Source organism: Cupressus sempervirens, chromosome 8, assembly GCF_028749045.1.
Source record: "Cupressus sempervirens isolate cs-2001-9-10 chromosome 8, ASM2874904v1, whole genome shotgun sequence".
NCBI classification, from domain to species: Eukaryota; Viridiplantae; Streptophyta; class Pinopsida; order Cupressales; family Cupressaceae; genus Cupressus; species Cupressus sempervirens.
In genome coordinates, this window is record NC_143125.1 from 676,448,323 (window position 1) to 676,520,411 (window position 72,089).

Below are 72,089 nucleotides of genomic sequence, written 5' to 3' on the forward strand. Positions count from 1 at the left end.
TCAAGTTTTGTATGTCATTTGTTAATTTTGGCTAATTTTTCTTGTTTTTGTGATTGGTAGGATTGTATAAATTGGTTTTGTAGGTCCACATGAGCATGAAAAAGACAAAGAGACTCATAATCTATCTCATAGTATTTGCAGATTTTTTAAGCTTATAGGTGGATAAAGAACTTGGAATTCTTCTTCCTTTTCTTGTCTATATTCTTCTTATTCCATCTACTTCTTCTTCTTCTTGTGGGAGATCTTGGCCATTTTTTTTTTAAGGAAGCAAAATCATACACACTTCTTTTTAGTGCTTAAAATAAACCCCCAAATCATACTTAAATCCATTAAAAAATTAAAAATTTGCAAAAAAGAAAAAATCTTTTAACAAGTGAAACTAAACCAATCCAATCATTTGCATCCTTGCAACATCAAGGTTTTAGATGAATTAATGCAAAGTTAGGAACACTTCATTTTTGGAAATTTAAAAAGAACTTCAAGTTTCCATTTCAAAAGGTTCAAAATCAACACTAAGTGCACAATAAAATCTAAATCAAACTCAAAGCATCAATCAAGGATAAAATGAACCTCATTTGCAAATATTTTAAAGTTCTTTTAAAAATCTCATGAAAACTAAGAGTCCTAAATGGTTGCCAAGAATTGTCCTAAAAGCTTTGTTATTTGTTCCAAACAAATGTCTTGTTGCAAAATCTTGAATGTTTCTTAGGTTTTTCATGCATCAAAAGAATCTAAGAATATCATTTTTGGGCTTAAAATATGCAAACTAGAAAACAAAATCTTGAATGAAAACCAAAGTCCAAAGAGTCATTTTCACTTTTGAGTCCAAAACAATCTTGAATGATCTAAGGTTAAAACAAAGCACTTCAAAGTTCTTGAAACAACACACAAAATCTCAATCTTGAACACTCAAAGAAAAGAACTTGAATGTTTAATCACTTGTCTTTGAATGCATGTTGCTAAAATCACTCTTGAGTGCCATGGATTAAAATCAAGTTTGTTTGTTTTATGAATGCATGATTAAAACAACAAATCCAATATTGAATGCCATAGATCAAATAATCATCTTTCGGGGCATAAAAAGAATCCACATTTTTGAAATCTTCTAAGTTATAAAAACTAATAAAGACACTTTGAGTAAGTTTGTAGTTGGACTCACCCTCTTTAATCACCCATCAATTTAACCATTGGTTGCAATCTTAGCACCATCTATGGGGATGGGTCTACCTAAGAGTGTGTTAAGTGCTCCACAAAGATCAAACTCCACTCACTTGGGTCTTTATTGGTTTTTCTAAGTTAGACAATTCTTTGAATGCACATTAATCTTGCTCACACTTCATTTGGGCATAAAAATTGGACAAATCTTGACATGGAGGGCCTCTGGGCACGTGCTTGGCAATCGAGTTTCACACATCTTTGTTTTCAGATTAAAACAAACTCACACTCAATCTTGAATGCCTAATAATCAATGAGCATTGCATGGTTTGGACGCAATTTCAATGATGCTCGCATTTCTTATGTTGACGATCTCTTGATTTTCATTATGCTGACGATGCTGTCAAATTGGAATGAACATTGTATGCCATAATCACAAGTGTCTTCAATTATAGCTTACAAAATCTAAATCATCTATTGGAATAAAAGTGTGTCTTTTAAAGCCTAAGATCATGTATGTGGTCTTGTTTTACACTTTTTAGGAGGCCTGCTTGGGGATTTTATCACCCCTTGGGACGACCTCAACTCCAGTGTTCCGACAGAGTATAAAAATCGGGAGGTGAATCCAAAGACACCTCTCTTGGAATCAAGATTTTTTCACTCGGGCTAAGCCTCAAGGAACTTTATACCCTTTAGAAGTGAAAGAGGAGAAGTGGGTTACTGCTCCTCTCGGTTGTGTGACATCTTTTTCGTTTCATCTACGGATTTGGGCCTCACGTACATTGTGTATATCAAGGACTCCCTAGCTATAACAAATTTCATCCTTGTAGAAAGCTTCTGAGGATGTTTGTGTGTTTCACGTGCTTGTTCCAAAATTTTGTCTACTTGTTTGTTCATAGCTTTTGAATGAATGTTTGCCAACTTTGGTCAAAATCCCAAAAAAGCATAAATCTTCCAGCTCAAGGCATACTTAGCGTAGTCACTGCCTCATCAGAAAATCATCCAAGCTCCCCCACTGCAATCGAATCTATCTAGTTCCTTGCTTTAGAACAATCCCAAATCCAAAGTCCATCCAAATCATCCCCCCAGCCAGCTAGCAACCCAATCCGAAATCACACCCAAGCCTTTAGAGAGTTGTTGTCATTCTGCTAGAATTTTCTATCCAATCAATTCGACCAATCCACCAGCCTCACCAAGGTTATCCCTTTGACAAAGCTTTGTCTAGGGTAATCTAGCTTTGTGACTTGTTATCCCTCATCACCTTGAGCTAAAAGTTGGGATCCATAAGTGGACAATCTCATGTCATGCCCATAGGATCATTAGTCTATCCTTAAGTTGACACAATCTCCACCAATCCAACACATAGGAAAGGAAAACTCTCACTTTTTGACAGCATGCCCTTGAAGTCTTCCATCCACAGGAAAGCCAAAAATCTCCAACCAATCCTCCTTAGTTCTGTCATACAACTTTGACTCTCCCTAGGAAATCCTTCATCAGCCAATCCAAAATCTGTGCTTAATCCAAATCCAACCATGAGCTTTCATGTTCATCCATATGCAAGACCCCATCCCCATACGACTCATCATCAAAACATGAATTCCCAAACCTATCATGATGTGTTCAGTTGTATTGTCCTTGCTCCCACCACCTCCTATTTCAATGATGGTGAAAATCTTGTTGACTATGATGGGTATATTGAAAGACTTAGAAACATTCCCCCAAGCATCCCACAAAATCCATCCATTCTTCCAAACTATCTAGTCATGCCATCTGATATCCCAGCTTCTCCTCCATCACTCAATCAACCAAGCTTCCAATCTTCCACCCCCATTACAATAGCTATTTCTATCAATCCTCCTCCACCTCTGACACACGCGTCTCCAAGGAATCTCCTAGAGGAAATACAAGAAAGGTAGCCTCTAGCAGTCGATAAGCCATATCATCTAATCCAACCATGTGAAGTAGTTAGTAATGAAGCTTCCCCATCTATAATATCACCTCCATCTCCCATAGCTATCATCCACATACCATCCATCAAATTGCTTAAAATCCTTCCACTTCCTGCAAGCATCAAAATCCCACCATCTGTCAAAACCCTCCAAATCCTATCCACATCACCTCCAAGCATTTTCCAAATCTCCCATAATGACCCTTATGCATCCATCTTCTACTCACTTGTCTCCACTTCTAAATCTCCCATCTATCCATCCACTGCCTTTGAAGAGTCCATCCCTTCACCTCCTATCGCACCATCCACTCCAAACCAATCCTATCAAGATCCTACCCAAAAGCATATTGACATCTCTGAAAGCATAAACAAAGATATCATCGTACCATGTCTTCCATCTATAGTGCAATCACTATCCCCTCCACTCCAAAACCTCAAGCCATACCTCCTCTACTGTAGGATATCTTTTCATCCCATCAGCTAAATCAAGATCCTATCCTACCATCTCCTCCACTCCATGCTTCCATCTTACCACCTATCCAAGCTATTTCACCATCTATAATATACCATCTTGGTTCACTTACATTCATCCATAGTGGCCTCCTCTCAGCAAAAGAATTAAGAATAGTATCTCCCTTTTGTAGTACATCTGATAAAGTGCTTCCACCATTTTTTCCAAGCAAAAAGTATCCTCAGCTAGTTCAAATGCTCAATCGATGGCATTATCAAGGTCAAGGTTTAGGACCACAAGAGCAAGGAATCAGAAAGCCTATTATTGCACAAAAAAATCTAGGATTTCATGGTCTTGGATATGTATCCAAAGGCTCACCATCTAAAAGTGTTGGTACACCACACCCCCAAACCAAGCCTATCTCCAAACCCCCCATGCTAGCCTCCCATCACTCCTTCAAGAAATCTTATGTCATCCCCCCTCCACCATCTTTGCAACCTAAAACAACCTACCATATCCCCCCTTCATCTGCTAAATCTATTTTGGGTCCCTATGTCCCAAAATCTACCATCCTCCATCCTCCTATCAGCCATCATTCAAATCCTATTCCCTCCATTCCTATGCAAGATCAGCAAAGGCACATATCGAGGCACATCATCCATTATCATCCCCCTACACGCTCTCCCATATCCTTTCCATCTCACAAAGCTTCTCCTAACCATCTTCCCAAAGCTTACCACAACAATGTAAATGACTACTTCAAAATGCATAAAGCTAAAAATCCTCATCCTAGGCAATCATATGTCTATTCTAAAAGACATACTCCAAAAAGAAAAATCCAATCAAAGAATGTAAAATAATGCAAAAGCCTATGATAAGAAAATCCAAAACCATGTGGATCCCAAAGAAAAGAGTTGAAATCCAATGCATAATGGCATCCACCATCGCTAATCCTCCATCCAATGACTCATGCCCCCCATCTCCTAACTCCATCTTGGGTGCCTATATCCCCAAGCATGCTTCCACAAATCCTCCATCACGCTCGCATCTATCATATATCCCCCATATGCTCTTCTCACACCCGTCCCAACATGTGCCAATATTGCTATTGCAAGCATCCCCATCTCATGCTCATTTCCAACGTTTTCATCCCTCCATCTCCTACCATCAATCCCATCTAATCCAATCTATTGCATAAATCACACATCTGGTGTACCAACAGCTAGCAACAAAATTGAACATTCCAACAGCCAGTGAAAAATCCCAAAAAAGCCAAAATAGTTGAAGAAAGCCAAAATCATTCCAACTAAGTCCAAAGTCAAAAAGTCAAAAAAAATAAAGAAAAATAAAGCATCCACTGGTCAAACTTGGAAATTCAAGAGCCTTGGACAAGTACCATGATGAAAACTTGGCAAACAAGCATCATGTGTAATCCCACCATCCCCAGCTTAGCCTATCACCCTCATGCTTTTGGGCATCTCTTGACATCCAACTCCATCTTCCAATCTATCCACCTATCCTCCACCCTCCATCTTCCATCTCACACCATCCACTTATCTCCTGCAGCTTCAGCCAACCATCCCAGCTATCACCCATCTCCCTAGCCCCTTCAGCTTTTTCCATCCTAGCTTCAATCCTAACACATCCATCATAAGACCTCCTTCTGAATGTTATCTTTTGATTGGGGGCACTATATTCCTTGGAGATCTTGTCTTGTCCATCCTCCCTTGTCATTGGTATCTAGGTCAAGCCTATCCTCATGCAAACCCAATGTCATCTCTTTATATCCATCATAATCCTAGCTATCTACCATCCTATCCAGCCATCTCATCCTACTCCTCTAGCTATCCTTGGTGACAAAATCTCTCATCATCATTGGATGTATCCTGCCAAATCCATATCTTTCACTATCACCCCATCCTTAGCTTTCACATCTTGCACAACATCGAACCATCCCACTATCCTATCATCCTAAGCTTTTGCCTGCTTGTAACTATCTTGGTCAACTTCAGCTTGTAAATATCTTGGTCCATCAGCTTGTACATCCTCTTTAGCTTAGTACCATTGTATCTATCCAACTTTTGTGTCAATTCCTCCTTGATCAGCATCTTGCACACATCGCACATCTTCGTTAGCTATTCCAATGCATCCTTTCGCTAGATCTCCTGTCACCAAAGTGTTATCCTTCTTAGTTCAGCTTGCCAGACGCGTCACTCACCTAGATCCATCGGCTTAGGTGCTCTCTGATAGATCCTTGTAGGATATAGCTTTCCTCATGTATGATCTTGGTCTATTAATACCTCATCCTAACCATCTCGTTGGCAAATGGTTCTCTTTTGAATTTTTACTTTCTTTTGGTTTGGAATCTTGACTTTTGGGTCTTGAAGTATCTTTTCCAAGCAATCTTTTTGTTCCCTCCTCAAGGTTGCCACGATCTTCCATATGATGGTATGCTATGAATGGGGAACTCTAAGTGTACGATTTTGATCAAGTCTTTCATTTGTTTCTTTTTTGCTTGTGGGTTACCCAGTGTCGGTTCCACATTGTTTCTTCCAAGTTTCATGTGTGATGCTGGGGCAATCCTTGTGTGTTTGTTTTGAGTCAGTCTGTCAGTCCTCTGGATGGTTGGTGACATGGCCTTGATGTTCTTGGTAACCTTGGTAATCAACCAACAGTCCTATAGCAAATGTAGTGCTCAACTACATGGTGGTACTTCTCTTTGAAGTATCCCCCTGCTCAAAAAAGCTTCAATGGTTTCCCTTCATCTCCATTATCCCCCATCCATATCCAACATCTTTCTCTCCTACCCCAACTTATGCATCAGTATCTGTTTGAATCACTCCTCACCTTTAGCTTTACTGATCCACAATCCTAGTCTTAGGGATCCACCAATCCAAATCAATCCACCAAGCCTCATCTTTCAAGATCCACAATCCTAGTCCTAGGGATCTCTGAAACCCATCTTCAACCAATTTGAGTCTTTGGAATCCTATTGCATCAGCTTTATAATCCCCTCATCCATCTCCCTATCCTGGATTCTTTTTTATAGTACTCCGCTCCTTCATCCTCCACCTTCCCTAAAGTCTTAAGCTTGCTTCCTCTTGTGCATCTGATTCTCCTTTATCATTCTCCCATAGTCAGAGTTTGAGCTAATTCAACCCCTTCTCTTTTCCAATTTGACTTTCCTTTCTCATCCGAGATTCTTGTACTTTTCAAGAAGCCATCGAGCCTTGCTTTCTCTCCCTGCCACCTTCTTGAGGGGGCATCTCACAGTCCATTCTCTCCTCTTCTGCTCTAGCCTTGGGCATCTTATTTTCTTATCTTTGATGCCATGCCACTTGCAGCATCACATCAAAGAGGGGCAAAATGTAGACACCTAAAAACCTTTAGAAAATAAAGTATTTTTATTTTTTGAAAAAATTTTGATGACATCATCATTTATTAATTAATTAATTATTTAATTAATTAATTTATTTTTATGCCATTAAATCCCTTTATCTTAATTTAAAATATTTAATTAAGGAATCCCTCCCAAAAATGTTTAAATCTTATTTAAACCTTATTTTCTTATTTATTAATTATTTAATTAATAAATTGACCAAAAAACTCAAAATAAATAAAAAATTTATTTTTTGCCCAAAACTTGGCCAATTTCCTTAAGACCACTAACCTCTTCCAAAATCTTATAATCCTTCTTTAATTTTGATTAAAGGCTAATCCCATCATTTCCTACCCCTAATCCCAACTCAAAATATTTAATTAAGATTAAATATTAATCCTCATGTTTATTAAAAAAGTTTTAATAAATATCTCCTCAACCCAAACCCTTGAAATAAATAAAACTTTATTTATTTCCTAAAAATCTAATTTATCCTCATCCTAAGAAGTTGTAGACTCTTCTAGAAAGTCTTCATCCTCATCTTAGGAAATTCTAGACTATTCTAGAAAGTCTTTATCCTCATCCAAAGTCTAGACTCTTCTAGAAGATGTCTTTAAACCTAATCCTAATCCCCTCCTAACCTTGTCACATTCTCTAAACATGGCTTAAGACTTACTAACCCAAGCCAAAGTTAACAAATATCTCCTCCTTCACCCACCCTCATTAAATGTCATCCACTTGCCTATCCCTAAGCTAATCCTAAACCATCCTAATCCATCCTCTAATCATTTGCACAAGCCTAAGCAAGCTTCAAACCTTCCTAATCAAGCCCAAGTCAAAATTCCTCTCATCAACCTCAAAATATCCCATCCATAAAACTTTATGAAGCCCACTAGGCCATAAATGACTCTTCCAAAGCCCTTTTAATGCTCTTACAAGCCATTATGAGGGTCTTTATGAAGATTTTATCCCTTGAGCCTCCTTTTTTGACTCATCATTCCCCTTTCCTCCATCCTCTCACCCTGTGACATGTGTCACTCCCTGATTGGCTGTAAGGATGCACAATCCATGTGCTCTCCTCTCATGCAATCTGAACCCTCCATGAGCTTTTTCCCATCCTTGCATCTTAGCCTTCAATCCCTCAAGCCTCTTGCCTATAAATTGGGTCCTAACCCTTTGCAAAATAACAGAGTCCACTAAGTGAAGTCATAATGCCATTTTAAGAAGCCATTTTACATCAAAACCATACACTCACACCGAAATTTCAACTATAATCAGGTTGTAATCACTAGATTGTAACAAGATTGGACTTGCTATTTGGTGAACGTAGCCCAAGGATTAGGTGAACCATGTTAAATCTTGGTGCCTTGTGTTCATTTCTATGTGATCTATTATTGGTTATATTTGGATGTAGTTTTTTTATTTTTGTCTGTGGTTTTATCTTAACAAATGTTATGAGAGAAAAAGTTGTCTTTCAATTATCCTTTGCAGAAAAGTCTCACGATTAAGTGGGAGTTTGACAATTGAGTGGGAGCTATGGCAAATGAGGGTAAGTTGTGGGTTCATAGGTTTAATGGGTAGAACTTCCAGTTATGGAAGATGCAAATCAGAGACTATCTGTATCAGAAGGATTTATGGAAGCTATTGGAAGGCAGAGCCAAGAATCAAGGAACTGTATCAAATGACGAATGGGATCTTTTGGATAGAAAGGAACTTGGAAGAATTTGATTATGCCTAGCACCATCGGTGGCATTTAATATTACAAAAGAAAAGATGATAGAAGAATTGATGAAAACCCTAGTGACACTGTATGAAAAGCCCTCCACTTCAAACAAGGTATTTCTCATGAAACATTTATTTAATATGAAAATATTAGAAGGTGGATCTATTTCAGATCATTTAAATGTGTTTAATACTATTACTAGTCAGTTATCTTTTGTGGTTATCAATTTTGATGAAGAAATTAAGGCTCTCTTGATTTTGTGTTCTTTGCCTAAAATTTGGAATGGCTTGGTAATGGCTATGAGTAATTATATTCCTGGATTTAGTACCCTAAAATATGAAGATGTGATCGATGTTGTTTTGAGTGAGGAAACTTGAAGGAAATCCTCAGGTGGATCGACATCACAAAGTGCTTTGAATGCACAAAGCAGGGGCAGAACAACTAAGAGAGGAAGTAACTTTGAAAATCATGGGAAATCAAGAGGAAAGTCAAAGGGGAAGAGGTCTCAATTGAGAGGACCGAATGACTAACTATACTGTGGGAAACTAGGTCATAAAAAGAAAGATTGTTGGAATCGAAAGAAAAATGAAGGAGATAAATGAAATGGAGACAAGGAGGCAAATGTGGTAAGTAACAAATCTGAAGAGGATGCTTTTCTTCTGTCTTTAGAAAGTGTTGGTGATTCATGGGTTTTAGATTCTAGTGCTTCATTTCATGCTACACCTCATAGAGGTTATTTCATTGATTGTGTCAAAGGGGATTTTGGGCTTATTTATTTGGGGGATAATGAACCCTGTCAAATTGTTGGAAAGGTAAAAATTAAGATTAAGTTGCAGAATGGGAATCATTGGCTACTACATGAGGTAAGACATATTCCAATCACGAACTAAATGGAAAGGATATTGAGATCACAATACTAAATTTGTAGAATGAACTAATAAGAAATCATCTAAAAAGAGAAAAATAATTTCTTTAAAGTTTCAATAGACCTAGTGAAGCCATCAAGAATTTTGAGCAATTAATGAGATCTCCTAGATCTAACAATAATACTACTAGATTGGGTTAGACCAGTACTGAAGAAGGAGAATCATCTAAAAGTGGTGAACAAAGAAGCAAAAAAGGTAAGAACTAAAAACCTACTTATCATAATTGTGGAAAGATAGGTCATAAAAAAATGTTTTCAAGAGAAAGAATGCAAATCTAAACCCTAAGAAGAAATTCATGGGTAGGTGTCACAAGTAAAATAATCAAGGACATCAGGCACATGAATGCAAGACCAAGACATCAAGCACACAAATATTTTAAGGTTATTGCTACAACTATAAGAAGAATGGAAATAGATCATATGAGTGTAGATCAAATCCTAACTAGTCATCAAACAAGTAAGCCAAGGTAAACCATACTGACAAATCCTACAATTTGGATTACAATACAAGGTATAGTTTTCACTATTGTCAAGAGTGGGTAAGTGCACCAAGTTGTGGTGCCAAAAAGATGACACATTTTTTCTAGTTTTGGAAAGCGCATATTTGCTATAGTGCACACACACTATGGCTTGGGATGCCAAAGCCATAGTGCGTATGTGCTATCCACATATGCACTTTTCAAAATAATTTTTTTAAATAAATGGGCTACAAACCCACAACCCATTTTATTTTAACTTCATTTTGCAAGATTTCCTCCTCACAACACATACGTGAGTTGAAGAAATTGAAGATTTTCACCACCTGCCTCCTCAAAATGCCTCCTCATCACTGAAGTTTGAGATTGAGATCACGCCATATGTTTTCTACCATTGTTTTTGCATTGTTTTATATGCTTTTGCATTCTTTCGTACATTTTTTTTCAAATTTTCTTTAAATTTTTTTATTTATTTAGATTGCAATTAGTTTCTTATTAGGAAATGTGAATAATGAACCAAAAAATTCTCAACAAGATCAAAAGAAAAACTCTCCACAAGATCCAAATGAAAAACCTCCACAAGATGAGAATCAAAACCATCCACAACAAGAACAAGAAATTTTGCAACCTACGCCAATTTGAAGACCTCCTCCTGGCACACAAGACAACATAATAAATGAAATAGAAAGAGGGAAAAATGAATTAGAGGCACTCATTGCTAGTTTGAAATCTTGTGGACAAACCAATCCAATGAGAGCACAATTGGTATCCTCCCTCAAGTCCATTATGACCGATGTATCTTCTGTTAGTGGTTAGTTAGATATTTAGCATGTTAAGAGGGAGGAACAAAAAAGATATTATGCAAACAAATTATCATATCAAGATGTAAAAAGAAAAAGATATACCAAAAGGTAGCATTTTTGCATTGCTTAGAAAGTATGGTGAACAAAATACTATTAGAGAGACAACTAAATGGTTCCCCATCCATTGGTGCATACACAATGGTATTAGACATAATTTTTGGGATAGAAGGTGAATGGTCTTTGATGCCCCCCCTGCAATAATCAAGAGGTCCTAATGTATTTCGTAAGGAAATTGTATTGTGAATTTGTCCTTGGGGAGATCCCCAATTATTTTGATTTATTAGAATCTTAGAGTAGAGGTGGGGGATCACCATTTGAGAGACCAGAGGCATGTCATGACCCTAACGTAGTTAGGGCACCTATTGTCAAGCCATAGGGTGAGCATGTGATTATTCCTTTAGTTGTGAAGGAACATGTAGAGGCCAGCACTCTAGGGACTAGTAATGCTTTGATAGAAACCCTCATTCATTGTATGAGTCCATTAGTTGAGGAGGAGCCTTCTGGCATCACAGTCACATGTGCACATCATGTGGATCCTTATGCACATTTGGCAGTCATGCTAGAGATAGTATGGATGATGGGCTAGTCACTAATCAGTTCGTAAATGAGATATTTGACATTGACACATAGGTAAATTACAATTATAATAAAATAATTTGCTCACATTTCATATGTATGGTGAATGACTATTAATTAGCATGTATTGACATTGTTCAAAATTCAGGATTAGAGTGTTGCTGACCCTAATAGAGATCCCTTGGCCTCATTTTTCATCCCGTCGATGAGTCCAGAGGTATGTATCAATTTAATCATTTAAATTAATATATATATATATATTAATTAATCATATGAAAGAATGACATGAAAAATTATGCATGTGCATCAATTCTTTGCTAGGCCATTGACATTCACTAGGGAGTCTGAGCCTAGACATGATACAAGATTTGTAGAGGTACATTTGTTTCATGTTAATTTAATTCATTTTATTATATTTCTTTTATGTTTCATGTTACATGTAATGTGTATTGTATGACATACAGCTCTTGACATCTAAGCTCCTCTTCATCTTTGGTAGTCCATCGATCATGGAGTGGCTACAACTATGGCTAGTTTAGAGCCATTAATTAAGGTATGAAAGAATTTTGTTGGTTTTATTTGTTGTTTATAATAGTTAGTATCAAAATTTCTAATGTTATTTATAAGTGATTATATTGATTGAATTGTTGAAGGGTCTTGTTACACCTAATTGTCTACAAGCCTGTGAGGTGGACTTGCAGAGTGACTATTTGATGACGGTAAGAAAATAATAAGTTTTGTGTGTAAATTTATTTGATTTCAATGTATAATAATTATTGGTTCATATCTACTTTTTTTTTTATTAGCTCAAGTTAGAAAAGAGCCTAAACAAAAGGACAAGTGAGCATGTGAGGAAGACCCCATCATCCCCATCATATCCCTCCACATGATGACCGAAGACCTCTAGATATTTGTTTCCTTTCCTTCGTAAGAAGGAGAATATATAGTTGATAGACACACATGTGTAGGCATCAGTGGGCATAAATGTTGGATTTTATGTCAGTGGATATATTCGATATACATTTGATGTATATGTGACATTTTATATTTGATGTGTGACATATATTTGATGCATGACATTATTATACTTATGACATTATTGATTAATATATGATATGTTTGTTCATGTACAACATAATTGGTTATCATAATACATTATGTGTTTGTTAATGTATGACATTATTGGTTATCATTATATATTATATGTTTGTTCATATATGACATTATTGGTTATCATAATATATTATATGTTCATTCATGTATGACATTATTGGTTACCATAATATATTATATGTTCATTCATGTATGACATTATTGGTTATCATAATATATTAAATGTTCATTCATGTATGACATTATTGGTTATCAAAATATATTATGAGGTTGCATGGGTACTTGTACCCACACCCCTGGTACTTGGTACCCAATTAATGGGTACACATATCCCAAGTATCAGGTACTCGATGAAGAGCATCATAGCTAAGGACTTTGATTGAGATTTGTGATTATTATTTTTTGTTTTCTATTTGTGTATTAGCTCATTGTTTATCAAGCTTAATTCAATACCTAATCAGTTTTAAGCTTTGATACAATATTGATTAACCATAAACTTTATCATTGTTCAATAATAATTTTATCATTTCCAATATGTCATCATCATATGATTTATGAGCTTGTTCATGTTTAAATTTTTCTTTCTCTGTTATTTGTTTATCAAGCTTAATTCAATACCTAATTAGTTTAAAACTTTGATATAATATTGATCAACAATAAACTTTATCAGTGTTAAAGCTAGAATTTATCATTTGCAATATGTCATTGTCATATGATTTATGATCTTCTTGTTCATGTTCAAAGTCTTCCTTCTATTTTATGCATCTAAACATTTATCATAAATTATTATTATGAACATATAAAAAATCTAAAACTAAAAACAATACATTACATTTGCAAACTTTATCACTGTTCTTGATGTGAAAAATCATTGTCATGACTCATAAATTCAGGTTTCCATGATGTGCTAAGGTGTTATTAGAACACTTTTTCTATGCTTGAATGGAAAACAACAATGGGTTTGTACACGATTTCTTCACAAGAGGGCTACAAGGAGAGCCCCTAATTAGGCCTCCACCCAGATTTCTAGGGCCAATAGCTCCTCTGTCTTCGAGTTTCAACACCTCTAGCCTTAAGAAAAATTGATACATAGGAACCATTCTCAAGTATTTTTAGGGTCTCAGGGTGCCTACAGGCTGTACAACAAAAATAGAAAAATTGAGGGTTTGGTAGGGTTTTCATGGCTACTTGTTTTCCCCACTTTTAAGACACCTTCCACACTTTAGCAAGACTCTTGATCCACAAGTTAAAACCTCCTCATACCCCTCTTCAATCCATCACAAGGGAATGTCTTCATTCTTCAAGCTTTTCTCTTGAGAGCTCTTTCTTTCCTTACATTCATTAGCCAGGCATTGCCTCGCTCGCCTAGCGCTTGGTCAAAGATTTCTTTGTAGTCACTTCCAAGGTCCTTGCTTGCATAATATAATACATTAGGATCTATATCCTTTAAATCTATAAGACCATATAATTTCCATGGTTGACATAAGACTTGCAACCCTTTCATGATATACAACTCCAAAACTAGCAGCAAATAGGTATCTTTGGAGAAATTTACAAAACCTTTCAAAACTTGGTCACAACCTTTAACTAATGCATGGAAAAAGAAAAATAAAAAAATAGTAAAACTAAAAAATGAAACAAAATTATAATAGACTTGTGATTTTCCTCCAAACAAGATTAAAAACTAGTAAAATATGTGCTAAAACAGTCACAGTATATTGCATACATTCCAACAGTACAAATTCATACAAGAAATGAGTTGCCAACCCTTGTTTAGGGTTCCTCCAAGAATAAATAGGTTTCTCCTCATGTTAGAGATAATTTTTATGGCTTTTTCAAATCTTCTTTAAAAAGTAGGTCTTATAGCAACAATTGGAAAAAGTTGCTCAACAACTTTCAAAAATTGCAAGCAATTTTGGGGCAATTTTTATTGCTTAGGTAGTCTTGTTTTAACTCACATTTCAAGACCATGCTATGCCTTCCCAAAATATCCTTGGGAGTGAAAATTTCACTATCTTCCTTCACCTAATAATCTCCAAACTCATATTAACATCTCTTCTATAAGGTGGCAGATTTACATAACATTGCACTGTTCATGCACTTTGGTCTTCTAAACAAGTAGTCCACCTTGGAAAGTTCTTTTAATGCACACCCATGCCTAAAATGAAATAAAAAATACTAAATCAACCTCCCACCAAAAAAGAGCTAAGAAGGATACCAACCCAAAGTCAAGGTACCATTCTTAATAGAGACCAAAGAGGAAACTTGAATTCCTATCCTAGCTTAGACACACAAGCATGAGCTAAATGCCCTTACTGTATTCACATACTTCTTCAGAGAAGTTCATCACACCAAAAATGATATGGTGGGATCTTTGAAAGGATACTCTTGCACCACCTTCCAAGATATTCTTCAACATCCTATGAGCGAGAAAAATCTTCCAACATGCTATGACTATTTTTTCTTTGCAACAACATGTAATTTATTGAGATTTAGACAACTCTTCACAAAGAGAAGTGGTTATGTTTCAAACCCATGAAATGACTATTGAGACAACCAAGAAGATAATTAAAATCTTCCACTAACTCCATTTAGTGATAACATGCAACTATATAAGGTGTAGTAACTCTCAAAACACTTATTGCGTCAACTTATTAACCAAAACAACAAAAAAAGGAAAATTGTTAGGACTAAGGCAATTTGGGTTTATAGGTGACCTCAAGTTCCTTGACCTTACAAAAAAGGATTTCCTTATTACCATAAAAAAATAACATGTTCAAAATGATCTGTATGATCAACCCTTTACCTTCTATCATGAGTCTCCATCATTGGATGAGATGACATATCAAGTTGCCACAGTCAAAGAGCGCTACCCTATGGCATTCTTTGACTCTTAGGGATGATTCAATTTGGCATGCCTGAGAATGTTTGAGCACTCAATGAGATGGGACAAGGTTGGGGCTAGTGTTTACCTAGCCACTCAGTGCTAATGGAAAAAATAGTTTCATCCCATGATGAAAGGTGAGAGAGATTTGGCAGTTGGCAACTTTGTACTAGCCAACATTACAAGTTTTAGCATCACCCGAGATGGCATCACAAAATAAAAATGGAGTAGGATCACCAAAAAGTGAGAGAGGTTATTGTAAATTTCTGCAACATAGTCCTATAGCACTTGGAATCATATCCATACCACACAAGAGATCCGAGATATACCCCATCAAAGATCACTGCCCAATGGCAATAAGTGACCCTTAGGGGTGTTTTGGTTTGGAATGTTGGAGAACATTCGGGCACTCAATGGGATAGAATGAGCTTGGGGATAGGATTTATCCAACCACCTAGAGCTAACAATGTAGATAGTTTGATTCCATGACAAATGGTAAGGGATATTTGGTAATTGTCAACTTTGTAATGGCCAACACTATGAGTTTCAACATTACCCAACATGGCATCACAAAATTAAAATGGAGTAAGATCTCTAGAAAGTGAGAGAGGTTATTGTACATCTCCATAACATAGTCCTAGAGCACCTAGAAATGTATCTATTCCTTGCATGAGCTCTAATATATGCCCCATCAAAGATCACTATCCTATGGCATTTAGTGACCCTTAGGAATGTTCCAGTTTGCCATGCTTGAGAATGTTCAAGTACTCAATAGAACGGGACAAGCTTGGGTGTAGGGTTTACCTAACCACCTAGAGCTAATAGAATAGATAGTTTAATCTCATGAAAAATGGTGAGGGAGATTTGGTAGTTGGAAAATTTTTACTAGCCAACACTACGAGTTTCAGCATCACCCGAGATGACATCGCAAAATCAAAATGGAGTAAGTTCTCCAAAAGCAAGAGAGATTATTAGAAATCTCCACAACATGGTCCTATAGCACATAGAATCACATCCATACATCACACGAGCTTCAAGATATACTCAATCAAAGATTGTTTCCTTATGTCATTTAGTGACGCTAGGGGATGTTTTGGTTTGGCATGCCCAAGAATGATCAAGCACTCAACAGGATGAGACAAACTTTGGGCTCGGGTATACTTGGCCACTCAGAGCTAATGGAATAGATAGTTTAATCCCATGATGAATGGTGAGGGAGATTTGGTAGTTGGCAACTTTGTACTAGCCAACACTACGAGTTTCAACATCACCTGAGATGGCATCACAAAATCAAAATAGAGTAATATCTCCAAAAAGTGAGAGAGGTTATTGTAGATCTATGCAACATAGTCCTTTAGGACCTAGAATCACATCCATACCTCATACAACCTCTGACATATGCCCTGTCAAAGGTTGCTGCTTTGTGGCATTTAGTGACCCTTAGGGATGTTTCAATTCAGCATGCTCATGAATACTAAAGCACTAAATGGGACTAGATGAGCTTGGGGATAGGGTTTACCTATCCACCTAGAGCTAATAGAATAGACTGTTTGATCCCATGACGAATGGTGAGGGAGATTTGGCAATTGGCAACTTTGTACTGGAAAACACTATGAGTTTTAGCATCACCAAAGATGGTGTCTCAAAATTAAAATAGACTAATATCTCCAAAAACTGAGAGAGGTTATTGTAGTTCTCCACAACATGGTCCGATAGCACCTAGAATATCATCCATAAATTTCATGAGCTTCGAGATATGCCCTATCAAAGATTGCTACCCTATGGCATTTAGTGACCCTTAGGGATGTTTCAGTTCATTGTGTCAAGAGGATGGGATGAGCTTGGGGTTAGGTTTTGCCTAGCTACCCAGAGCCTATAGAATAGATAGTTTGATCCCACGATGAATAGTGAGGGAGATTTTGCAATTGGAAACTTTGTATTGGCCAACACTATGAGTTTTAGCATCACCAAAGATGGCATCACAAAATCAAAATGGAGTAAGATCTTTGAAAAGTGAGAGAGGTTTTCTAGTTCCCCACAACACGATCCTATAGCACCTAGAATTGCAACCATATCTCATACAAACCCCAAGATATGCCCTATCAAAGATCGATGCCATATGACATTTAGTGACCCTTAAGGATATTTTAGTTCGGCATGCCCAAGAATGTTCAAGTGCTCAACAGGATGGGATGAGCTTGGGGCTAGGGTTTACCTAGCCACCTAAAGCTAATGGAATAGATAGTTTTATCCCAAAACAAATAGAGAGGGAGATTTGGCACTTGGCAACTTTGTACTAGCCAACACTATGAGTTTCAACATCACCGAAGATGGTATCGCAAAATTAAAAAAAATTAAGATCTCCAAAAAGAGAGAGAGGTTATTGTAGGTCTCTACAACATAGTCCTATAGCACCTAGAATTGCATCCATACCTCACACAAGCTCTAAGATATGCCCCATCAAATATTGCTACCCTACGACATTTAGTGACCTTTAGAGACATTATGGTTCAGTATGGCCAAGAATGTTCAAGTGCTCAACATAATAGGATGAGTTCTTCGCTATGGTTTACCCAATCACCTAGAGCTAATAGAATAGATAGTTCAATCCCATAACAAATGGTGATGGAGATTCGACAGTTGGCAACTTTGTACTAGCCAACACTACGAGTTTTAGCATCACTCAAGATGGCATCACAAAATCAAAATAGAGTAAGATCTCCAAAAAATGATAGAGGTTAGGGCCCATTTGGATGCTGGAATACAAATAGAAAAGTTGGAATATGTTTTCTATTTTTTGTTTGCTTTGTCACTTGGAATAGGGAATAGGAGTATGTATTCCCATTTTACCTCTAAAATGAGCTTTTAACCATTCCAAAAAATAGTTATTATTGGGACAACCATTCCTATTCCCAATATTACATGTCTATTCTCCATTCCTATGCCTGTAGCCAAATAGGCCCTTATTGTAGGTCTCACCAACATGGTCCTATAGGACCTAAAATTGCATCCATACCTCAAATTAGCTCTAAGATATGCCCTACCAAAGATCACTACCCTATGGTCATTTAATGACCCTTAGGGACATTTTAGTTTTGCATGCCCAAGAACATCTGAGTGTTCAATGGGATTGTATGAGCTTGGGTCTATGGTTTACCTGGCTACTCAGAGCTAACAGAATAGATAGTTCAATCTCATGATGAATGGTGAGGGAGATTTGGTAGTTAGCAACTTTGTACTTGCCAACACTACAAGTTTTAGCATCACCCAAGATGGCATCACAAAATCAAAATAGAGTAAGATCTCTAAAAAGTCAGAGAGGTTATTGTAGGTCTCCACAACACAATCCTATAACACCTAGAATCGCATCCATATCTCACACAAGATCCAAGATATGACCCATCAAAGATCGCTTCCCTATGGCATTTAGTGACTCTTAAGGATGTTTTGGTTCAGCATGCCCAAGAATATTTGAGTGCTCAACAAGAGTGGACAAGCTTGGGGCTAGGGATTACCTAGCCACCAGGAGCTAACAGAATAGACACTTTGATCCCATGACAAACAATTAGGGAGATTTGGTAGTTGGCAACTTTGTACCAACCAACACTATGAGTTTCAACATCATTTGAGATGGTGTCGCAAAATCAAAACCAAGTAAAATCTCCAAAAAGTGAGAAACATTATCATAGGTCTCTACAACACAGTCCTATAGGACCTAGAATTGCATCCATACCTCACATGAGCTTTGAGATATGCCTCATCAAATGTTGTTGCCTTATGGCATTTAGTGACCCTTAGGGACATTTTGCTTCGGCGTACCCAAGAATGTTTAAGCACTCAATAGGATGGGTTGAGCTTGGGGCTAAGGTTTATCTAGCCACCCAAAGCTAACAAAATAGACAATTTGATCCCATGATGAATGGTGAGAGAGATATGAGCATGATATGTATACGTAAGCCACTTTGTGCAAGATATGAGTAAATGTTACTAATGAGACCAAATTGAGTATTTTTGAGTTTTTCATCAAGATGGCCTATGATTAGGTGTTTTTAGTTATTTTTTAATAGTTCAAAACATTTTCCAAGTCCTACAAGTGAAATCTAGTGAGTTTTCCATTAGTTGCACTTTTTGTGCAAAGTTGCAAAAGTTGTAAAAGTTGCTAAAAAATGCAAATCTGACTGGAAACCTTCTAACCTTCAAAAAAATATTTCCCATGCTTGTATACCCAAGCATGGATAGTTACAACTTCCCAAACTTCCAATTGCAAAAGTTTCTCAAGCAACTTTTTGAGCAACATTGCAACTTTGCATCTATAGGACTTGGGAAGCTAGGATACTGAAGTTTGGCATGAATCCTCAAAGTTCTCATTGAAATATGTTAATGATCTTAACAGAACAACAAAAAGCTCACTGCCACCTTTAAATGGAGACTTTGACTTAAATGGAGATTGTCTGTTGCCAAACATGTCCCAATAAAGTAGATGATTGGTTCACAAAGAAACTAGTAGGAAATAGGATTGCAAAAATGAACTCAATGCTTAAGAAGGTTTGGAAACACTAAAATAAATTATTTGCAAATTCTCAGCCCTTCACCAAATTTCCAAACTCCTTCCATTCACAAATCAACATGCTATAAGAGGTCAAATCCTTCATGGTACTTGACCTAGGGCTTGATTGGAAAAATTACAAAACACATCCTCCAATCTTGAAACCCTAGAATCTTAAAAAGCACCCTACTAACTACCATTTAACAAGTGGGCATGAAATTTCAACCAACAAAATTGTAGTTAGAGGCCCATTTTTGCTATGTGCACCAAAATGTTATCCTAAGGACCTAGTTTTACTAAAAATGCAATAACTTGAGCTAGGAAACACGTAGAATGATGAGACAAGAAGAAACATAAACATAATTTAAAGCTCTATCTCAAAAAACTATCACATCTATTCAAAAATTGAAAACTAAATTTTTTTCTTTGCAACTTCTTCCAATCCAAATATTAATGCCCTCCAAACCTCACAAATGAGGCATATATATCTCATATGTATACTTTAATGGTTAGAGATAATATTTTAATAGTTATAGCTCTTTTCCCACTAAGTTGCAAATTTGAGCAACTTTTACAATTTTCAACAATGCAACTTTGCACAAAAAGTGCAATTTTTTACATTTCTCACTTGATTCCACTTCTAGGACTTGGAAAAGGTTCCAATAGACCTAAAACCAACTAAAAACAACTCAATCCTAGGATTTATTTATTAAAAAAATTAAAATTTCCAAATTTGACTAATGAGCAACTTTTGCTTATAAATTACGTAAAGTTCCTTAAGCATACAAAATTGTGTCTTTCTTTGACAACCATGGACTTCTCAGCCAAGGGTTGTTTATTCTAGCCTAAGTAGGTAAAAAAACATGAAAACCAAAATATAAACCAAGTTTCTTGGTGCTCTACACCAGGAACATACCCCCAAACATGAATGAAAAGAGAACAATGACCATGGACACAATGAGATTGTTGAAATGCAACAATAAAACTCTTCGTGTTAGCAAGTTTGCAATAAATGGAATTCAATACCCATACTACCACACCTAGCTCCAATTTGAAGTTTTCATTTATTTAGACGAAGTTTTGTAGATAGTCATTTTCACGCTGTTTTTGATGTAGAGCTTACAACCTTCTTTCACCAAAAGCTTCCTAAGTGCCTAGTAGCACCCAACCCACTACAATATGCCAATTAGGCTTACTAGCCTTTATCCAATGCTGGCCACTATCTCTCCAAGTGGACTCCACTTTTCTAAGGTCTTTTCCCTTCTCTAGGGCTCTTAGCAAACTTAGGTCAATTATAGGTTTTAGAGACACCAGCCCTCAACTAAGCCAAATAAGGAAAAATGTGAAATCTGATTTCCAAACTCCAAAGGATCAACATCACTAGGCTCATACCATAGATATTCATGCACTTTTAGGGTTCTAACACCCCCAAAAGACAAAATTCCCCAAATCAGGCCTAAAAATCCTAGTAGGTCAATTTTCAATTTTTTATGGCTAACCTCTAAAATTTCCAAATGAGGTATCAAAAAAATTACCTTTTTAAATACCTTTTACCAGGTTCTTGAAGACACCAAAATATCTTGGGCTAAACCTACTCTAGCATGTCCTAACTCCCACTTGGTTCATAGACTTAATTGGTCTAATTAGGTTGGCTTTCCAAAGAAAGTGTTAGGATATGGGTTCATAAAACCATCACAACTACATGGAATTCTTCCTTCCCATCCAACATCTCCATTTCACCCTTTTCCTAGGTTAGGTCTGTTGGTTTGGAAGTCTAATCACCACCTCTACAAATTTGCATTGAACACATAGGGATGTTCATTCTAGGGTCAGCTAGTAAAAATATGAAACCTTCTCCTCTAGGCCTAAAACTCTACCATATCAAAGGACGCTCCCTTAACTTTCATCCCTCCAAGTGGCATTAAATTCCAATTATGGGATTGCAAGTTAGACGCACATGTTTGCCAAAACCCTCGAATTCAGCCTCAAACAAGCAACCTGAACAAAAAATGCAATATCTTGAACAAATGGAAAGATAAATCATTCAAACAAAAAGAAAAAGAAGTCTAGTTCATTAGGCTATTCAACCTTGTCATCCAATCCCTTCTCCCAATCTGTACAGTTCTATACAACATAGAAATATTTTGAAAATGGCAAAAAATTAGAGTTTTATTCATGCAAATGTTCACCAGTCTATACCATCATGTTGTCCTCTCCATGTACAACATATTTAAACATTTCCTCTACATCCTCAATGTTCATAACCATATTTCAAATGGTTATTCCAACATGAAACCATTTTTTCAACCATATTGCGAAGTTGTCAGCATTTTTGCATGACAATTTTTACAATTTTTGACAACTAACTTCCTATACACCTAGGACTTGACCAAATGACCCTAAGGACCATTAAAACCTTCTAAGAATCACCAAAATTACTTATTTTTGATTCATTCGTACAATTTGTCACTTTGGCTTATAATGGCACCTAGAGCCCGATTGACCTTTCATTTTGGTCTTATTACAACACTCATATTAATGTTCCAAATCCAAAACTAGGACCACTATCCATTTTCCTTGGTGCCCTACACTAGTTTCCTTCAAGAAAAATGATGTAACCATCCCCATTCTATTCTAAATCCAACTTGGCGATGTATTATAACATGAATCATATGTAATTATGCTTACTAATGTAGGGAACAATCAGAGTATGTAGATGATCATCCAACTGGACAAGTTCACTTGGGTGCATGAAAATGCATTAAATTTGATGCCATATTTATAGAAGTGGGAGATATACCTAAAGGAGGCCATGGTTTTATGTAAAACAATCAAATTAATCAGCATAAATATGGTGTGGGATCAACTAACATGTCCTATAAGTGACTTCTTGGCTAGATTTGAAGAGGCCAAAGTTTTTAGCCTTGTTTGGTGAGGGTTTCATAAAAAGCACATATAGAGATTTGATGGGTTAAATCCAATTGAATAATCATCACTTTAAAATCATATAAGATACTTTATCAAGTTTTATGGTTGGGGGATAATTATTCCATATAGTTCCTTTGTAAATGGAGGGGTTTTTATGCCTAAAAAGTGGCCCATAGTGTAACAACAGAGACTTGGTCCAAAATAACCATACCTCATCTTTTGATACTTTATAGAGAAGCCAAATGGGTATCCTAATATTCAATTTATTTTCTTGATGTTATGGGAAAATGTTGATAAAATTAAAGAGGACAACATTTGAGGGCTAATTGGGGCTTGTAGGCCTAGTAGGTAGGGATGATTGGTTTACCTTAGATATAGGCTCTTGGTATTTGGTAAACTAGTTATTTAGGGTGTATTAGGGTATTCAAAACCATTATATTACTAAGAATTCTTTGGATAATTCATTTACTTGATTTGGGAAACTTAAGCCTTAAGGTTGCATTCAAAAACCTTTGGGAAAACACATTGTTCAGAGTATTTTCTCATAGAACTTGGATGGGCCCATCTTGATTTGTATCACTTTACCTACAAGTGTCTATATAGAAGATATGTAATCATATCATAAAGACTTAATTGTAAGTGTAGAAGAGATGCACTATGTAATTGGGTCCTAGAGCTACATTACAAGTTGTAAGTTCAATACACATTGATATGTAGTCAAGTCTCAAGTACTTAACTCTGATTGTGTTAAGAGGGTGACATGCAATTAGGTCTTCAAGACTACATTGTAGGGATGCAAGAATTAGCTCAATGACATATGAAGATTCTTAAAGAGCTTGTAATCAATTCCTAGAGACTTGATTACAATATGTACCTATCAACATAGAAGGATGAATTATTAGTTGGGTCTTAAGGCCTTCCAACCACTTAGGCATGAGAAAACTTGCAATCAAGTTTATGAGACCCAATTACATTTTGTTAATGCATGTAACTTATGACTTGTAATTGATATCAAGGACCTTGACTACATATAATAACTAAGACAAACTATTCACATGATGACATTCAAATATCGACCTATACACTACTAACTATAAGGATAATGCAAGGGAATACAAAGACATAAGAAAAGGGCCTAAGTGATGCAAGTGGCATGGTACTAACAAGGTAGATTGGGAGAGTATAACCTATAAGAAAAACCTAACAAGTTTTGACAATCTAAACAAGGCTCAAGACCCCACACTTGCACCTTGACAACCTATAATAGACATGGAACAAAGAAATTAGACTCAAGAAATGATGTTCTTACATTAGAATAGGCATATCGACTGGAATTAAAGATTCCAAACTGAGAAAAGGACATAGTTCCTTAATTAACCTCTTGGATTCCTAGTAGCCCAAGGAATGAGACTTAGGTTTGCAACTTGTACACTTAGCATGAAAATAAAAGACTAACACCAAGATTACTTCCTATTTCTTATGTACTATCAGATTCAAAAGTGGAGAGATCCCATTAGCAAGAAAATTGTCAAAACTCATGGGGACAACATATAGACAAAAGGGCTAATTAAGCCACATTTATAAAGGATGTACCATTTAAACATGTGCTAAAAACATGATACCAATTGGAGATGTTGAGGAATCATCCAAATATGCTAATTACCAAGTTTATAGAGTTTTGAGGCCTTAAAATGCTAGGACAATAGGTCTATGTATTGATGCATACATGGTATATTCATCTAGGGCATCATGCTTCTTCCTTCTCGCTACATATTATCACCTAAAACCAAAAGAATCTTAAAGTGAATTAAATGTACAAGGATTCCACCAAAGGCCATAATTTTCCTATGGTGGAATCTCACATTACATCTTGATTTCAATCAAAACCCTTGAAACCCTTGAATTTTGGGCTATTAACACTAAAATAGGAATAACTTGAATTCTATAGCATTTGAAGACCTCAAACCAATTAAATTAGAAAGGCGATTCAAATATCTATCCAACCATACCAAGAATAGATCCCTAGGAATTTATACACAACCATACCATGCAAAAAAATAGCCTAATGCAAAAAACAAGGTACTGTCTATTGATTTCAATACCAACAACGTACATAGTACCTTCCACCTACCTAAAAGGGCTATATGAAGGTCTTCCCCAACTGATCCAACCATATTTGAAAAGTTGTGACCATTGGAGAAAAGATTAGAAGAATTTTTTCTTAGTTATGCAAAAAGTTGCAAAGTTGCATAGCAACTTTTGCACGTTTAATGCAAATTTTACATTTTAGTGCCTAAAAGGCATTTTAACCATTCAAATTAGTCTAGATTGACCCAACACAACTACTAGACCCTAGATTATAATTATATACATTCAAATTACATAAATTGTGCCCTCGTGACCTAATTGAGCAACAAGTTCATAATATACCCAAATTGCTAATGGGCCACACAAAAGGGTTAAAGGTGAACATAAGAGGCCCAAACACCCTTATTTCATCATTCCATGTGAAATCACTCCTGCACCACTAAGAGACATGAGCCACAATGCAAATAAATTTTTGTGTAAATTTATACTTAATTCTTACCAAGCAAAAATCAAGAGCAACATATTGAAAGGTTATGTTAAACAAAAATAATGTTGATGATGACCTTAAATCTACCTTTGAACCTTTTTAAAGAAAGTCAAATCTTAATATAATTCATTATTTAAGATGAAAAAATATGTTCTTTACTCTTTTCTATTCCCGCCTATATAATTCAAACTTCTACTACAATGCAAAATACTTTCTAACACTTCCAACTTGCTAAATGGGCTATCCCTTAGCAATACCATGCTAAGGACCCTTCCCTAATCTAGAGACTTATCCCTTAAGTTTCCCATTGCCATATGGTAAGGTATGCCTTGACTTTTAGGCCAATGAGTGACTCTTCCAAATACATTGTGACTTCCTACACCCTAGCTATCACACCTAGGTCTACTAACCCTTATTGATGCAGAGCACACAACCTACTTTTGCCACTTGGTTCTTAAACCTCTAAGGGTACCCAAACCCACTTTGGGATGATGTCTTGGTTACTAGACTTTTCCAAATGATGACCTTTACTTATCCAAGTGGACTCCACTGTCCTAAGGTCCTTCCCTTTTTCTAGGGCTCTTGGCAAACTTGGCCTCAACTAGCCCAATTAAGGAAAGACAAGTAAAAAGGTTTCAAGACTTCAAACTTACACTTGACTTAGCATTTCTAGGACTAAACCACTAGGATTCATGCACTTTCAAGGCCCCAACACCTTCAAATGATCAATATCCCTAACTTATGCCTAGAAATCCTAGTAGGTCAAAATTTAGTTTTCCTTGGCAAACTTCCAAACTTTCCAAAGGACAAGGCCAACTTATCATATTTTCAAATACCTTTTACCTGGTCCTTGAAGAATCCAAAGGATCAAGGGCTAGCTCCATTCCAGCATACCCAAACTCCACTTTAGTCTGCAAACCTAATAGGCCTAATTAGGCTAGGTTTCCGAAGCAAGTACTTGAAGATGGGTTCATAGAATCAACTCAACCCCATGGAACTCTTCCTCTCCTTCCTAGAACTCCATTTACAACTATGTTATGCCAATATACAACTATGTTGGCCTCTCCATGTACAACATTTTTAACCACGTATTCCTTGCCTCCAATAATCATAACCATCATTCAAATGGTTATGCTGATGTTCAACTTCCTTTTCAATTATTTAGCAAGAAAAGTTGTCATTTTGCATTTTTTTTGCATGATAACATTGACATTTTTGCTTTAATAACCTCCTAGACACCTAAATCTTTTCCCAAAGACCCCAAGGCATTTAAATCTATCTAAAGAAATACAAAATCCTTATTGGATTAAAAATAACTCAAATTCCTCAAATTTGATCTTTGGTTCAATTGGGTATCCTAGCTAATAATGACACCAAGGATCCAATTCACCACTCTTTCTCTCTCTCCCTCTCTTCCTATTTAATCTAATGAACCAACTAGATCTACTCTACATTTTAATGTCTCAAGTATTGCCTCATAGTAAGACTCGCAAACTTTCCAAAGAATCTTATTATGTGGCTTTCCACCATATTTTATCAAGTGGACATTTAATGTGACAAGGTTCAAATAATGAAGAACCTTCCTCTCTATTTGCCAATCCTTGAATAACCGCAAGTTAGTGTTCTTCATAAAATATTATCTAAGCAATGTGTCGGTTACAACCACCGCACTCATATGGTACTCTAAACATTCACCATCTATAACCAAATGATCCAATTTTTGTTTGCCTAGGACACTATGACACAAATAATAATCCATCCCTTCTTCATTTTCTTTAGGTGCAATAACAACAAAAACATGGCTTGGAATGATAAATGTACAAAATGCAGTCATTAATTCAAAAAATACTTAAGTAAAAGTTATAAAGTTACATATTCAAATTATAAGGGTATATATATATATTACCAAGTTGCACTTGTAGACACCTAAATTTTATTACACTATTTTAGTAATCCTATTTAGTTATCTAAAAAGGGCATTATTAATTAAATTTCTATTTAATTAATCCTTTGTCATCCCCTAGTTGATTAATTTAATTAATCATCTATAGTCCTAATTGATAAATCAAATAATCTATTATTTATCAATTAAATCCTATTCTTCTATCTAATTCCAAAAATCCCCATTTATTAAATAAATCTATTTGATAAATGAAATCCTCAAATTCAAAAACCCCTAACCTATCTCTAATCCTCCATTTAGCCTAATCCACCCCATCCACCCATACTAACCAACCTTAGCCACTAACTCACCCACCCTCATTAATGCCATCCACTTGCACATCTCTAACATCTCTAATCTAATCCTAAAACCAAGCCTAATCCACCCCCTAATGTTGTCACATTCCTTAAACAAGTTTAAGACTTTCCTAATCCAAACCAAAGTCTCCCCTCAAAAAGCCCAACCACTAAGTCATGAGTTCTCTTACAAAACATAAAAGACTCTTTCAAGCCCACTCATGACTCTTACACCCATCTTCCACACTCTTTCCTCTTCCACACTCATTCCTCTTACATCCCTCTTACATACTCAACCCCACTCATCATGCCTTTAACCAACCATTTACCCTACCCTCTCACACTCATCCTCCTTGTGACAAGTGTCACCTTCCCATTGGTGCTAAACAAGCACAATCCATGTGCTCTCCTTTGAGTGCATCCTAGCCCTCCTTAAGCTTTCATCCATCCTTGCATCTAAGCCCTCCATCCCTCTACCCCTTAGCCTATAAATTGAATCCCATCCCAAGTCATTTCATCAACAATCTTTGAGCTAAAGTTACCATGCTATTTTGAGAACCAAAGCCATAAATCTTACCCTCATAATGCCAAATTGAGACCTCACAAAGCTACCAATTCGCCATTACCCATCTCCATTGAAGCAGCTTTTGAGCATCTTGAGCATACATCCACAGCAAAAGGACACATCTACAGAATCAAGAAAGCATGGAGTGTTTTCTCTTGTGAAGTTTGCACTTCTTGTTTTCTTTCTTTGTCTAAGCATATATGTGAATTTAGTTTTTGGTTTGTGAATGTTTACTTTATTTGTTAATGTTCTTTGCATACTAAATCTTGTTCTACATTTTGGCACACCTGGTGGGACCCCACTATGGGTCATTTAATCATCTATTTTCATCTATATGTCATTTTTTTTAACCATCTAATATTTGTTTTTGTTTGAGTGTGTTGTGAGGGTGTTTTTCTTGTTTTTGCAGGTTAAAGAACGCACTTAGGAAGAAGAAATACCATCTAAAAAAAAATTTGCATTTTTTAACTTTTTTCGTGCAGTGTCGTCTCTGCAGTTTTGGCGTCTGCAACCTGTTCTGTCGTCTTCGCCGCTGCCAATCCAAATCATCGTCTGCGAAAATCCGTGTCTGCGCAAATCGACGTCTCCACCACTGCCAATCCAAATCATCATCTACGAAAATCTGCATCTGCGCAAATCGGCGTCTCTGCTTGTCACCTATTTTCTGCGCCGCAAATCTGTTCTGTCATCTCCAAATACTAGCGTCTTTGTATTTCAGCATCTTCGTATTTTGGCGTCTCTGCTTGATAGACTATCGTCTCTGCCTGCTTATTTTGCATTTCTGTTTTAAAATATTTATTTCTGCACTTTGTAGCTAAAAAAAAAAAAAAAAGGAGTATAAATCAAAATTTGACTTTTAGTGGTTCTGTAGGATTTAGACCATTTTAAGCATTTTTACGCACAGAAAAAACAACAAAAAAAGTTTTAAAAAAATTTCCCATAGTTAAGCTCTCATTTTTGAAGATTTTGGCTAACTAACTAAATTGTTTTTTTTTTTTTTGTCTCATTGCAGGTTGGAGCACATATGGAACCACTAACCATGTTTCTTGCAGATTTTCATGTTGCTAAAAAATGAACTTGAATGTTTAACCATTTGTCTTTGAATGCATGTTGCTAAAAAAATGAACTTGAATGGTTAAACACATTTTCCATTGAATGAATGTTGCTCAAAACACACTCTTGAATGTCATGGATTAAAATCAACTTTCCTTGGAATGCATGCTTAAAATAACAAATCCAATCTTGAATGCCAAGGATCAATTAACCATTGCAATATCAAACACTTCATTTGGAGCTTCTAAAATTGAACAAAACAAATCTCTTTTCCACATGCAATCTAGGTAAAGTTTGATTTTTGGACATTTAAGAAACTTTGTTAAGTTAAAATACAAATTTAAAAAAATCAATTTGAGTAGTTCCTTGGACTCACCTCTTTTCTAATCACCCATCAAATATTAACCATTGGTTGCAATCTCAGCGCCATTTATGGGGATGGGTCTACTTGAAAAAGGTGTTAAATGTTCCACAATCTAACTCACTCACTTGGTCTTTGAACGTTTGCTTTAACTTTATCAAAATTATTAAATGGCCAAAACTCTAGATTAAATCGATCACACTTCAAGTTTGGGCACTAAAATTGAACAACAACTGACGCGGAGAGCCTCCGGGCATGCGCTTGAAATCGAATCTCACACACTTTTGTTTTGGGCTTAAAACAAACTCACACTCAATCTTGAATGCCTTAAAGAAAATTAATCGATACTTGACGTAGAGGGCCTCCGGGCACACAAGTTTTCTTTTGTTGACCCTAACTCTTCTTATTGTTTGCATTCTTCGATCGATTTACTTTTGTTGGCACTTCAAGTTGGAATTGAACGTTGTCTCTTAAACATGAGTGCTTTCAAAGTCTAGATTAGCACACATAAGAGTCAGTTGGTAAAAGAACAAGCATGTTTTTTAGCCCAAGGTCATCCAAGTCTTCTCTCCCCTTGTCGTCTTTCGAGGCCATCTTGGGTGCATAAGATTAAGATCCAAAACCTTGTTTCTTTTTAGGAGGCCTGCTTGGGGATTTCATCACCCCTTGAACAACCTCAACTCCAGCATTTTGGCGAAGTATAAGAATCGGGAGGTGAATCGAAAGACACCTCTCTTGGGATCAAGATTTTGTCATTCGGGCTAAGCCTCAAGGAACTTTATACCCTTGAGAAGTGAAAGAGGAGAAGTGGGTTACTGCTCCTCTCGGCTGTGTGACATCTTTTTGGTCTCATCTACGGATTTGGGCCTCACATACCTTGCGTATATCGAGGACTCCCTAGCTAAACCAACTGTCAGCCTTGCAAAAAACCATTTAGGATGTTAATGTGTTTGGAGTGATTGATCGAAACATTTGTAGAACATACACACTCCTTGGTGCAAGTATCACATTCTGAGAACCACAAACTTCTATCTAGGTGTTCCTATCTATTGCTTGTTTTTATTTTACTTGTTGAATGAATGTTTGCCAAACTTGGTCAAATCCTAGCTTAGGGCACACTTAGCGTAGTCACTGCCTATTTTAGAAGATTGAACAAGTTGAAGCAAAACAACTGAGATTTTTCCCAAAGCCAAGCAAATTTAGGAATTTATGTCAGAACAACCCAAACCCAAATAGAAGTTTCACAAGGTCAAACTCAAGCCATCTCTAGCATACCAAGAACTTTCAGCCAAGAGAAAATAAATAACACCAAGCCCACGAATTGCCAAACTCCACAAAGCAGAGGACAAAGCTACCAACGAAGCACTTCAAGAGGCCTGGTTAGAGCGCACCATCAAATTTAGCCAACATCTAGGATTTAATCCTGCTTATGCCTTACCAACTAGGCATGATTTCTATGATTAGACACCCTTGTTTCTCCACATCTTCTTGGATAAGCTTCACTTTAGAGTCATCTTTGTAGAAAAGCCAGCCATCTTAGGTTATCCCCTTAAGCATTATTAGCTCATCCATCTCATTAAGAATCAAACCATCTAGCCAGCAATCGAAAATCTGCACATCTAAGCTTTCAAAATTGTTGTCACCTTGCTAAAAATTTGCCATTCCTAAAATCTTCCAAATCCACCAATCTCACCAAGGTTATCCCTTTGACAGAGCTTTTTCTAGGGTAATCTAGCTTTGTCACTTGTTATCCCTCATCGCCTTGAGCTAAAGGTTGGGATTTGCAAGTGGTCAATCTCATGTTCTTCCTAAAGGTTCATCAGTCTATCCTTAAGTTGACACAATCACCACCAAGCTTGCACATAGGAAAGCAGACCTTTTGTGCTTTGACAACATATATTTGAAGTTAGAATCCCCAACCCAATCCTCCTTAGGTTTTGTCATATAGCTTTGCCTCAACCTAGGAAATCATTTGCAGAGAAAAGGCGTCCCCCTTTTGCATCCATCAGCATTATTGCATCTCATCCCTACGAGCATTTTTCATGCCACCCGTCACTCACTTAGCCAAGAAGAAAGAAACAATGGAGCCCTATCATTTGGATCGAATAGCCTCACCCCCCTTGAGCACTCAGCCATCCTTTAGCCCAGAGCAAGCTATGCCATCACCTATTGACATTGAAGCTTTCATGAACCAACCAGGAAATGCAGTATTTGTAAATGTCATTATAGACAAAAACAAAGAGACAATCATGGCTAATTTTCAAAGGGACAATGTAGGAACCTTTGACTTTGGAAGACCCCCTCCATTATCAGATCCATCTCACCTATTGTTTGGGTAGCTGCCACCACCCATAGGCTCTTATGATCCAAATTATCCTCAATATATGCCAAAAGAAGAGCCTCCAGCCAATCCATATGACCCAACAGACTCAAACATACCATCATCCACCCAAGTTGAAATCTCCATGCCGCAAGCCAACCCAGCCACCACCACTCCATCCTTGGTTCATACCTCTCCACTCCAAACCCCCTTTACCCAAAACACCTCACCATTCACCCCCTTCACTATTGTTGCTACTGCTCCCCAACCCAGCCTTCCAAATCAACCCATTTCCCAAATCAGTGCTAGCATCTTTGGCCAACCTTAGCAACATACAACAGGGATGCCACCTATGGGGCCAAGTAATCTACCTTTCATCACCCCCATCTTGTTCACCATAGCCCAAAGCATAATCCCATCATTTCCATTAGGTCTTGGGAGCTCAATACCACTAGCCACAAATCCACAAGCTACTACCTTCACTCCATAAAGCTATCAAATCCCACAAGCTACTGCCAATCTTCTACCAAGCTCCCAAGTGACCCCATCTCTCGCCACCACTCTACCAAGCTTCCAAATCCAGCCACCAAGCTATCAAACCCCATCAATTCCATTCCCAAGCTTTCAATTCACACCACCTCCACCCTCAACTAATCCATTACCTCCTATTACCAACTACTTTTCAATGCCACTTCTAGGAGGTAATCCACCACCCCAGCCAACCACCAATTATTTGCAAATACCATCCCAAATGGGGGCACAACCCACATATATTGGCCAAACCCCACAAGCCCCCCGATCCTTTCCCCAAGCCTCACAACCATCTTATACCTTACCCCCACAAAGCAATCCATTTACCCTATAGCCAGCTTATGTTCCTCAAAACCAACCTCAAATCCCATATCAACAGCAAGCCTCGCAGCACATGCAGCAATATGTGCCACCTCCCCCTCAACAATCCATCATCCACCATGCAGCTACCCAAACAATGTACAATCCCTATCAACAAATCCCTCACAGCCATCCATAGTCAATGGCCCCATCTAGCACATACCTACCTCAAGGCACTCCTACATTAGGGGCACCCCAGCCATCACCTATCAATTCAGAATGGGAGCAAATGAAGACAACTCTGAAAGCCATCCAAGAAGGGAATGATCCAAAGACATTCAATTTTGAGAATGTGTGTCCTTACCCATTTGATAGAGCCATTACCACGACACCATTTCCCAAACACTTTGTGGTACCCAAATTTGACAAATTCAGAGGAAAAGGAGACCCTGTCACACATATCAAAGAATTTTACATGCATTGCCAGGACGTGGCATAATATGATGTCTTCCACTTGCGCCTTTTTCCCAAAACCTTGGCTGGACCAGCTCTTGAATGGTTTTATAGAATCCCCTATGGCACAATTAAAAACTTTGCTGAATTATCTGAGGCATTTGTAGCCCAATATGCCCATCTTGTTGAAATAGAGCTATCAATAGTTGATCTTGTCCACACCAAGCAAAAAGGTGGAGAAAGCCTTGCCGAATACCTGTAAAGATGGCAAACCCTTACCATCCGCATATCCTGCACCTTGCCAGAACACCATGTGGTGAAAATGTTTATTGATAATGCACATCCCAGCTTGGCTCACCACATGACCATGAACTGTTTGCAGACCTATAAGGATATCAAAGAGAAAGGAATGATCCTTGAGTAAGGACTCATCAAAGATGGTGTGGTCAAGATTTACAAAGAGGCCAACCAAAATCAATCACATTCCAATGACAGGTCTAGGTATTAGAACAAAAACAAGCATGTTGCAACAGATGGGGTTACTGACACCAGACATGTGAATATTGTTGGTCCTTCTCAAAACCAGTCTAACCCACCATATCAAACAAACAACCAACAAGCTATCAATTACCAACAACAAAATAACCAAAGCTATCAAAACCACAATACAAGACCCAACTTTCAAGGGTCTAACAATCAAGCTAATGCCATCAATGTAGCTGCAGGGCAAAAGCCCAGATTCCAACCTGCACCTAGAAACTATACACCCCTTGGTGAGCCATTGGATGTTATTTTTGAGAAATTGGCTAAGGAAAACCTCATCAAATTTCCTCCTACCTAGCAAATTGATCCAAGCCAATCCAAAGCTGCATGGTACAAGGAAAATGAGTATTGCAAGTTCCATAGGGCAAACAGTCACACCACCCTCAGATGCATGAAACTGAAAGACTATGTGCAGGACCTCATTGATCGGAAGGAAATCACTGTTGGTGCCCAAACCTCTCCCAATGCAGGCTTATAGATTTATCAAAATGCTTTTCCTCTACACAACAACCAAAATCCTGAAAAAGCACCTATCCAAAACAACACCAACAACCGCCAGCCAAACCAACAGCATGGGAAGAACAATGACCACACTTCATCCTATATAGACTATGGTAGCCTTATAGGTTGTATATCTGAGAAAGAGCCTTCTGTGAATGTTATCAATATCCGAGGACCAGACAATGAGTGTGTGGTCACCACTCGAAGAGCGCAATTTAACATCATAGGCCCACTAGTTTCATTAGCACCATCAGCTCCATCAAAAAGCTGGTACAATATCTTGGAACACCTTGGGAACATGCCAGCCCAAATCTCCATTTTAGACCTTCTCCGCACTAGTCCTGTGTACAAAGACATCCTTGACAGTGCTCTCATAGAATCCTGTGTCCCTTCTGATATCAATACTACTGATTTTCATAATCTTGTTGGACACCTCTCATCCTCATGTGCCCTATCTTTCAAACCCACCGACATACCCACGGTTGAGCCAGATCACACCCTTCTGCTTCGCATAGCCATCATGGTATCCAATTTCATTGTGAAAAGAGTAATGATAGATAATGGATCAGCCTTGAGCATTTGCACCCTGAAATTCATAAAACAAGCTGGGTATACTAAGGCAGATATGATCAGTGAAGTTATCACCATCAAAGCTTATGACAACTTGGAAAGAACCACAGAAGGGACTATTTTGCTACCAATCAAGGTTGGGCTAGTCATCCAAGAGATATTTTTCCATGTTGTTGATCTAAACCTACCATTTAACATCCTCCTTGATCGCCCATGGATTCATGCTATCAAGGCCATTCCATCCACCTACCATAAGTGCATCAAATTTCTGCATCAGGGCACTTAGGTAACCATCCATGCCGATCCAGAACCCTTTTCTTACTGCAATGCGGTTGAAGCTTCATATACAAACCATTACCCTAGAATAGACATCAGCACATCCATCGCCAGCTCATCCCACACTTGTAATAACGCAGAAACCATCCTTGCCTTCACCCTATCTACCATTAAGATCAACAACAAAGGTTCTGGAGAATATAGTCTGTCAGATGCATTTGTTGTCAGAGCAATCCCACTTGATCCACATACCCATGGACGACCGACATATCACAAAGCTAGGGAGATTCCACCTCCTTGATACAAATAGTTTTGCCCAACCACCTTTGTGTCCTCAAAAACCCCTCTTCATGAAGAGCTCACTCCAGATATCAACAATTGGTTACATAAGGATGCACCTCCAAAAAATCAAGCGCGCCTTGATCACTTCAGCCAAAAGTATCCCCAACAACATAAGCTCATCACTAAAAAATGGAACTATCAAGGAGGTGGACTAGGACCAGAAGAAAGGGGCATGCAATGTCCCATCGAAGCACATAATTGGGAGACAAAGTTGGGACTTGGCTTTGGCATACCCACAACTGGAGGCACCAACGAGAACGGTCACGCTTTTTTGAATATCCACCACGACCTTGTCGAAATCGAAGACATTCCTAAGGAAGTTGAAAAGAGAGCCTACGACGATATCCCAGACCAAATCTTCCTACGAGACTCTGTTCTCCGAGAACTATCCATCCATCTCATTGACCTACCACTTGCTTATCCACAACTCATAGATTGGGACCAACCAAGTGTCATACATATTGATGAGTTCACATCAAAGGAAGTGCTTCTAAGATTCATGGGAGCCAAAACTCCTCATAAGAAGACAAAGCCAGATTCTGCCTACATCTACAAGCTAGATCCCAAGGGGTATTTTGGAGAAAATCCCCAACCTAGTTTCGATACACCCAAAACTAGAACTAAAGTAAATCTGGGACTAGCTAAGGCAGCGAAGAGAACCCCTCAGCAAGAAAATCTAGAGCCACAAGCAGAACATGAGGATTTAGTATTGCCTCCTCAAGATAATCGACCAGAGGTGTCTTCTATTCTAATAGAGGATACTAGAGAAGTCAACATTGGTTCTTCAGAGATCCCTAGAATTGTTCACATTGCTGCATCCCTATCACAAGACCAAGCTGACCTCCTCTTTGAGGTTTTATGAGAGAACATTGGCTGATTTGCATGGTCATATCAGGACATGCCAGGACTTGATCCAAAGCTTGTAGTTCATCATCTTGCAGTCAATCCAAAGATCAAGCCCATAAGACAAAAGCTTAGAAAAATGCACCCCAAGGTGGCCTTACTAGTCAAAGCTAAACTAGAAAGAATGTTAGTTGCTAAGGTTATCTGACCTATCGACTACTCAGAATGGATCTCCAACATGGTTCCTATCACTAAGCCTTCTGGCGACATCAGAATCTGCACTAATTTTAGAGATCTTAACAAAGCTTGTCCAAAGGATGATTTTCCCTTGCCCAACATAGATATGATTGTAGATCTTACAACTGGACATGAAATTCTGTCCCTTATGGATGGATTTTCCGGGTATAATCAGATCAAGATTGCAAAAGAGGACCAGCATAAGACAGCATTCACTACCCCTTGGGGAAACTTTTCCTACACCATGATACCTTTTGGCCTAAAGAATGTTGGGGCTACCTATCAAAGAGCTATGACAACCATTTTCCATGATCTTATCCATAGCAGTTTGGAAGATTATGTGGACGATATCCTAGTCAAATCTCACACCTTCATGGATCATCTTGCTGACCTAGAAAAAGTCTTTGATAGGTTGGCCCAATATCATCTCATGCTAAATCCCAAGAAGTGTGTCTTTGGGGTCACATCTGGCAAGCTTCTAGGCTTCATAGTTTCTAAACGAGGTATAGAGATCGACCCCAAAAAGGTCAAGGCTATCTTAGACATGCCTCCTCCCCAGACACTGCGACAGCTTCGCTCTCTTCAGGGGAAACTTCAATCTGTTCAACGCTTCATCTCCCAACTTGCAGATAAGTGTACACCATTTTCATAGTTGCTAAAGAAGAATGAGAACTTCAAGTGGGATCTTTTATGTCAGTGCAGCTTCGATCAGCTCAAGTAGTATCTCACCAATCCCCCTATCTTGGTTCCACCAGTTCCTGGTCGTCCCTTGATCTTGTATATATCAGCAACACCTACTGCTCTAGGGGCACTTCTAGCACAACTTGATGATTATAGAAGAGAGAGAGCCATCTACTATATCAGTAGAACCCTAGTTGGTTATGAACTCAATTACACTCCTATGGAAAAAGCTTGTCTGGTTGTTTTTTTCTCAACTCAAAAGCTTCGCCACTACATGCTAAGTCATACCATCCAACTAGTCTCTAAGATTGATCCTCTCAAGTATATGCTCTCTAGAACAGCACTCACAGGTCGGCTAGCAAAGTGGATTATGCTACTAAGTGAGTTTGACATCCAGTATGTGGACAGAAAGGCAATCAAAGGGCAAGCTATAGCAGATCACCTAGCTGACGCACCTCTAGTAGATGCATATCCTTTGCTCACAAAATTTCTAGATGAGCATATCTGCCTAATTGAAGAACAACCCCCATGGAAGCTTTAGTTTGATGGCTCATACACCTCTCATGGATCAGGGGCAGGAATATTATTAGTTACACCTCAAGGAGATTACATTCCAAAAGCCTTCAAGCTACAATTCCCTAGCACCAACAATATAGCAGAATATGAAGCTCTTGTAGCAGGATTCAAGATAGCTGTAGAATGGAATATTACTGAGTTAGAAATCTTTGGCGATTCCCAGCTCATCATCAAACAAGTCTTAAATGAATATCAAACCAAAGATGAAAAGCTATTACCCTACAAAGAGCTAGTTGATCAGCTGACCCAACATTTTACAAAGCTTCAGTTTACACAAGTGCCTCGAATGCAGAATAAGGCAGCAGATGCCATGGCCACTATCAGCTCACTCTTGGAAATTCCCCAAGAAGCTACGCAGTATGAATTTTTAGTTGAGTAGCTCCTCACACCCGCTTATGCGAATGAGGATTCAAACCATGCTTTTATCTTGGTTGGTCCCCAATCCCCTTGGTACCATGAAATTCATGCTTATCTTAATGATGGTATCATATCCCCTCACCTCACACGCACCCAATGCCAAAACCTTTTTTGAAAATCATCCTGCTATGTTATCATAGCCAATACCCTATATCGTCGGGGTTATCATGATACCCTCTCTCGATGTTTAGATGAAAATGAGGCCACGATGGCATTAAAAGAAGTACATTCTGGACTTTGTGGTGCCCACATGAGTGGTATTGTCCTAGCACGAAAAATCCTTAGAGCAGGCTACTATTGGCCTACCATTGAAGAATACTCTTATGACTTTGTCAGAAAGTGTCTCCCATGTCAGTAGCATGCAAATCTTGTGCACGCTCCAGCACAAGATCTACAGCCTATTGCACCTTGGCCTTTTGCTTGTTGGGGCCTTGATCTAGTTGGAACTATCACACCTCTCTCATCTGATGGACATAAATGGATAATAATAGCTACAGACTATTTCACTAAGTGGGTGGAAGCAGTCCCCCTAGTCTCAGCTACAAGAGTTCAAGTCTCCAAGTTCATCTTGTACCATATTGTTTGCCGCTTCGGCATCCCATCCACCATCTTCACTGACCACGGAGGTAATTTTAAAAATCTCAACATGGAAGAATTATGCACTTCCCTCCACATCCATCACCGCTTTTCTAGCCCATATTTCCCACAAGGTAAAAGCTAGGCAGAGGCAGCTAATAAAACCCTCCTCAAAATCCTAAAGAAAGTTGTCAATGATTCTGGCCCTGATTGGCACCTCCAAATAAATCCAGCCCTATGGGCCTATCGAACTTCCTTCCATACATCCACAGGCACAACTCTATACTCCCTAGTCTATGGTGCCAAAGTGGTATTACCTATAGAAGTTGAACTTCCCTCACTACGCATATCTTTGCGAGGGCAAATCTCAGATGAAGAATACAGAGTAGCTCGACTCACCCAGCTAGATCTCTTAGACGAGAATAGACAACAAGCCTATGACCATCTCACAGTCTATCAAACTCATCTCAAAAGGAATTTCAACAAGAAGGTGCTCCCATGACACTTTCAGCCAGGTGACATGGTCCTCAAAGAAAATATGAAAGTCCAAGCAGATCAAGAAAAGAAAGGCAAGTTTGAACCTACATGGCTTGGTCCCTATGTGGTTACTGCCTCCTTTGGCTCCGGAGCCTATCAATTATCTACACCAGAAGGAGAACTCTTGAATGATCCCACTAACATCATTCATCTCAAGAAGTTCTATGCTTGAAGATCCTTGGTATACCCAGCTTTTGAAAAATACAAAAAAAAAAAAGCAAACAAGAAGTGCAAACTTCACAAGAGAAAACACTCCATGCTTTCTTGATTCTGTAGATGTCTCCTTTTGCTGTGGATGTATGCTCAAGATGATCAAAAGCTGCTTCAATGGAGATGGGTAATGGCAAATTGGTAGCTTTGTGAGCTCTCAATTTGGCATTATGAGGGTAAGATTGATTGCTTTGGTTCTCAAAATAGCATGGTAACTTTAGCTCAAAGATTGTTGATGAAATGGCTTGGGATGGGATTCAATTTATAGGCTAAGGGGTAGAGGGATGGAGGGCTCAGATGCAAGGATGGATGAAGGCTTAAGGAGGGCTAGGATGCACTCAAAGGAGAGCACATGGATTGTGCTTGTTTAGCACCAATGGGAAGGTGACACTTGTCATAAGGAGGATGAGTGTGAGAGGGTAGGGTAAAGGGTTGATTAAAGGCATGATGAGTGGGGTTGAGTATGTAAGAGGGATGTAAGAGGAATGAGATCAGACAAGTAGTCAAAGTCAATAGACGAATCCATATCTACCATTTCTAGTGCTTGTGGGGGATAATAGGTGTCAGTTGGGTCCAAAACCCATATATCCCATTTGTCCACCCATTTAGTCAACTCATAGTCATCCCAATTTTCCTCTACACATGATGGACAATAGCATGCCATTTTTTGTGTGTGGATACTCCATGAACCTACATCAGAGCTTCTAAAAGAGTACAACTCACTTGATCTTGTTAGTGTGCAAAAATCCTCATATCAAAAAATGTTAGTATTATCTATTAACCAAAAAAATCTATGAACCATAGACTCACCTTCCTTACCTAGAACCATTGTAGCATTACACCACTAGACAATGGATTTTGCACTTGTCAATATTGCTCCATCTTTTTACTTTAGTTCTTCACAACCTAAGGCTCTTTTGATGCATGTGCCTACACCATCATGCTCTCCCTTTCCATGACCAGCCTCTATGAAATTCCACATATATTGAATTCTACACAACCTGTGAATCCTGCTCAACTAATAGAGCATCTATGCATTCTTGAATTGAGATGTGCAATTGCCTGACCAAATAATGTGTTGATGATATGTGATGCCCCTATTAGCCAAATCTCCATAAAATAGTTGAAAACAACCATGTACAAACCCCATATAATTTAATCGATCATCATTGATGTAAAAATGGAACTCCCTCAAAATCTTTCTATCATCCTTTGTACTTGTAGGTGAATGCATGAATGTTGTGTGAGAAAATATGGAAACCTATTGAGAAGTATAATACTTTTCTTGCACCTCATTTTTTGGTTGTGATGTGTAGTTCTCTATGAAGTCTACAATTGAAACAATGGTATCTAGTGGAAACGTATCCTTGCACAATTTGAATTGCAAATCTAGCCATCGAGCTCTATGTGTATGCCTTGCATACTCATAAATAATCTTTTACAAAAAAATCTTCATGAACTCATAGACTGGAATCTTTTCAATGACTAAATCACATCCTTTACCTTTCTTCCCATCTTTTAGTGCATATGTCACTGTCTTAAATTTTTCATAAACTACTATTTCATTTCCAATTACATGTGTACTATCCCTACTCTCTCTTGCTCTCCCTCTCCCACCATGTACTCTCTCTCTCCCATCCCTAACTCTCTCTCCCCTCTCCCATCCCTTAATCTCTCTCCTCTCCCATCCCCTACTCTCTCTCCTCTCCCATCCCCTACTCTCTCTCCTCTCCCATCCCCTACTCTCTCTCGCTCTCTCTCCTCTCTCATCCCCTACTCTCTCTCGATCTCCCTCTCCTACTCCCTCTTCCCCTGCCTACTCTCTCTCACTCTCTCTCCCATCCCCCACTCTCTCTCACACTCTCTCCTCTTGCATCCCCTACTCCCTCTCACAGTCTTTCTCACACACTCTCATCCTACTCTCTCCCATCCCCTATTCTCTCTCTTACACACACTTCTATCCCCATCTCTCTCTCCCTCTCCACTCCCTCTCCCACAACCAACTCTCTCTAACATATGCTTCTCTCTCTCTCTCAAGTTACTCTTTCTCTCCCCTCTCCCATCCACTACTCTCTCTTTCACACACACACTCTCTCTCACCCCCCTCTCTCTCCTCTCCCATACCCTACTCTCTAGATCCCTCACACACACTCCCATCCCACCCCTTTATCTCTCCCTCTCCCATTGCCTACTATCTCTCTCACTCTCTCTCCACCTCTCTACTCTCTCTCTCCCATCCCCTACTCTTATTCTCTATCTCCCATCCCCTACTCTCTCACACACTCTCTCATATCCCCTACTCTCACTCTCTCTCTCTCTCCCATCTTGTACTATCTCTCTGTCATCCCTACTGTCTCTCACACTCTCTCCCATCCCCTACTCTCTCTCCTACACAGATTCCCATCCCTCCTCTATCTCTCTCCCATCCCCTACTCTCTCTCCTACACTCTCTCCCATCCCCTATTCTCTCTCTTAAGCTACTCTCTCTCCCCCCCTCTCCCATCCCCTACTCTCTCTCTTTCACACACCCACACACTACCATACCCCCTCTCTCTCTCCTCTCCCATCTCCTACTCTCTAGATCTCTCACACACACTCTGATCCTCCCTCTCTCTGTCCCTCTCCCACTCCCTCTCGCACCGCTTACTATCTCTCTCTCACTCTGTCCCTCTCTACTCTCTCTCTCCCATCCCCTACTCTCTCTCTTACACACTCCCATCCCCCCTCTCTCTTTCCATCTCCCACTCCCTCTCTCACTACCTAATCTCTCTCCCCTCTCTCATCCCCTACTCTCTCTCTTTCACACAAACACACACACCCATCCCCCCTCTCTCTCTCTCCTCTCCCATCCCCTACTCTCTCTCTCTCTCACTCACTCTCCCTCTCCCACTCCCTCTCCCACCACCTACTCTCTCTCTCTCTCTCTCTCTCTCTCTCTCTCTCTCTCTCTCTCTCTCTCTCACACACACACACACACACACACAGATTTTGATCCTGCCTCTCTCTCCCTCTCCCACTCCCTCTCCTACTATTTACTCTCTCTCTCCCATCCCCTATTCTCTCTTGGGCTACTCTCTCTCTCTTTCACACACACACACACACACACACACACACACCCATCCCCCCTGTCTCCTCTACCATTCCCTACTCTCTCTCCCCTCTCCCATTCCTTACTCTCTTTCTCACTCACACACTCTCATCCTCCTCTCTCTCTCTCTCGCTCTCCCTCTCCTACTCCCTCTCCCACCACCTACTTTCTCTCTCTCATCCCCTACTCTCACTTTCTCTCCCATCCCCTACTCTCTCTACCACCGCTACTCTCTCTCTCACTCTCACACTCTCTCCCATCCCCTACTCTCACTCTCTCTATCTCCCATACCATACTCTCTCTCTACAACCCCTACTCTCTCTCTCATCCCCTACTCTCTCTTACAGACACTCCTATCCCACCTCTCTCTCTCTCTCTCTCTCTCCCTCTCCCTCTCCCACCACCTACTCTCTCTCATTCTCTCTCCTATCCCCTACTCTCTCTCTCCCCTCTCCCATCCTCTACTCTCTCTCTTTCATAGACACACACGCCCATCCCCCACCCTCTCTCTCTCTCCCCAATCTCCTACTCTCTAGATCTCTCACACACATTCCCATCACCTCTCTCTCTCCCCCTCTCCCACTCCCTCTCCCACCACCTACTCTATCTCACTCTCTCTCCCTCTGTACTCTCTCTCTCTCCCATCCCATACTCTCTCTCTATCACCCCTATTCTCTCTCACACTCTCTCTCATGCCCTACTCTCTCTCTTACACATACTCTCATCCCCCCTCTCTCTCCCTCTCCCACTCCCTCTCCCACTACCTACTTTCTCTCTGTCTAAGGCTACTCTCTCTCCCCTCTCCTATCCCCTACTCTCTCTCTTTCACACACACACTCTCATCCCCCTCTCTCTCTCTCCCCTCTCCCATCCCCTACTCTCTCTCTCTTAGACACACTCCCATCCTCCTCTCTCTCTCTCACTCTCTCTCTCTCCCACTCTATCTCCCACTGACTACTCTCCCCCATCCCCTACTCTCAATCTATTTCTCTGTTAGGAACCTGTGTGTTCCTTCTATTTATTTTGTTAGAGTAGAGTTGTTGGACGCATATGCTTTGTAAGTCGTCCCGTGAGTTTATTTTATTATCCCACATGCATAGGTAGTATTACTTTTCTAGATCGTACCCAGTATATAAGAATAGGTTGAGGCCCTTGATGGGTAGGGACGAATTTATTGTATTGAGCTTGCTCAAAGGAGGTTACCCCCTCGAAGTGGCCTGCGATCAGTAGATTTATTCTGAGTTCTGCTATCACTTTGTTTTCTGTTATTTCGAGCATTCTCACGATATTGCTATAAGGAGGTTCTTCTCATCTGGTATCAGAGCACTCTCTTGGGCTCGCTGGGTGGAAATTACATCAAATTTTTTTCTGTCGTGGCCTTCAGGTTCCTCTCACTTCTAATATCTCTTGTTATTGCAATAACTCTTTTCAGTTGTTCTGTCTGTGAGTGAGTAAAATTTTTTCTGTTTTTTAGTCGTAGCTTCCTTGTTTGCTTTCTGTTTCTGCTCATACTTCCGCAGAACGTCTGCAATATCATTTTGCATACTTCCTTCCTTGGCGACCCAACCCCAAATTTTACATATCAAAGCCCTAAATCCCTCATTTATCTAATTTTAGGGTTTGCCCTATCTTTTTCACCTCTCATCCACTCGCCACCAAACTGAGCCACAAGATTCAATTCCTCATTTTGCTCCCTTATCCCTCTTGGACTGTTCGCCTCATTTCGCCTCCCTACCCTTGAAACCCTCATTTTTCTTTTTCCCTTGTCCCCAGATAGTCTCCCACCACCCGTCGAACACCCATTTCCTATATGAGTTTTACCCAAATCCAAGTTTGCCGTAACTAAAAAAGTTTTTGTTTCTCATCTTCTACCCATTTCAAAAAAAAAAAAAAAAAAAAAAAAAAAAAAAAAAAAAAAACCTTGTTTTATGGTTGTTACGCGTACAGGAGCAAAAATCATGGAAGAGGAAATTGCATCCCTCAAAACCAGACTTCAAGATCTGGATGACAAAATTCTGGGTCTTAACTTTCAGCAGTCAGCCATGAGCCGAAACCATTCAGGAGATACTGGGTCCTCTTCTGGCAATTTCCGTGGACCAAAGCTTGATTTTCCACGCTTCGATGGTTCTGATCCGACTGGATGGATCTATAGGGCAGAGCAGTATTTCAGCTTGCATAATACTTTGGATAACCACAAAGTCTCCCTTGCATCTTTTCATTTGGAACATGACACTCTTCAATGGTTTCGTTGGTACATCAAGGCTAATGTAGGCCCAACGTGGAGCGAATTGTGCACCCTCATTTTGGAGCGCTTTGGCCCTAGTTCCTTTGATGATTTCACAGGAGCACTCACTAAACTGCGTCAAACAGGCACTGTAAGAGAATACCAGACAGAGTTTGAAAAATTAGCTAATCACACAGAGGGCTTGTCTGATGAATTCTTTCGTAGTTGTTTTGTCAGTGGTCTGAAGGATGCACTTCGCTCAGAAGTCAAAATGTTTCGACCTACTACAATGATGGAAGCCCTTGGGTTGGCTAAGTTAGCGGAAGACAAGATTAGTGCTCTACAACGCTCCAGATCTAATTTTGTTCCATTCAGAAATATAGGTTCTCACAACCCTCCAATCATACCAGCTCCCAGAACTACTCCGATCAAGCACTTGTCTGAAACAGAGATGCGAGTTAGGCGAGACAAAGGGCTTTGTTATAATTGTGATGAGAAATGGTCTCGGGGCCATAGATGTGTTCAGCAAAAGCTCTATCTCTTGGATGTGAATTCTCCACCGGAACTGGAAGAATATGTAGATGCTCAGGAAACAGTGGATGCTGAGGTTGAGCCTCACCAGCCTGAACCTCCTTCCCCAGAAGCTCCACCAGAGATATCTGTCCATGCTTTGGCAAGAGTCACTACTCCACAAACCATGCGGGTCCAGGGTTTCTTCAAGAAGATCCCTCTTACTATACTCATTGATTCTGGTAGCACTCATAACTTCATTGATCCACGCATAGCCAAACAGGCTGATTGCTTTATCCATCCCTGCTCTAGCTTTGAAGTCATGATTGCCAATGGGGGCACTTTACCTTGTAAAGGGAAATGTCGCAATGTGCGTCTCTCTATTGGAGATTATAACATGCGCTCTGACATGTTTGCCTTACCCTTAGGTGGCTGTGATGTGGTTTTGGGTGCCCAATGGTTACGCACTCTTGGCCCCATTCTCTGGGATTTTGCTAAACTTTGGATGTAGTTTTCAGCCGAGGGGCACCAACACACTTTGAAAGGCTTACAACCAGGGTCTCTCAGCATCATCAGTTCACACCGTATGGAAAAACTTCTTAAGAAGAATTCACATGGTGTCATCGCTCAGCTCCATTCCATTCAGATGCAGCCATCAGCAGTCTCTAGCACTCCTGCCGATCTCCAACATATTTTGGACAAGTATTCTGGTATATTTGCTGAACCTGTGGGATTACCTCCTTCTTGTCCAGAGGACCACCGTATTCAGCTCCTTCCTGGCAGTGTTCCGCCCAACATCAGGCCCTACCACTACCCATTTCATCAGAAGACCGAAATCGAGATACTTGTCCGTGACTTACTGAAGCAAGGTATTATTCGCCCTAGTACCAGTTCCTTTTCTTCTCCAGTTCTGCTTGTTCGCAAAAAAGATGGGTCATGGCGACTCTGCATTGATTTCCGAGCACTTAATCATCTCACTATAAAGGACAAGTTTCCCATTCCAGTTGTTGATGAACTTCTTGATGAACTTCATGGGGCTCATTTTTTCTCCAAGTTAGATCTTCGTTCTGGGTATCATCAAATTCGGGTTAATGAGGAGGATATACCTAAAACTGCCTTCCGCACACATGATGGTCACTATGAATTTTTAGTCATGCCCTTTGGCCTCACGAATGCTCCTTCAACATTTCAAGCAGTGATGAATAACATATTTCGACCATACCTCCGAAAATTCATTCTGGTCTTCTTTGATGATATCCTCATATATAGCAAAACTTGGGCTGAGCATCTCCATCATCTGGAGCTTGTCTTGCAACTTCTCTCTGATCATCAACTCTGTGCAAAACTATCTAAATGTGTGTTTGGCCAGGAGGAAGTGGAGTATCTCGGGCATATTGTTGCACACCATGGAGTGCGGGTGGATCCTACAAAAATCGATGCCATGAAAACTTGGCCGCATCCTAAAACTCTCAAGAGCCTTCGGGGTTTTTTGGGGTTGACTGGCTACTACCGCAAGTTTGTCAAAGATTACGGGAAAATTGCAGCACCATTGACAGCTCTGTTAAAAAAGGATGCCTTCTCCTGGACCCCTGTTGCTGAGACTGCATTTGAACAACTGAAACAGGCTATGTGCAGTACACCTGTTCTCGCGATGCCAAATTTTTCCAAACCCTTCACTATTGAGAGTGATGCTTGCGGCAATGGATTGGGTGCTGTTCTCCTGCAAGATGACCATCCTATTGCGTTCACTAGCAAAGCCCTCTCTGGTAAGAATCTAGCCCTCTCTACTTATGAAAAAGAAATGATGGCTATTTTGCATGCTGTACAGAAGTGGCGGCCATACCTCTTAGGGAGTCATTTTTGCATCAGAACCGATCACCAAAGTCTGAAATACTTCCTGGAACAACGGGTATCCTCTCCTACACAACAGAAATGGGTCAGCAAACTCATGGGGTATGATTATGAGATCACCTACAAGAAGGGTAAGGAGAATATTGTGGCAGATGCTCTTTCTCGCACATTTGATAATCAAGCTTCCCTTTCCGCTATTTCTAAGCCCATTCCCAATTGGTTAGCGTCTGTTCAGCAGGGCTATGACAGTGACTCTTCTTTATCTCAAATCATTCACCAGCTAGCCAATAATCCTTCTGCTATACCACATTACTCTTGGGATGGTGCTTCTCTTCGATACAAGGGTCGGCTAGTGCTTCCTCAGAACCCAGCTCTACATCAGGCTATTTTTTATGAACTCCATGCTTCTCCTTCAGCAGGGCACTCAGGCTTCCTCAAAACTTATGAGCGAGCAAGGAGAAACTTCTTTTGGAAAGGAATGAAACAGACGATTCAACAGATGGTGGCTGAATGTGATACTTGCCAACGCCACAAGGGTGAAACGACCCTCCTTCCTGGCTTGCTCGAACCATTGCCCATCCCTACACGGATTTGGACTGATATTTCTATGGATTTCATTGAAGGGCTTCCTAAATCCGGTGGCAAGACAGTGATCTTGGTTGTGGTTGATCGTCTCTCGAAATATAGTCATTTTTGTGCCCTCAGCCACCCCTATACTGCCTCCTCTGTTGCACAAATCTTCATGGACCAGATATTTCATCTTCATGGACTCCCTTCTTCCATTGTCTCTGATCGTGATGCAACTTTTACCAGTCATTTTTGGACTGAACTGTTTCAGAAAACTGGCACCAAACTGAAGATGAGTTCAGGCTATCACCCACAAACTGATGGTCAAACGGAAATTGTCAATAAATGCTTGGAAACTTATCTTCATTGCTTCACTTCCGAACAGCAACATCAGTGGGCCAAGTGGCTCCCTTTAGCTGAATGGTGGTACAATACCTCTTACCACACTGCCTCTAAAATGACTCCATATGAAGCAGTCTATGGTCAGGCACCTCTAGTGCTCCTTCCCTACACTCCCAACAGCTCACCAGTCCAGGCAGTTGACATAGTTCTCCGCAGCAGGGATCAGATTCTTCGTACCTTACAGGATAATCTTCACATGGCCCGTAATCGGATGAAACAGCAAGCAGATCAACACCGTTCTGAGCGCTCATTTCAAGTTGGGGATATGGTTTTTCTTCGTCTACAGCCATACAAACAATCCTCCCTAAAGCTGAAAGGGCGTCATAAGCTGGCCCCAAAATTTTATGGGCCTTATCAGGTTCTGCAGAAGATTGGTTCAGTTGCTTATAAACTGGAACTTCCTCCTTCTTCCCGCATTCATCCAGTTTTTCATGTTTCTTGTCTAAAGAAAGTTCTGGGTACCACTGTCAGAGCACAAACTACTCTCCCTGAAATGGATACGGAAGGATCCATTATCCTGGAGCCGGTGGCAATCATTGACCAGCGCACTCGCCAGCTTCGCTCTCGCTCCATCTCTGAGGTCTTGATTCAGTGGCATGGCATGCAACCAGAGGATGCTACCTGGGAACCCCTTCTTCAGATTCAACAACAATTTCCACACCTTAAGCTTTGAGGACAAAGCTTTTTTCTAAGGGAGAGGGGATGTTAGGAACCTGTGTGTTCCTTCTGTTTATTTTGTTAGAGTAGAGTTGTTGGACGCATATGCTTTGTAAGTCGTCCTGTGAGTTTATTTTATTATCCCACATGCATAGGTAGTATTACTTTTCTAGATCGTACCCAGTATATAAGAATAGGTTGAGGCCCTTGATGGGTAGGGACGAATTTATTGTATTGAGCTTGCTCAAAGGAGGTTACCCCCTCGAAGTGGCCTGCGATCAGTAGATTTATTCTGAGTTCTGCTATCACTTTGTATTCTGTTATTTCGAGCATTCTCACGATATTGCTATAAGGAGGTTCTTCTCATTCTCCCATCCCGTACTCTCTCTACCACCACTACTCTCTCTCACACTTCCTCTCTCTCCCATCCCCTACTCTCTTTCTCCCCTCTTCCATCCTCTTCTTTCTCTCTCTATCACCCCTACTCTCTCTCACACTCTATCCCATTCCCTACTCTCTCTCTCTCTCTTTCACTCCCATCCTCCTCTCTCTCTCCCTCTCCCACTACCTACTCTCTCTGCCATCTACTACTCTCAATCTCTATCTCCCATCTTGTACTCTCTCTGTGCCATTCCTACTCTCTCTCTTACACTTCCTCTCTCTCCCATCCCCTATTCTCAATCTCTCTCTCCCATCCTATAATCTCTCTCTGCCACCCCTACTCTCTCTCTCTCTCTCACTTCCTCTCTCTCCCATCTTGTACTCTCTCTCTACCAACCACTCCTACTCTCTCTTTCTCACTTCTTCTCTCTCCCATCCTCTACTCTCTCTCTCCTCTCTCCCATCCCCTACTCTCTCTCTCTCTCTAGCTTTGCCTCTCTCCTTCCCTCTCTATGCACTATTTAGGTCTCAATAATGCATGCACACTAAAGCATGCATACACTATTAAGACTTAAATTTAAAATCTTTAAATACCATGTGTGCATGCACTATAGGGTGCATGCCCTATTCAAAATTTTGTATTCTACGAAGCCTAAGGTTTGGTTTTTCCATGGGGATCCAACCCAAAGGTTTGGAGTCTATAAACTGGTTTCAGATGTGTTTTGCTATAAATATACAAAAAATGATTTATTTTTCTTGTGTGCTCTCCTTCAAGTTTCCTCATGGTTGAGCATCTATAATTAGGTTACATGACATTGTATGTCTTTGTGTTAGATATATAACCATATAATTTATTTTTTATTTGAACTGTTTGAAGCCTTTCATAGATAATTCTTTTGAATGTATGTCCATTTTTTGTGAAAAACCAATATGTACTAATTGGGCTATAGATTTTAGCTCATTCATCAAATTTTTTAACAACTTAGTTTTTCATAAACTAGACTCCATTCTACACACTTTAAAAAAAAGAAGTTTTGATTTTAGATTAGTTTTCAATCATTTCTATGGGAGGACATAGATAATTCATATTTTTGGGATGTTTCTAATTTAAAAATTCATTAAGAAAAATATACATTATAAAATTACCCAAAAAATCTAGGATAAACTACATAGTGTTAGGTAACTTTTAACTAGAGTAATTAAAGAATTTCAAAAAACAAAGTTAAAATTTTAGGGGTCCACACTTTGTACTATGTTATGTTTTTTGGAATAAATAGTACCACTTTTTGCCACCCCTTTTTTGAGGACCTAAAACTAAACCATTTTGAAAAAAAAAATCGCAGTTCAGAAACTAGATTTAAAGGACTACTAATTTTATTTTTGTCATATCTTAAAATTTTGAGTGTAACTATCTTCAAATTCTTGTTGAAGTTTAGAAATTGCTGATTTCAGAGAAAACATGTCCACTTATACTCCCCTTTGGCACCACAACTTGGTGCACTTACCCTAGGCTTATACCACCAAAATAGAAAAATAATCTCGAAATTATCCCCTTTGCCATTTTTCAAATATGGCATTATTTAATTTTTGGGGGCTATCTTAACAAAATAAACCTTTTTTAAGTAAGGTTGGTAGTTAAAATAACTTTCAAATAGCATATGCACCACTCGATATCATATTGCTATAAATGGCTCAAAAACAATCCCCCATCTTGGGAGGTCGATGGTCGAGTGTTCAACCCCTGCCAACCTCTATGACTTTGTTTGGTAGTTTGTTGTAATTTAAAATGAAACTCCCTCCTAAGTTTAGGAAATTTTGTTTGTGGTGTGGCTGTTGTTCAGGAAAACCATTTGGAAAGTGGTTGTGGGTTCAAATCTAACGATGTACTTTTTGAAAACAAACTTTCCTTCCAAATGCCACGTGTCAAATTTTCATAGCTTGAAACTACCATGTTGCTTTGTTGATGTCATGATGATGTCACCAATATTTGTATTTTTCTTTCAAATTCAAATGTCCATAACTTCAACATATGAGTTCCTTTTTTTGACTAAATGAACATCATTAGAAAGCTCTTAACAAGCTCTTTAATTAGAAATTCATTCTTGACCACTTTTCAGATGATTAATTTTTCACCTTTTTATGACCTTTAGTCCTAGTTTGACCAAACTTTGATTGGTCATAACTTGTTCATCTAGACTCTGATTTTGCCTATTCAAGTTGTGTTGAAGTCATAATTTTGAACACTTTGTAATGATGTTCATTCTTGGAGCATTGTGCAGATTTTATTTTTTACTGACTTTTATCCCTCAGATCAATGAATTCTTATTTCTACGAATAACCTATTTTTATTTGGGTCAATTTAAGGTTTAACTAGGTTGGTTGGTTAATTTCTTTAATTGATTATTCACTAAAAAAGTGAATAAGTATCCAAAAAGGAATTTAATTCCTCACTTCTCACTTTTGATTTAGCAAGTTGGAAAGTAAAACCCAAAATCCTCTTCATGAGGATTTATTGTTTTGTTCATTATGGGAGCTACAGGGATGGTATTGTCAAGATGTTGATCTTGTTGAATCTAGCTCAGGAAGACCTTGGATTGCCATAGTTTTTAGCTACTTCTATAGTCTTTTTATTTTATGGTTCAGATTCTCCTTTTCTCCTTTTGGTTGTGAGGTAGGGCTATCCTGTTTTATCATTTTAGCTTCATTTTTTCTTCTATTTTTGGTATCCATTTGTTAAGAGGTTGAGAACTAGCCTTACCCTCTATTTCTATTTGTTAATTTTACCCAATTGGTTGGCTATGAGGATTTCTCTATTTTTTCGGGATGAGGGTTTGGGTTTTTGTGCTGTTATGCTAGCCATTTTTGCATATGGTGTCTAAACTCGTTTACTTTTGAATTTTTGGAGTTTTTGTAACCAAAGGCCAAATGGGTTTTAATTTTGGAATTTTTTCCAAAATTTGGATTTTTTACCTCGTTTTGTGTGTCACCTTGTTTTCTTAGGTTTTCTTGGCATGAGATTGATCATGGACTTGGATCATCCATTTGGATGTCATCTTTGATTGAGTGATTTTATACTTGGTGTTATGGTTTCTCTTGGAGCTTGTTTTTGTTTTGTGTATACTAGGATTCATGTAGAATCCATACTCCTAGATTGAGGCCAGTTGAGTGAGTTCATGATGTTTGGTCTTGTTGCATCATTGGGATTTGTGTAGAATCCATACGTTTGGATTAAGGCCAATTGAGTGATTTTATGTTGTATGGTTTTATTATTCTTCGGATTCATGTAGAATCCATCCTCCCAAGACCATTTTTAGTTGAGTGATATTTTTCTTGTGTTCTCATCTAGTCCTTGTGTTATGATCTTCATGATGGTGGTACGCTACACGCGAATACATGCATATATATATTTTTTGGGTGACTTGTGAGGCTTGCCCTTCTATGGACTTGTCATAAGTTGTGATCATTGGGGTTGGGTGGGAAATTTACATGCCTATAGGCACTCATCACTGGATGAGTATGGTTAGGTTGGGGTTACATATGGAGGGGGCTTTTATCTCATAGCTTGGCGATCATGGTGCCAGAGGTTGATAGAGGAAGCTTTATATAAGTGATAACTAAATAAAATACTAGGTGGTAATAAAACTTAAGATAAGAATATGTGTGAGAACTTGATTAAGTTTGATGACACAATGTGTGAGAACCCATTTAAGTTTGAGGACACATGATCTAAGCTTGGGCTTGTCAATGCCAAGAAAGTCTCCATGATGTCAACCCCTACTTTGTAGCCTTTAATTTTTCTAACCAAGACCTATATTTTATGCATTTTCTTTGTTCTAGGTTTCAATCATCATACTACCTAGCATGTTTGTGTTTGTGGTTGGATCATTATCTCCATTAGGATGATGAGTGTGGACCTATGACTGCCACATGGTTGCGAGGCATAGCTACCTATGCCACTATTGGGGACCAATGTACAAAGATAGTCTATTGTCCTAGTGTGACTATTGCTGGATGTTTTCACTTGATACTTCAAGTTTTGAAGTATGCTTTCTTGTGATTTATGCTTTCATTGAAATGCTTGGATACCATGTTTAGATGATGCTAGTTTATTTGATGCATTCCTATATTATTATGTTTAGCATATGATTAGATGATGTGAATTTCTCCATTGGTGTATCTACTGCTTATTGGTTTTGCATGTTAGATTTCCTATTCATATGATGTTTAGCATATGATAGATGATGTGGTTAACTTATTAGATTATCTAATGCTTTACTATTAGCATGTTAGATTTCCTTAATCTTATGTTGTAGCAGATTTTAGTAGTGACATCCTCATAAGATATCATTGATGATCTAGTTGGTAGTTTGGGATGTTATGCACGGGGGATGGCTAAGACGCATGATGGTCTTATGATGCTATTGACGATTGGGAGGAACTGTGTACTTAGTTTGGTTGTTCAATTATTGTGATGTTATTTCTATACTTGTGAAGTTGCTTTTGTTCACTAGGATGTTTCTTTTAGTACATTCTTTTACTACTATGGTTTATATGGATAGATGTTCCTCTTTCTTGTTTCATGGCATCTTGTTGTTCATGCGCTTGAGTGTTTGTTCCTTGATCTATATGGATCCTATACCCCCTAGTGTGGAGGAAACTTATTTGCTTAACCTTTTACCTTTATGTTTTCTGGTTTGCTAATTTATATCCTCATGCAAAATTGTGCTTTCTCATGTGATAATGCAATTGTTGGAATGGTGTGATGGGTTTCTTCACATAGCTTGGTGAATCCTCATACGAAACCCCACACCAATTTGGTTGTTTTGGATACTAAACCAAGCATGTCCTTGAAAAATTCTCACATGGTTCCCTATACTTTCCTCACCCAAAGAGGTACTTCCTTCCATGAGGCTATCAATTGTTATTCTCTCACATGAAAAATAGGGGGCTTCTTTGTTGTCTTTTGAAGAATGCAATTTGGACTTTTGAGTACCCTTTTGGATTACTAGTGGGTCCATGATTTTTTCTAATGTTATCTTTGGTTTTCATTCTTGATTTTGTGTCTGTCAGTTCAGTAGTGGCATCTGGAGATTCGTTAGTTGCTCAGATTGTTGGTGAAGTCTTCCATTGTGATCTTTGTGATCCATGTATGATGTTGTCATGTACATTCATACTCAAAAAAAAATTTAATCTCTGCTTGAATTGAATCCTTTTTCCAAGGATCTTTGGGTGGGGAGCATTACAAGTACTTGAGAGGCATGTAATCTCCAATTTTCCTCAATATGTCTCCCTATTATTTCATCGATTGTGCAATATGTATTAAAATTTCCCTCCTAGTTTAGAGATTATTTTCTTTCTAGAACTCATCATCAAATCTTTCCATGTCACTAGGGAATTCCATAGGTCCCTCTAAGCTGAAAGCCTAAATGAAATTCTCCTTGTCTAATGTGTAGAGTATACTTCTACCCTTTTTGTGTAATTCATGACTAACAAGATTGTATGCTTTAATTAGTGCCTTTAGAAAATCAACATCAAAGACTACCTTACAAATAATCAACTTGCCCAAATTTCTATTCCAATGGTTTGATATAGGGACCTTACACGCTTGGGTGTTATAAAAGAACCAAAACAATTCATTTTCATTCCTATTTAGCACCTCTCCATCTCTACATAAACTATATGGATCTGTGAAAGTGTAAGCATTTGCAAATTGAAGATTTGATGAACCTAGAAAAATGTGTAACCACTCATCAATAAAAGGGCTAGGACTCTTGGCCTTCAAAGAACTTGATGAAATATCTTAAATTTGAAATTGTGTAATCAACTCTCCCTCCTTTTGCACCATTATTTTAATCTTTTACAATATTACCAAATGAATTTTTCTCTACAACTAAATTCTATTCTACAATTTAGAGTGTGGCATTAATGGCATTAAAAATAGCATGCATGAAATTATTTCAATGTTTCAAAAGATACCTTACATTCAAATTTTGTGTTGCTCGTACTTCCAACTCATCATTAAGTGTCAACTTGGAAATATACTTTTCTTATAGTTTTTACCTTCAAAACTTAAGGTAGATATGTGGTGATTAACCCTTTTCTCCACTTCTCTATAGCTCCATAATCTTCATCAATTTTCTCCATGACAACATGAATATGGTTATTGTAGCCTTGTCTTTGCTTTGTTGCTCACCTAATAAACTACCAACTTCACCTTGAGATATCACATTACTCATTCATCTCTACCTTTCCACCATACAATTATATTCACCATGGAGACCCACAAGGTAGCAAGATGCACTTCATAACCTTCTATGTGACATCACCTGAATTAAGTTCTTAATATTTAACATCATGGAGATGTAGCATTAACCATTGAATCATGCCTTATTGCCTCATCATAACTCAAATTTATGTTGTTTGCAAGTAACCCATGATATAGAAAAATTGGTCACTAAAACCATTTTCTATCTTCACAACCATTCAACTAACCATGTCACTAACTGTAATGATCCAACAATTTATAACCATGAACAACTAGCCAGCCTTCATCTCCACATCTCTCCTTTAAAACTTTACTAAAACTTGAACCTTGCGAAGGTGTGATGACCGATTATCTCTTCATCACTACATTTTATTCTTTATTTACCTTTTAACCTGTGAAGCAATAAAACCCTTTTTTATGCACATCTCTAGATCTCTGCAGTTTATAACCTAATATCTATAATGTTGGTGATGTCACAAAACCTTTATCTTAACTACTTCACAACAATCAACAACCTTTCATCCTTAACCCTCACGATGAAGAAAGAACTACTTTTGAGCTAACCATTATTTCCTTTGCGGCTTCACATCCAAATATCTTAACTTACAACTTAACCTTGCAATGTCATTAACAATTCTTTTCTCTATTTCTCCACTCTCAACTTACCCCACCTTTGACTATAGGAGATGTAGTGACTAACTAGTTGAATCCAACCGTCACAGTTACATTTTGCATCCTTGCAACTTAAAGATCACCTTGCAAACTAAAAGTAGAGTTGTTATGATTCAAATCTTTTCTCCATTTTGTAGCCTCAACTTAATCAATATCCTTACTACTTGAGATGTAGAGCGAACCTTTTGATTAAGTGCTTCACAACATCACTACCATGAAATGGGTTAGAAAACATAATGCAGAGAGACATTGATTAAAAGGTTTTTGCAACTTTGTAACTTAAAACGAGTCATCAAAATAACCTTATAGCACATGAATTTAAAATCTTAACCTAGGGATAAAGACATTTTTACGTATACCAAAAGTTTTAGCATGTTCTTTTTCAAATTTGCAAACCAAAACCCTAATGACCTTGGAAAAACCTATGGTCTGAGTATAATAAAATTAGGGTTTTCTCTTGGAAACTAACAGCAACTTATGAAACGCTAATCATGAAAACAAGCATCTTCCTAATTTTCACAAGTGATCAAAAATTTAAGTTTAGCGAAACTACAAGCCATCATCTTGCATGGTACAAATATGGCATACTTGGAGAATTTTTCTACCACAACCATGATTCTTGTAAACCCATCCACTTCTAGAAATATGATGTAGAATAATCCTAGCTTGTGTTGTCATCCAACAAGTTTTCTTGTTCTTTTTGCCAAGTTGCAGTCATTTTCAAGTGATCCTATTGGTGCCAAGTGTTTCAATTAGAACTAGTTGAGTCTTCTTGTTGGTGTTTAGTGTTTGTTATATGCCAAGAAATGTTGAGTGCTAGTATTTTCCTTTGTCCTTCTTTGAATGAGTTGTATGTGTGTGGTTCTAGTTTTAGTCGACCTTACACATTAATTTCATCAATTGTATTTAATATTTGTTGAGAGATGACTTTTGGCTTGGTTATGGATTTAATGTATGGTTTTTTTTTTTTTGGTAATTTGAAATAGGTCAACTTGTGGCCATGCAAGTATTTAAAGAGGTTTTGGGTAGACTCTTAGGCATTATGAAGTAGGAAGTTCAAGAAGAGTAGGTAGGAATTAGAATGCAAAGATCATCATTAAAGCCTAAATTGTAATGTTGATCATAACCTAGAAGGCCTTATAGCTAGGCATGTATATTGATTGGATGAAACGATCAACATTTTGTTTCTCTTTCTCCTTGGTTGTTGTTCTCTATTTTTTTGGTTTTCCACTATGTTTACTCTTGCATAGTGGTGTGAAAATCTAGGAGTACCTTTGGCCCTAGTTCTTTATCTCTCCCTACATTAGGTGGTATTACAGAAGTTTACCTTCCTATCAAAAAGATGTTGAGTTTGTTGAAGGATAAAATTTATTGGCTACAAATGTATTATGATGTTTAGAAATTTGTAAGGAGTTGTGGAGTTTGTCAAGTTTCAAAAGGAGTGAGTAAGAACACTAAATTGTGTACACCTATTTTTGTTCCTAAGAAACCATGGAATGACATTAGTATGTATATTGTTCTTGGATTACCTAAGACAAAAAAGGGGTATAATTCTATATTTGTTGTTGTGGATAGATTTATTTAGATGGCTCATTTTATACTATGTAAGAAGATATTAGATGTTGAGTATGTTGCTGAACTTTTCTTCAAAGAGATTATTAGATTGCATGGATTACCTAGAAGTATTATTTTTGATAGAATCAGTAAGTTTCTTTATTATTTTTGGAGAACTTTGTGGAAGAACATGGGTACTAAATTGAGATTTATTTCTACATTCCATCCACAGAAAGATGGGCATATAGAAGTTGTGAATAGAGTCTTAGGTAATTTGCTAAGATTATTAATTGGAGATGAACCTCATGATTGGGAAATTGTATTGGTACAAGCTGAGTTTGCATATAATAATTATGTGAATAGAAGTAGAAGGAAGACACCTTTTGAGATTGTTACTGGAATGTATCCTAGAGGAGTATTAGATTCAAGGAATGTTGCCTATGAAGAGAAGAGAAGTGTTGTAAGGGAAGAATTTGCTGATTTTATGGAGTCTTTGTATAAGGAAGTTAAGTTGATGTTGGAACATAGTAATTAGAAGTACAAGGAGAATGTTGATATGTCTAGGAAACATCAAGTTTTTGAAGTTGGTGAAGAGGTGATGGTCCATTTGAACAAAAGTATATTACCTATTGGGACATATAGTAAGCTAGAGATGAAGATGTTTGGACATTGTAAGATCTTGAGGAAGTTTGAAAGTGGTGACGTTTATGAAGTTGAGTTACCTAATGACATGGATATATCTCAAATATTCAATGTTGGTGATTTATATAAATATCATGAGTTAGATGATGAAGCTTTTGTATCAGATGATTATCATAAGAAACAAATTAAATAGATTGAATAGATATTGGATCAGAGAGTTAGAGCACAAGAGGAAAATATTACCATGAGTATTTGGTGAAATGGAAGAATAGACCAATGGAAGATGCTACATGGGTTTCTCAATCTGAGTTGGATTCAACTCAGGCGGTGACACTTGCATGATTCAGGAGAATCATTTCTTTCAACCTTAGTTGTCTAATGTAGGAGCATCCTGGGTTGAATTTCCATCCTACAAGTTTTTTTTTTTTTTTGTGGAGATGTAGTCATTGTCGAGTGATCCTGTTGGCATTGAGAATTTATGTTAGTACCAAGTGATCTTGTTGGTGTTGAGTGTTTCTATTAGTGTTGAGTGTTCCTGTTGGTGTTGAGTGTCCCTATTGGTGTTGAGTGTTTGGTATGTGCCAAGCAATGTTGAGTGCCAATATTTTCCTTGGTCCTTCTTTGATTGAGTTGTATGTGTTTGGTTCTAATTTGAATCAACCTCGTGCATTAATTTCATGGTTTGTATTTATGTTTGTTTAGAGCTGACATCTAACTTGGTTATGTATTTAATGTAAGGGCTTATTTTAGTTGGTAATTTGCAATAGGCCTACTTGTGATCATGAAAATATTTAAAGGGTTCTTAGGTAGAGCCTTAGGAATTATGAAGTACAAATTTTAATAAGGAAGAGTCAATAGGAAGTGGAATGTGAAGATCATCATTAAATCTTGAATTGTAATGTTGGTTGTAACCCAGAAGGCCTCGCAGCCAGGCATGTGTATTGATTGGATGAAACTATAAGCATTATGTCTCCCTATCTCCTTGGTTGTTGTTCTCTATGTTTTTGGTTTTTTGTTATGTTTACTCTTGCAAGGTGGTGTGAATAGTTGGGAGTGTCTTTGGCCCTAGTTCTTCATCTCTCCCTACATCAAAATCTAGCGATAAATTCCATGCTTACACTTTCCGATGGTCTTAAAGGAATGACTAGACACAAAAAAAAGCCTCCTTGAGACTTCATTACCACCTTCTAATGCTGATAAATGTGACAGCCCATAACATACTCATCTACATCCTTTATAATGTTCTACAAGTATAAGCCTCTTTCCAAAAATGCAAGGGTCCTTTTTGATCCTAGGTACCCTTCCAAAAGACTATCATTGAACTCATGTAGGACATTGTTACTCACATTATTCCACTTAGGAAGGTAGACTCAATTCTAGGTGAAAACCAACAACCCATCCCAGATACTAAACTTGCGAGTCTTACCCTATTATGCTTTCTTGAGCAGTTTTACAACTTGAGGATTCATATCATATCCCTCTTTAATAGTATCCAAGACCTCATCCCATAATGTCACTTGGATAGCCCCTAGCTAAACCACCTAATCCTCCTCTACTGTAGCTAACCTTTTTGACTTAAGGAAACCACCACCATTTTTCTTTCTAGGATTGTATAGGATCTCAATGTAAAAATCTAGCAAGAACTCTTTCTCCTGGCTTTTTAGTATTGACTTGGCTAGATTCTTGAAGTAAGTTGAGGACACATTGTCTATCTTTGAAATGAACTATTTCCCCAAGACATAATGCCTCCAAGTTCTGAGACAATGTATGATCCTATCATTTCCTTCTCATGTGAAGGGTGGTTGTTTTCCATGACCTGCAACTTCCTAGACACATATGCAACTAGATGTTGATCTTGCATCAATACTCCCCTAATTGAAAAATCCAAAGCATCACTTTCAACCTCAAATAGCCTTGTGAAATAAGGCAATGCTAGCACAAGCAAAAATTTAAGTTTCTCCTTCACTCCTTCAAATATTGTCTGACACTTATTTGACCACTTTTTCTTTATTTCCTTTTTCAAGGAATATGTCAACTAGGTAGCAAGGTTTTAATACCCCTAAAAAAAAACCCTATAGAATTTTTCCAAACTGAGAAATTGCCTCACTTTATGCACATTCTTTAGAGGCTCCCACTTCCTGATTACTTACAATTTCTCTAGATCTAGAAGTATCAAACCTTTACCAATGATGAGACCCAAGAAGTGCACCTTTAATTAAGTAAAGGAATAATTTTCCTTTTCCACAAATAACTTTTTGTCCCTAAGAAATTCATATACCTCTTCCAAGTGTTTTTTATGTTCCTCCATGTTTTTTTTGTAGACCAAGATGTCATCCAAATACACTACCAAAGACTTATCCAATAGAAGATGGAACGCATCGTTCATGAGTGTGAAATTTATTTATAATACATTAAATAGCCCAAATGAAATCACCATGAATTAATATGACCCATATCTTTCCATGCATGCAATTTTCTCTTCATCTCTAGCAATAATCCTCACTTGATAGTAGTCATACTTTAGATCAATTTTGTTAAAAAATCTCACTCCTGATAAGTGATAAAAATATGTAATGAGATGTAAGGGATACTAGTTCTTGATGGTTAACTTTTCTATAGCCTTTAAGTAGATGCATAACCTCAATGTTCCATCTTTCTTCTTTAGAAACAACACTAGAGCTACATAGGAAGAACAAGATACTCTGATATATCCCACTTTAAGAAATCTCTCCAATTGCTTCTTAAGATCAACCATCTCAAGTCCAAATAATTGATATGGTGGTTGAGTTGGAGGCCTTACCCTAGGTATTAACTCAATTTTATGATTGATGGTACTTCTTTGTGGGAGTTTAGTGGGAAGCTTGATAGGCATTAGATACTCAAATTCTAATGTGAACTCTTCTACTTCTATTACGATCCATGTCTCATTAACTCCTTCTATCTCATCCCAACCTCCAAGTAGTGTTACCAATAAATTAGGTTCCTTATCTTTCTTCCTATTAAGCTTCTTCATTCTTAATTTTGAGATTATTGGAGCTTTTCTATAAAAAATCTTCTCGCATGTCTTCACCATACATGAGTTGTGCAGATCTAAGAACAACAATGACTCCAAATGAGGCATCATTATGTCCTTGACTAATCTCAAGAACTCATAGATAGTATCAACTCAAAGTCATCTATTTCAATTTTCATCAAGTCCATGTGGCATTTCCAAGTTCCTACTTTCAATAGTGCACCCTTCACTACAATAATTACTCTCTTGCCACGTGAGTTCACTATATTAGAGAAAATTGTTCCTAATTGCACCTTAAGTCCCAATTTTATAGCTCTTCTAGATGAAATATAGTTGTTTCTGGATCTATAATCTACCATTTCTATGGTGATCTATATTATTCATCACTACCTCCACATAGCACAACCTATTCAGACCCTCTAGTCTAGCCACTATAGCCTTTTGTTGTTGTTGTTATGGGATCTTCACTACACTCAAACCTTGAAACACACCCATCATTGTTATTGACCCATCCTTCTTGACATTCTCATTTTCTATAGAAGACTACCTTTATTTCTCTAGAAACTCCTCCTAATGGTTTTGGTTCCCACATATGAAGTACCCATGTTTCTTTGATTTCTAGGACTCCTCCTTTGAGTTAGACTTTCCCAAGTCCTTTTTGCATGTTGGTATTGACGATCTGGTAAATTTTGTACTTGAAGAAGCTCTAAAAGACTTGCTACTACCTTTAGCCTTACTATCACCCTTCTCTTGGAACTACTTCTTTCCATGTTTATGATGAGATTCATTATTATTTTTCTCCTTGGACCCAAACTTGTTGTCATCCAATACATCTAAATTGGCAATGACATCCTTCATAGTTTTTGGTCTACTCTTATTTACTTCATCCATTGCACTAGATTTCAAGCTAGTTTTTAAGAAGTGCATCTTCTCATGCTCATCCTAGTTTGGCATCTATAGTATGCAAGTTCACAAGTCTTGGATGTAATACCTTACCAAGATCGCTTATCTCATGAGCCTGAACTTATACCTCAACTCTAGTATGACACACACAAGATTAAATTGTAGCTCTAGCTATGTACACAAATTATCCTAGGTGTCCATACTTGACGCTATCCTTCTTATATTTTAGTCTTCCAACCTTGTTCTCCACTACAACTTGGCTCTGCTTGATAGACAACAAACCACCTCATCAAGCTTCTTCTCATCAGAAAACCCTCTTAGAGATTTAAAATATCTGTCCATGTTAACTATGAAATTTCTTACCACCTTGTCATCCCTTTTTCCATATTAGATATTTGGGGACTTCTATTTATCTACAATCTTGACAGCTCCTCCTTGAGTGAAGACTGCCTTTAGGAAATCAAGCTCCTTGGTCAACCTTTGGACCTTTTTTTCAATGTACGACAATTTTTAATCATAGTATTATGCAATCCAACTAAGGTCTAGTAATCTACCGAGAATGTGGAATGATCATCTCTCAACTTCTTATGAGCTTCTCCTAAAAGAGAATAATCATCATAATGTTAATTATGCTCCTACATAAATGTTTGAAACTATGTATTCACCCACCTAGTGTCATACATTAAATCCTTAACATTTGTATGTTGCAGCCATGTCTTCCAATCACTCCATTCAAATCTCCGAGTTGTTGATCTTATCATCTATTCTTATTGTATTCCTAGACTCTATGTTGATATTAGACCTCTTAACTCCATCCTACCATAGCCTCTATAGAAGGACCCTCATACGATGCCTCTTATGACATTTCTACATTCTACTAAATTGTGTCAATATTGGATTATCGGTACTATGCTCTAACCCTAACTGTTACAAGGTTAGGTTTTTACCTTGCACAGTATTGGCAATCTTGGATTATGACTACCACCAAAGTTCCAAGTTTAACACCCATGCACATACTGGTCAGCACAAACATAATATGGTATTTCATAGTGGAATGTATTAACACAATATTTTGGGGAAAATTAGTAGCTTTATTGATTTTAGCAAATGGCCTCTAGACTGGTCTTCATCAAACTCAACTATGTTGTTTATCACTACCCAAGTACTTTCCAAGCAATTTGTACAAGTTCCCACCCCTAGATATGAATCCACTCTTTGAACATTGGTACACACCTCATGCACCTAACCTCCTAGATTATAGTTCTTCACATAGACTCCATACCCCCAACACCCTGTGTCATTAGAACTTTTCAAGTAAACTGAAATTTCACTTTACTGGTTTTGTATGATATTCCATGCCTCTAATCAGATTTTCAAGATCAAACAACTAATATCTCAAAGTTCCACAAATTTCTCAAGAAACCTCAAATCGGGTATGCTGAAAATAGTGCCAAAAGCTTCACAACTTCAAAAATTATTAATAAATCTGAAAATGGACATTTTTAAAGAAATCTCAGCAGCATAATAGCCTACAAAATGATATTTCCAGATCCATATAGCCTTTACACAATAGTTAACAAATGTAGGACAAAAACTATGCTCATCGGGCTCCCGAAATTAACACAAAAATGCCCGGAAACAACACAAAAACACTAATAATCTATCTCAGAAGTTTAATCACATCCCAATACATATATTCAGCTCTATTTTAACATCTTAAAGTCTGAAATACAGAATCAACCCAAACTGATATGAAATACTCAACTGGAAACACCAAACTCATACCAAAAACACACCCGAAAACCCACAAATCTGCACTGTTCGGCATAAAGGCAAACTCTGTATGAGCATGCACATGGAATGGCTTCAAAATCCCATCCTTAGCCTTCCTAAAAACCTACAAACTCCCGTTCTTGGGTCTCCCTAGAAACCTGCAAACTCCCATTCTTGGGTCTCCTTCTACACAGGTTTGGCAGCCTCTGAAGAATAACAAAGAAATGAGCAAAATCAAGTTCGGGAATCCACCCAAAATGCCTCCAAACCCCTTAAAAGAGGGAATAACCGTAACTCACATCCAAGAGAGGTTAATGAAACATATTTTATTAAATAATTTTCATTTATTAGTCCAACGGTTTCCAAAGATTAACCCCCTTTTTCCGAAACTTCACTTTCTTGGGCCTGCCTGCATTAGCAAAGATTATTATTTTTTAATTATTTGAAAAGGGGACATGAAAAGTCCTCCCCTCCCAAAAATTTCTTTTCCTCAAGCAATGGCTAAACAATAAACCAATCAATCCACCTAGATCCCAAATGTAGTCATGAACTATACTACTGTTGGGTGATGCGACGCGCTCCCCTGTCCACAGGTGGTTAATTATGTGGTGTTCCATGTTCACTAACAGTCATGGCTTTTGGTGTAACGGAAAATGGGCCCTACAATTGGTATCAGAGCCTGGTTTTGGCTTGGTCATGGGTTCAAATCTCCCTGGTGCCTTCTCGATCTGCGTAAGCACCTGGTATGCGCATCGAGGGGGAGATTGTTGGGTGATGCGACGCGCTCCCCTGCCCATAGGTGGTTAATTATGTGGTGTTCCATGTTCACTAACAGTCATGGGTTTTGGTGTAATGGCAAATGGTCCCTACAACTACTACCAATTAACATAGGCTCTTGTAATATCCTTTGCAATATGACCAAGAGGAATCCATAATCAAACTAACAATTATAGCTCAACCAAACTCCAAAATCACCAGTCAAAAATCCATGAGACACAAACTCTTAGAACATCATAACCCAAGTAAAGTGAACAAATCAAACTACCAACACAGTAAATACCACCAACGCATCCCACTAGCCTAAATGGAATGTACAATCCAACTCTGCAACAATGGTGAACGCTCTCGAATGAAACTGTACCAAGTATGGAGAATCCACACACTATAAAACTCTTGTAGTCAACACAACTCTACAAATCACTGGCTACTATCTCATAACCATAACTCCCATGCACTACTGATGGTGAAAAGACATTACAAGATAAAGAGTAAGAAATGGAATCCAAACCAAATTTGTCTGCCATCAACTCCTCAAAACAAGGATCAAATGCTAACTGATGTACATACCCTACAATATAATGTTGATTTAAAAAACCAACCTCAGTCAACAGCTCACCATGAACAAGTGATACAACCCATTGTGACTGATCACTAGCTAAGTCAGGAGATGTCATAGCCAAAGGAGTAGAATCAATAACAACACCCACTGAAGCATCACTTCCAAACTCCTACTCTAAGTCACATATTATCAAGCTATCACCTGTAGAACCTATCACCATGTCATGCCCATCACAACTCTCATCTTGAAGCATCAAACTATCCCATAACTAATGATAAGCACTAGGAACCAAAGTACATCTCTGTATCATCATCTCATCAACATGGTCATCAAAGGTAAATTTATGAGCGTACCTCATAGTGTAATGCCGATAGAATTTTCCAATCTCAATCAGTGGCTCAGACTGTAATCTAGCTAAAACTAACCGCAATTGATCATTAACCATGTTGGAACTGACTACTATCTCCAAAGATATCACCAAGGGAGTAGTATTACTAGCCAGAACCATGCCAACTGCCGACTCGCCAACATCACACATGATCTTTGATACATCTCTAGTCTCCATGCCATCAGTACTAGAGGCCACCACCATGTCAAGCATACAATAATCTGCTACAACACCCAACTCAACTGAACCTGACTCTAGTGGGAATGAACCTGATATGCCAATGTTAGTATCAAGGATGGATGCATCCTTGTCTCCATTGTCTCTAAAAATCTTGGCCATGGACATCCTCGAATCACCAAACACCATAGCTTGTGACTATATAGAATCAGGTAAAGACTGTAGTCGCTCTAACTCCATGGTCACCTTAGCCAAATGAAACTGTGACTCTTTGAAATCCAACAGTGTACTCTCAAGAATCTCAGAAGTCACCTCAAGCTGCTCAGTAAGCTCACTCACCTCATCTTCCTTGGCCAACAATGCATCATATGTTGTACTACCCCAATCCATAAGATAATCTCTGTCGGCTACCAACTGCATATAATTCTGTCTCAAAATCGGAATAGCCTCCCATAAACAGTGGATCTCTATCAAGGAAAGATAACTGCCTTCCTGCTCATCACTAGTAGGAGAACGCCATCCATAAACTGCTAAAAACTGAGGAGCAGCATCAAAATGCTGGCAAGTGACAACAATGTCTCGGTCACTAACTCTCAACTGATTAGACACATGATGGCACTGGCTTGACTGTCTCCTATAAACCTCCTCTGATGCACTGTCTAAAGGAGTATCCTCAAAGTTACTAGTCTCTAGAGTATTACCATCCATATCCTGTGAATCAAATCTAAAGGTCATATCAACATACGGAGTATCAAAAACATTAGCACTATTGTCCAACTCCTCTGTACCAAAGGAAACTAAGTCTTCAAAACTGCCCATTGCATCCTTCTAGATGTCATCAATGCCAATATGATCCTAGGACCACCTGTACACACTACCAAATATGAAATATCATCAACACATTCCAGCAAGTATGGTTGACTGGATATATGAACAAAGCCCAAAATCGGTGTATAAAAACTAATACCAACATTGGATAAGCTCCCGACACAAGAAAAGACAACACCCTGCAATCTGCTAATCAAATCCATGATAGCACCCAAACAATCACTACTACCAAAAAGTGTTAAAGATTTCCAGTCAACTGAATCCCAAATGCCAATATAACAATCTTGATTCCATATCTGTAAACTATAATTAGCTAGTAACTCAAGAAAAATATTCACTTGAGTAATATGACCAATACCAACTAATTTCACATACCTGTCATGATGAGATAATGTAGTCACAATATTGTCTTCACTCACCTTTAGCTGGTGGGATAAATCATGTGAAGTACTACTAGCCTCAACCTCATGTGATGAAACATCTAATTGTGCCTGGTACTCTCTCTCATAAAAGTCATGAATTCTCAATGTCTGCTCATCTCTACCAAGTATCTCACCATCATGCACAACAGCATCCTCATAATCATCATCCTTGAGGTCAAATCTATCTATCACTCTTTGACTAAAATCATCAAATGTAGTTACCTGATCATGAACTTGAGTAGTCATTCCATGATACCACCAATCATAGGCTACATCTTCCAAGTGTATACTTGCAATTTGAATAGCATCACTCTTCTTCATGGGATTAAGTGTGAAGAAGGTCAGTAATTTTTGTAGCCATGCTCTAGCTGAAATTTTATTTGTTCCATCAAAAGTAGGTGTTGTAAACTTGCTTATTTTATTTTTGAGCTCTCTTCCACTTATGTCATGCTCCCTTCTGTACTCTTTCTTGGGCATCAAAGTGTTCATCATATCCACATATTCTCTAAAAGGAACCGAACTATGAAAGTCATCATCTAAGCCATTGTAAGTAGCTCTTAATGTAATCAAGTTACATGTAACCTCTTCCACAGGATTAATGGCTGGATTTGGTACTAGTGGCTCATCTGCAGGCAAGAAAATAGTTTTCGTTGATTTAGATGGTGTGGATTTCAGATTTCTTGGCTCCTCTGAAGTGCTCCCTTTCTCATTAATAGATGCAACTCCTTGTAGTTTTTCTGTCAATATTCGCAAAGGCTCTCTAGTTTTTGCCAAACTATCCATTGTTTACTTCTGAGTATTTTGGATGTCTTGGAAGAATTTCTTTGCCATCTCATCTGGATCAGCCATACTTTTCCCTTCCTTGGATTTTGTACTTTTACTTTCAATTGGAGGTTTGATCAAATTTTCTTTATTCTTCTCTCGCTGCAAATATCTTTTTTCTCTTTCACTTAGTTGCATGCAACCATAAATTTTGACATGTAGCTAATTAGAAGTAACATGCAACCACCAAATTCACCAAGAACTAACATGCAAATGATTAAAAGTAGAATGCAACCATAAATTTTGACATCCAGCTGATTGGAAGCAACATGCAACCATAAATTATGACATGCAAGATCTGGGTAGTTGTCAAAACTGACATGCAAGATCTGGGTAGTTGTCAAAACTGACATGCAAGATTTGGATAGTTGTCAAAACCGACATGCAAGAGCTGGGTAGTTTTCATAACTGACATGCAAACTTCTACAACCACCAAATTCACCAAGAACTAACATGCAAGTGATTAGAAGTAGCATGCAACGATAAATTTTGACATGCAGCTGATTAGAAGCAACATGCAACCATAAATTATGACATGCAAGATTTGGGTAGTTCTCAAAACTGACATGCAAACTTCTACAAACCCTTAGGCTGGAAAGATCATGGCTTTGATACCACTGAAATGTCCCTTTACTGGTTTTGTATGATATTTCATGCCTCTGATCAGATTTTCAAAATCAAACAACTAATATCTCAAAGTTCCACCAAATTTCTCAAGAAACCTCAAATCGGGTATGCTGAAAATAGTGCCAAAAGCTTCACAACTTCACAAATTATTAATAAATCTGAAAATGGCAATTTTTACAGAAATTTCAGCAGCAAAATGATATTCCTAGATTCATATAGCCTTTACACAACAGTTCACAAATGTAGGACAAAAACTATGCTCATCGGGCTCCCGAAATTAACACAAAAATGCCCGAAAACACCACAAAAACACTAATAATCTATCTCAAAAGTTTAATCATGTCCCAATACATATATTCAACTCTATTTTAACATCTTAAAGTCTGAAATACAGTAGCAACCCAAATTGATATGAAATGCTCAACTGGAAACACCAAACTCATACCAAAAACACACCCGAAAATCCACAAATCTGCATTGTTCAGCACAAAGGAAAACTCTATATGAGCATGCACATGGAATGGCTTCAAACTCCCATCCTTAGCCTTCCTAGAAACCTACAAACTCCCATTCTTGGGTCTCCCTAGAAACCTAAAAACTCTCGTTCTTGGGTCTCCTTCTCCACGGGTTTGGCAGCCTCTGAAGAATAACAAAGAAATGAGCAAAATCAAGTTCTAGAATCCGCCCAAAATGCCTCCAAACCCCTTAAAAGAGGGCATAACCATAACTCATGTCCAAGAGAGGTTAATGAAACATATTTTAATAATTATTTTCATTTATTAGTCCAACGGTTTCCAAAGATTAACCCCCTTTTTCCGAAACTTCACTTTCTTGGGCTTGCCTGCATTAGCAAAGATTATTATTTTTTAATTATTTGAAAAGGGGACATGACAGAAACCTTGGCTCAATGTGAACCCAGATGACTTATCCAGATAAGCTCCAAGCCCCTCCCTAAATAGGGAACCTCTTCTCTCTTCACTCTTCTATGCACTCCTCCTAAACACCCTACTTACTAAATGTTGTTGTGTTCCTCCTTAAATTTCTCCACCATGACACTTTTCCTTGTCAAGAAAATAAATCATTGTGAAGGTTCATCTTTGAATGGATGGGTTACTCTTATCCACCCATATTATCTTGTGGGATGAGGCTAACTTTGCAATCAAATCACTTGTGCATCAAACAATTCCTTGAGAACCATTTATAATGCCCAAGAGAATCACTTCCCCTTATGAAAAATCAACCACTCCTTAATATAAGATTTCAAAGTATACAATTTCAATAAAAATAAAATTGAGTGCTCAAATTGCCAAATTAAAGAAAAAAAGTTATTTAGTTCAAGCCTTTGAAAATTATTAGATGATGGGCTAGGACTATGAAAATGGGTTAGGGTATATAACATCACATGGAACATATGAGGGAATGTGTAGTTTAGCAAGAAAGAGAGTAGGTTTTGAAATATTTTTCTTTCAAAAAGGTTATTTGAAATAATTGTAATATATAGTATGTGAATTTACTACACACCCTATAATCAGTAAATTGATAGAGGCCACATAACCTCATTTTGGAGGTGTGAATATGAATGAAAATACACATTTATGGGAGGTTAGTATTTTTTAATAATAAATTTTCTTATCAATGATTTTGACATAACCCACATGATGAATCAACAAAATAAGTACTCAGAATCTACATGTGAGAGCACCCACAAAAATATGATGCAATATGTACTCTAGCACAACCCTCACTCATTAAGAAAAAAATAAGCCTCCAAAAGCATCCATATATTATTAAAAAAATGTAATATCTACGATACATCCATGAAACATTTTGAAGCCCCATTCATATATAATACTCATGAAAAAACAAGCAACCAAATAGTCTATGTTATTCTTTCAATGTCCATAAATCTTAAAATTAGCTTCACTCAAAAATTACTTTTATTCTTTATTTGATGGAAAAAAATTCTAACAAAACCACCAAGTTGTATTATATAAGATGTGTCCTAATGTTGTGTACTATAGTACCCTTGACCCCACATTTAATTTTAATTACTTTATTATTTTATTTCCTTAATAATGAATAAATACATCAAATAATATTATAAGAGAACTCATCTAGAGGCTCCAAGAATATTCAATTGAAATCACTCCAAACTACATTTACACTATAAAAAATTATTTAATTATATACATTATTTTGCAAGGTGTACATAATAAACAATATCTTTGTACAACGAAATTCTCATAAAATTACAACTACTACCTATCTCAATCATCTTGTTGGAATAATTTATGATTTCCAATCATACCTATATCACTAGCAACATTTTCTAAGAACTTTTCTTACTTCAATGCCATTGTAAAGAAAACTACATAGCCATACTAAAAATAGTCTCTACACAATTTTTGTGTGTGTTAGATGGCCACAACGCGTGAGTGAGGAGTGAATTCCTCATATGGAATTGATTCTATACACTACCTTATAATTAGGAATAGAGGTATACGTATAGATGCATTTAACTAAATAATTTAGATAGGACTTATTGTTGTTTATTAGTTTTCAAAAGTTTGGTCTATAGTACTAGTCTAATTTATTAAATTAAAGTACTCTACTTTACTATCTTAATTATTGAAAATTTTAAAAAGATGTACAGATAATTTATTGAAAAGAAATATTGTATATTATTATATATTGGTGAATTTGAATGGCTCGCAAAGAGCTTTTTAGAGATGAAGTCTTGTTGAATGCAAGGTCCTTGATATGAAAAAGGGTATGAGAATGAATACCCCTCAATCCTTGGTTCTTAACCAAAGAGGCCAACCATAAGACTAAACCTTCAACAACAACAAAAGTTATAAACTCCTATTTTTTATATAAGAGAGATTTTGAAAATAATAGAAAAACAAGCATACTTCTAAAAGGAAAGACTAGAAACAATGTTTGAAGAGGAGGGAGGGTCTTTGTCTTCTAGTTTATCCTATGCATTAGCAAGGTGTGGAGTGATACTAAAGGGTGTTTAATCATGATAACCATCATCATCTTTATTTTCTTTATTAGGAAACTAAGTGGTATGAGAAAGTAGTTTAGTCATATGATGAAAGAGGTAAAGAGGTCGTAGTAATTTTGAGTTCACTATCACTAAGATAGGTCCTTTGGCTCTTTTTACAAAAATTTTATAAGGTATGGAAATGAGTATCTTGTTCTTCATAAGAAGATTGACATTTTCCTTAACAATGATTATGATGTAGATAAATAGTATTGGTTAGTGGTAGACATTAAAGACACTTTAGCAATAATGCAATTGAAATTTTC